This window comes from Medicago sativa, chromosome 2 (genome assembly GCF_051527215.1).
Source record: "Medicago sativa cultivar Bolivia chromosome 2, Bolivia_mono, whole genome shotgun sequence".
NCBI classification, from domain to species: Eukaryota; Viridiplantae; Streptophyta; class Magnoliopsida; order Fabales; family Fabaceae; genus Medicago; species Medicago sativa.
The window spans coordinates 56618783-56690848 of record NC_140750.1 but is presented as its reverse complement, the minus strand read 5'-3'; the positions used below and the strand labels follow the sequence as shown (position 1 = coordinate 56690848).

Sequence of the window (72066 nt, the reverse complement as noted above, 5' to 3'; positions counted from 1 at the left end):
CTCTCTTACTATGTATTTCAAAAATACTCCCTCAAAAAAAAATGTATTTCAAAAATACATCAAAAATCTAATAATAATCTTAGTATTATTTTGATGTTCAAAAATTGTTTCTCATATTTTACTACATATTTGTTTGTGGGATAAAATTAATTTTTTAATAGCAATTAAAAATTAAGAGAAAATTACATTCACCTCCTCCGATGTCTATATATGAATATAACACTAACACCCCCTTTAGTTTTGAAACTTACATTAACATCCCTTAAGTTTTCTTGAAATAGACAAACACCTCCCTTGCTATTAACACTGTTAATTTTTCCGTTAACTTTTTTTTAGTATATTCAGTTAACCGTTAATGGGGGCAAACCTCCGTTTTTGAACTTGAATTCATTCAAGAAACCAAATTCTAATTCAAATGAGTATCAGATCAAACATTCAATAAAGATATTCCAAACATTCAAGAAATCATAGGTTATGGCTTTTTAATTTCACACCGATTCTAGGCAACCCCATTTCATTCTCACTTTTGCTCTTATTCTTAATCTAATTATATGTGATTATATGATTCTGCTCTCTCCGATCTAATCATCAATTTAATTTCTCACTAATCCTTTATACCTTTAATTCGAGTTCTTTAATGCTTACTTTCTTAATTGAAATTATATAAGTCTCTGGACAAACATTCCAAGCCAACTTTGAATCCGAAAAATAGAAAAACATGAAAGAACATCCCAAGCAAGCAAAGATTCCTGCCAAAAGTTGAAATAGCGAGAGAGGGATCAAGCATTGGCGGGTTTGGGAATGGGAGGAATAGAAGCACCCTGGGTAACGGGTTGTTTGTGGGAGTTGTTAACTTACACCCACTTATTTTGTAGAATGAGTATTTTAGTAACATGTATGTGAAGATGTATTTATCCGCTTTTTAGCTATATCTTTTCTAAAATATATTTCTTCTAAAAAACAAATAGGTGTAAAAGCAAAGATGAATTAGATAGATTGTATCAATATTGTGATTCATCATTCATATACAAACTGTGAATCTGTACGGTACGTGAAAAACTAGACACCCAAAATTGAAAATTATAGTCACACTATGAACTATCCTATGTTGAATGTACCGGATCTGCAAATCCATTCAAAATTCAAAATGTAAACTAAACCATTGCTCAATTGCATTTACCTAACCTTACTATTATTAACGTAACAATAATGATTATTATTACTATTGTTTGAAAGTAAATCAAATCTAGCTCCTTTATTTCTCAATGCACATCCAAGCCTCTTCCACCACCCTTTCCTAATTTTCTTACTTGTTACAATCAAATCTGATTTTTTCCTCCTCAATAGTCCCTTTACCTCGGGTGGCTTATAGGTCCTAATCAAAGGCCACTTAATCCCATCAAAAAAGGGGTGTCGTTTCACGTCGGTCGCGCCTCTGACACACCCTAACCTCTTTTTAGGATCTTTCACTAACAACTTCTCTATTAAATCCCTCGCTTCTACCATCCCTACCTCTTCATTCTCCGCTACGTGGAACTTCACATCATTGTTAGATGCTATATTGCGTAAAGTGCCCTCTTTACTGCACCCTTTAAAGGGTGTCATTCCGTATAATAATTCGTAAATAAACACCCCAAATGCCCACCAATCGACACCATTACCGTGACCATTACCCGAAACAAGCTCCGGCGCCAAATACTCATGTGTCCCAACACATGATCTTGAAAATGCCGTAGTTGGCTCAGCAACAAACTCAGCAACGACTTTCTTTCGAGAATCGCGAGATCTTGATTCGTTACAACCGAAACAACCGTAAGTGGGACCCACATAGTGTTTGTTAACTTTGCAACAATCGAAAGTAGGTGTCACGTCAGCTTTAAAGCAAAGGTCAAAATCTGAAAGCATGACATGTCCATCTTCACGTAGAAGCACATTCTCAGGTTTCAAGTCACGGTACACAACACCAAGCGCGTGAAGATACTCAAGTGCAACAAGAATCTCGGCAGCGAAAAACCTCGCTGCCGAGAGTGTGAGTCGGTTCCCCGGCTGTTTACGTAGAAGAGCGTGGAGGTCACCGCCCGGACAATAGTCAATAAGGAGACACGTGTAGTGTGAAACATCGATCCGCGCATAGAGCGTCGGTAAAAAAGGATGATCCAGCGCGTGAAGAATCTCCGCCTCCGTTTCCGCGTGAGAGAATTTCTTAGGAGTAAGAAGGTCTTTATCAACAACCTTAAGTGCAAAATTTGCACCGTCATAGTCACGGAGGCGACATAGAAACACACGGCCGAGGTCACCGGAGCCAAGGTGGCGGATAAGCTTTAAATGACGGAGATGAAGTCTTCCATCGGAGGAGAGATTGGTGGCTGCTTTTATTGCTGTCCAGTTGGGGTCTGAGCTCCGGTGAGGACGGCGTATGACGGCAGAGGAGACGGTGTCTCCGGCAACGGATGCAGTGGAGAGACGGTCGTTGAAGCTGAGTGCAAGGCTGCTTGTTCGGGCTAAGCTGGTGCGTGCTGAGGAGGAGGTGAAGGTGCGGTCAGTGGTGGTGCTGGTGAAGCTGAGGTCGAGATCAGAATCAGGGGGTGGGAATAGAAATGTTGGTTCTTCCATGAAGATTTGTGTTATTATTATGAGAATGATGATGTTGTTTATGAGATGAGATATTAGTTACTACTACTACGTTGGTGTTTGGTTTTGGTTTTTAGTATATAAAGGGATAGGAAGAGAGTGAAGGTGGGTCAGAAGGTTCAATAAGTTGACTCAGCTGGATTATTGATGGAGACAGTAGATAGATAGATGCAGAGGTTAGTTAGGTTGACCAATATTATATTATACTCCCTCCGTTTCAAAATACATGTCCAAGTCAACTACTTCACATATGCCAATGCACAATTTTGACTGTTAATATCTTTAATTATCTAAAGTAAAAAATTATAAAAATTTAATATTTTGAAAATATTTGTCGAGACAAATCAAACAACATCTTACATGCTAATATTTGTATTTATACATTAGTTAAAAAATATGGTAAAAGTAAGTCAAATGAATAGTGCACATTGCAAAAATTGGACATGTATTTTGAAACGGAGGGAGTAATTACAAGTTTGAGTTATTAAATTATTATTACTAATATTATTATAATCTTTTCATTATGTCGTTACCTTACCTTTATTTAATTGAAAGTATGAATGAATGAAAATTATGGAACATAGATGATTATCATATAAAAATGTATTTAGTGGCAATTAATAGATTGATTATATTTAGTGGGGGAAATGGTGGATGCTAATGAAATCCTATTTGAATCAGGTAGTACTTGGGTGACATAGAATTGGTGACATTGGTCAATCATAATGTCACAATTCTTATGAGTGAGAAAGAAAATAAGAAAAAAAAAAACTACTTCTGACATTGTGATTGATCAATGTCACCAATTTTCTGTCACATAAATGCTACCCATTTGAATCTCGTGTGTTGTCAAGAATACAATGTGATGATTGAGCAATGTGTAATATATGTGTTTGGATACTTTTTTTTGAGTGATTAATCTTTTTTTAAGACGCTAAATGTTAGTATGTTAATCATTGTGTTTTGACATATTAATCTTATGAGTTGGTTTTTCGAATATGATTGGAATTCATTTCCCTACATTAGTTTGATGAATGGAGAGTTCACAAATACGAGCAACTCTTACATAGACACAAATACAAATAAAAAATTATTGGGCACGCAAACATAAAGAGAGAAAAATAATTGAAAAAAAATTTAATCACATCATTCAATTATTTTCTCTTTTAATTTTTTCAATTTATATGTGTGTGTCTAATCACTTTTTATTTGTGTTTGTGACCAAGTAAGTATTTATCCACAAATACTACTATTGCATGCATAATGTGATTACTTTTTTGGTCAAACTAGTTATGTGATTTTGATAACTTATTGTTACTATAGCTAGCTACCTAGTTGAAGGCCATGGAAAATAAGAGATGCTGAATTATTTCCATAGGTTCTACTAAATTATACAGCACTAGGGGGAGATTATTAATAGCGGGTGGTAGATAAGATTTAGTTTATGGTTAAATTAGTCGTTAATTGTCTTGTAAACACGGCTATAGTTGCAAAGATAATGATATGCAGCGATCAGGTTCAAACGTTGGACTCTCCATTTTTCTAAACGTTAGTGTTATAATTTTAATATGGGGCGATTATGAATAAATTATGTTAATCACCTACTTTCACCTTAAGATTCTTATTGATGACTTGAGCCATGTACTTGGTTAACCTCCATTATATCTAATCAAACTCAATTAACTCATCCTAATTAACCATTTGAGAACTGTCCTTCAATTGTAGAACTGTTTATTAACAATCAAACTCAATTAACTTCTCCATTATTTAGTATTATTTTGTACAATAACGTAGAAAATGAACGAGAAAAATGGGTGGTGATGATGGTCCCATGTGATATATAAGGTGGGGGCAATATACAAGAGTTTAAGGTCTTAATTAAGGGTTGGGACCTACGTGGGAGGAAAGGGATTAGTGATGCTGTCTGCCACGTGGTCAACATTGGTCCTACATTGTCGCATATGCACAATTCATATTCCAATTTTTTTCTTCATTTCCTAATATAGTATTACTTTAGAGTGGGCTATTATACATAGTTCATTAATAAATAATGGACCTCACCTTCCTTAGGCAGCAATAGTATTAAAATGCTGCAAATAATAATGGAGGCTATACAAAAAATTATGAACCTCCATCTTTTGCGATAAGAAAGAACTGCTTTTCTTTAATGAGGGTGGTGTTAAATTTAAGAAATGTTAATATTTAATTGCAAACAAAATTGAATTGAAGGGGATGGGTGATGCTCTCTTGCCTGACTTGCTCATTACAGTCAACTCCAATTTATTTAGGGAATCTCATACCCTCTAAAACTGTCGAAAAAACAAATTAAATATTTATACAATTTATGTTTTTACAAAAAATCTTATGAATTTAATGAGGAAAATATATGCTGAACATACATGCAAAAAAAAAAAAATTATAGATATCAGATTCAGCAATTACATTGAAGTATATATATTCCAATATTTTAGAAATCACGGGAAATTTCCATTTTGATTTTTATGGGAGTATTTGTTGGTGGAATGTTTTACAGGCAGATATTCAAGCTCTCTTAATTGGCATCAAGTTGGGTTGACAAACGGGTTTTAGAAAAGTTATTTGTTACTCCTTCCGTCCCTTAATACTTAACACAATTGACCTTATTACGCATGTCAATGCATAATTTTGAGTTTAAATATCTTGAATAATATATTAGAAAAAATTATGAAAATTTGATATTTTGAAAATACTCATCGAAACAAATCTAACGACATCTTATATGATATTATTTATCCTTGTATATTAGTAGAAAAATATGGTCAAAGTATGTTAGGTCAAAATCACACATTTTCAAATGGGTCATTTATTACGGGACAGATGGAGTATTTTGATTCCATTCATGTGGTCAAGTTGGTGACTATGGGAAGACATCGATATCACCAATATGTTAATGTGGAGGAGATTATCAAGGATTATACGAAGAAGGATTGGAATCTTGTTTTGAAACATATTATTCATGAAAGGAATACTTGTGTAGATATCCTTGCAAATATGGGAGTTAACACTTAGATCATGATTAATGAATCTTATCCTAGTCTATCTCGACACTTCTAGCAAAGGTCCAATGAATGTCATTTATTAGGACTTAGTTTTTGTTCTTTTTTCTCTCATGTAACACAACAACAACAACAACAACAAAAAAATCAATACTTTTGTCAAAACAATAATGCATGTAACTAATGAAGTTAATGTTTAAAGAAATTAAAAGAACGTATCAACTTGGTTCATAAGTTGATAAAAAATATATTTAATCTTGGTTCATAAGCTTCTAAGACTAAAAAACGTATATAGTTTCTTGTTCTTATAAATAAATACCTATATTTACATATTTACTTCACATTTTCAAACTACTATGGTTTTATTTGATAATTAAAGTGGTGGATAATTGATAAATTAATAACATAATCAGATAGCGAATAAGTCAGTCGATAAACTTGTACTGTATATATAAGTTAGTATCAGGGACGGATCCCTTCAAGGCTGGGTGCGCTATTGCCACACCAGCTCAACTCAATTTTTTTTTTTTAATATTCAATCTCAAATTTTATATCATATATTTTTAATTTGGAAATATAAATATATAATTATCTGGGTGTGGCTATTGCCACACCAGCTCAACTCAATTTTTTTTTTTAATATTCAATCTCAAATTTTATATCATATATTTTTAATTTGGAAATATAAATATATAATTATATATGATGTATTTGTCTAGTGTTCAAGTGCATGTTTTTCTAACTCATAATCTTGGGTTCAAGTTTAGACTATTGTTTTTGTCATGTTTTTAAAGAATTAATTAATATAATATAAATGTAAAAAAGAACATGACAGAATCGACACGGCATAGTGTTTGATTTGTTTTATTAGTTGCAACATCGTCATATATTAAAAGTTTGTAACTTACTCGTACGTAATCAATAAATATATATATAACAAGATACATTTTTTGGGTGAGATTCTTTACTTCGAATTGACCATTTATTTAAGTTACAATTAAAAAAGGTTAAATTTCTTTAAAATATGAACAAATTTTTTTTATTTTTAGCAAAAATTAACTTCGCTAAAATAATTAGCCACATCAATAATATCATCCCAGATCCGCTCCTGGTTAGTATACAAAGATAGTCGATAATAATAAACTTTAATTCTCCTTAAATAAAATAATGAACTTTAACTAAATTAATGTTTATATGAAGATGACATCGGATTCTTCTTATGCATAAAAAGTCTTCCGATATATGGATAATAATATATCTGGTTCTGAATTACAGTATGTTCAATATTTAGAACATTGCATATGCAACTTAATTATGGATACGCTTAATCACGTGGATTGGCACGACTAATAGTAATATGAAATAGTAGTAACATGAAATTAAAAGCATATTAATGGCTCAACAACTTGCACAAGTGGTATCCAAAGCCATCTAAATCAAACACCAATGTGCATATATAACAAAAATATTCCTATTTCTGATGACAATCCTAAAACTTCATTTGACTTCATCCTAGATGACTCGTTTTTTCTTGTTTTGTCAAAGGGTATATTCCAAGATTAAAGAAGGGAAATTGCCAAATCAGGAGGCTTCTATACTACACCAAAACAAACTCAATATTGACCAAACTAATAGCACACAGTATAATGCAACCATTTCTTCAGCATCACATAATGTATGTTTATTTTGGGATGGCCCATAGACATGTGGTTTGATCGATCATATTAACCCAAATCTCAAGTCAAAGTTGCTCTAATATTATTATTAGAGTTTTTAATTATATATTATTAAAGACATGCTAACATATGTCCTTATGATACATGTTAAAGATTCAAAAAATAGCAAATATTTATTAGAAAACATCAATTTTTTTAACAATAAATAGACACAATTTTTAATACATAGTTACTATTTTTAGGATATTAATGTGTCTTTTTAGGGCGCACGCTAGCATTTTTCATATTAATATGTATCTTTTTAGGATACATAATTTCTATTTTTGTTTGGAGGTTGCTGAATAAAACACTCTCAACTACAGATAATTTAGCTCGGCGGTGTGTTTTTTATCAAGGGTCGTTGTCTTGCTCAGGTGGTTGCGGTCAACAGGAATCGACAAATCACACGTTCTTGAAGTGTGGCTTCTTTCAAGAGGTTTGGATCTCTCTTCAACAGTGGCTAAGGATCTCTAGTGTTCTTCCCCTTGACATTGGTATGCACGCTTTTCAATTTTGTGGTGCTCATAATTTTAGGAAAGATATTTGTTTGTGCTTTCATATCATTTGGTTGGTTTGTATTTGAATTATTTAGAAGGAACGTAATCTTCAAATTTTCCAAAACAAAAATACCTCTCTTACTCGGATGGTTGACATGGTGAGTCTCAATTGTTGGTGGTGGTTTAAGGTGTTTAGATACGATGACCTTTTTGATTTCTATGCATGGAGGACTAACCCTTCTGTTTATTTAGGTTATTCCATGTATTGACGGGGGATGGCTCTGAATTTTTTATTCCTATTTACTTTTTTGATTGTTGTACTCTGAATTTTGTTGAATACACAGACACATCTTATGTTTTAGCAGCACTCCTCATTTTAATTCATATATATATATATATATATATATATATATATATATATATATATATATATATATATATATATATATATATATTCTTTTGGCTTCTTAAAAATAATTATTAGATGTCACTAATTCATTAGGAGTCAACCTTCTGTCCCAAATTAATCCAACGATTCTCGATATGGTTTACGGTCCGGGCAGGACCGGCCTAAGGGTCAAACCAGGGTTTTAGGCATCAAAATTTTGGGTTAAAAAAGGCCTCAAAATAAGTCAATTTAGCTATAAATATGTAATATGACATACTAAGAATTAATATTTACCTAGCTTGGTTGGTCAATTTTAAGGCGTCGTATCATTTTGGTTCTAAGTTAATTTTGGATTCAACAAAATTTGATTATTGATGCACTCATCTTTATGATTTGTCTTAAGAGCATCCACAACAGAACACCCCACATTGGGTGCTTAAGTGGGTCCCCTATGTCCACATCATCAATTTTACGTAGTACTTAATAAGCATTAATTTTCTCCAACCTAGCACCTCAAAAAAAAAAATTAAATAGGCCCCACAAATTACTCTATATCATTACATTTCTAACAAATTTAATTCATTTTACTAAGATTTATTAAATAAGACCCATGAAAAATGAAGAGAGGGAGAGAGAGAGAGGGTGCTTCCATAACCACCCTCCTCCATAGGCACCCATATATTACACTCTACAATGGAGGTGTCTAATTAATGTGGCGCTAAATAGGTGAAGCACCCACCATTGTAGATGGTCTAACCAAAGACCATTGAAGAAAACGGTTGATGAATTGAGAAACTCATGGAGAAAAATCTTGAAAGAATAAAGAGGATGAATTATTATTTTTGTTACACAAAAAAAATATATGAATGGAGGGGGTTTAATAGTGTCGTGTGGTTATGATTTTATGCATTCTAATTTCATTTTATTTTTTATAATCATTTAATTATTTGTAATTTTTTAATTGGTTGCTTTTAAAGGCGACGTGTTATGTTCGACTTCGTCTAAGAATTTCTCGTGTATATATAGGGCATATCGTTTGTATTTCAAACATTTTAACTATTTATAGGTGATGTAAGACTTAATCAGTCACACGTTTTTTTTTAAAGAACTTAATCACTAATACTTGAAATCCAACAATCTCACATTCAAATATGAGTTCGCACCTCCTATAACAAGATCAACACAGGATTCAACTTCCGCTCTCCCACCAAGTCGGATCATGGCTTTGATACCACTTGTTAGAGAGTAGAGTCGCTGAAGCATATCTTTTGTTGTGGTTTACTTCAGATCCAATTTTAAATACTTAAGAAAGCAATTTATTTATTCTAATTTATTATATGAAAATTAAATTCGAATAAATGTGCATGGGGAATTACGTATTTAATTATGATCAATGATCATATATATTAGTAAAAAAATTAGTTAGAATATTATATTGTTACAAATTTGAACTTAATTTTGTAACCAAAAAAAAAATTAACTTAATTTTATATGATTATGGGGTACTTAACTAGTTATAATATCTTTGTTAAATTCTGACGGTCGGGAAAAAGTAAAAAGACACATGGATTCCATAGAAAGACACACAAACACATGAAAAAGAAGAAAAATAAAAATCCAAGAAAAAGAAACAAACAATTAAGTAAAGTTTTTTTTGAAAGAAAACAATTAAGTAAAGTTGTGAAGTATAATTATCGAAAATTTACATTAGGTGTATTTGGCCAATGAGAAGTTCAACCTAAGACAGACATGCTGGCCATTCAAGCATTATAAGGATTTTTATTTTATTTATCACAAATAGCTTTATAAAGGGTGATGCATTGTATTTGGCTATATTCTCATTCATAATTCCAATTATAATTATTGTTAGTTCATGATTTTAAACATAACGATAACACCTGACCTTTCTCCTATTTTTTTAATGCTTCCAATTTCCTCTTCTCTCCACACAATCACATGCATCATCTTCCTTTGTCTACATATCATGCAATTTTAATATTAGCTTTCAATCATTAACTTAGATCCCTTTGTATAATTTAATATCATAATTTAAATAATAATGAGAGAGTGGTTCAATCATGACTCTCAACTAATTAGGGATGCCCCATATGAAGTTCATAATAATTAAAAAATGAGAAGTAGTGAAATGACAAAAAATAAATTGTGTTACAGTTGGCTAAAGGCTTCTCTTATTTGGTGAACCCATTTGGTGCTATCATAGTGAGGAAAAAAGAAATTATATACATTGTGCAAAAAGAATATGCTCAAAGTTGTCAAAGTTAAAATAAGTGCAATGATTCCATTGATTCTTAACCTACAAGTTGTTTGTAGTAGCTAGTTATTTCAGTTAGAAACTACCAATTTTGGACAAAGACATGTATATAATAAAGTAATATTAAAAAAACGATAAACTAAAAAAAAAAAAAAAAAGGGTTAGGGCATCACCACTTTATTCAGGTAAGTGAATTTTGTCTATTTATGTGAAAGACAAGTTATGATAAGGGATGCGTCAAAAAAAATATTTATGATAAGGGAAGTTGCTTATAAATATATTGTAACTTGGGGATACATACATATATACAAATTCCTTATTATCTTTTTTATGATTCCCATTATAAATAATCTTGTATATAATATTATCTGATAATTAGGTCACCAATCCATAATTTAGAAATAAAAAAAGAATTAGGTCATCAATCCTAACAAGCCGCAAATTTTATGAAAATTGTAATTTTCACAAAGTGGTGTATATGACTCATACAAATGTCATAAATTACCTATTTGTCAAAAAAAATTCCATAAATTATCTTGTATTATTTTTTTGGTTAAATATATTTTTGATCCCTGTAAAACTAGGACCTTTTAAGTTTGTCCTTACTTTTTTTTAATAGTTCTTTTAGTCCTTAAAAAAAAATTCTGCACTCAGTATTAGTCATTCCTCAATTCAAATTTGTTTAATTTATGCTTAAACTTTTGAACAATTTTTCGCAGACTTGTTAAGAACATTACTAAAAGTTCCTCTGCAAAAATTGTCGAAAAATTTGATTTCTACGTCCAGATTTTGTTAATTATATCTTTAACTTTTTCCGTTTTAAAAAAATCATATTTAATTTGTTTCATGTTAAAAAATTCTAAATTTTAGTTAATGAACCTTTCATAGTATTCTAAACTTGACTCAAAAAAATCGTTCAAAAATTTAAGAGTTTAAGGATAATTAAACAAATTTTGTTGTAACAGACCAGAGACTAAAATTAGAAGTAATTTTTTTTTTGTATGACTAAAAAACCTATTAAATTTAAGCAATGATTAAACTTAGAAGTTCCCAGTTTTATAAGGACCAAAAACATATTTAACCATTAAATTTTTAAGGTCATATTAACAAGTGTTCGTATTTGTTATATTTTTCTTGGCAATTGCTTATTGATAGACTCCCAGCTGGGATTGGTGGGGCTCCTCAAATTGATAGTGTTGATCATTTTCTGCAACATCGTTTAGGTGGCTCAAGAAAGCACATGAAAATTGTTAGACACTTAATTTGGCTGGTGTGATTTGGTGTGTAATTGATTATTGAGAAATAAAATATTGTTTAACAATGGGGTAACTAATTGTGTATGATTTTTGTTCATATACAAATTGTAATGTGTGGGTAGTTTATAAGTTGGGAGGTTAGCAAGTCTCATTTACTTTATTCAAAATAGTACACAAAGTTTCTAGTGTGCCTAAAATCAGACTAACTGTGACTGTTTTCATTGCGTTCCCTCTGTATCTTGAGTTAGAGTATCTATTGTATTTCCTTTAATTCAATTATAATTATAAAAAAAATTGTTCACATGCTTGAAATTTTATCTTGAATGTTGCAACACTCGTTGTGAAGCAGCTAAGATGCATGGATATATTTCTTGTTCTAGGGGAGTAAAGCATGGAGATCCTCTTTCTCCTCTTCTTTTCTGTCTGGCAGAAGAAGTTATAAGTAGAGCCTTAACTAAACTTGTTGTTCAAGGCAAGCTTAAGTTAATCCAGGGCACCAGAGACATAGCAATACCTTCTCACATCTTATATGCTGATGACATGATGATATTTTGTAAAGGCACAGCCTCCCATCTCAATTGTCTGAACAATATCTTCTGTAAATATGCTGAAGCTTCTGGTCAATGTGTAAACCCTCAGAAGTCCTCTATATATGCTGGTTCCATCACTAATCATAGGCTTTCCCAAATAGCAACTATGATTGGGTTTAAAATTGGTTCCCTCCCTTTCACATACTTAGGGGTACCAATTTTTAAAGGCAAACCAAAAAAATTTCATTTTCAACCAATTGCGGACAAAGTTAAAATTAAGCTTGCGGATTGGAAAGCTTCACTTCTCACCATGGCAGGTAGAGTGCAACTTATTAAGAGTGTGGTGCAAAGCATGCTCCTTCATTGTTTATCAATCTATTCCTGACCAGTCTCTCTGATCAAAGATATGGAAAGATGGATGAGAAACTTTTTGTGGAGTGGGGATATTTATCAAAAGCAATTGGTAACTATAGCTTGGAACAATGTTTGTAAACCTATCAAGGAGGGTGGGCTTGGTATTAGAAACTTGGTTGGAATTAATGAAGCAGGAAACCTTAAACTTTGTTGGGACATATCGCATTCAGATTTGCAATGGGCAACTTTTCTACGAAGCAGGGTTATGAGAAATAATCAACCTATATCCTATCATATCTCCTCTTCCATATGGTGCAGTGCTAAACATAAATAACCCAGCATTTTGAACAATTCAGCGTGGCAACTTGGCAATGGGGAAACGATCAATTTTTGGTGCGATTCATGGTGTGGTGAAGCTTTTGTCTCAGCCTTCAACATACCTACACACACTCACAGTTATCTTCAATCTTCCGTGTCCCATTATATTCTAAACAACAAATGGAATGTTCCACCTCCAATCACAAATGTTTATCCAACTCTTCAACAAAAACTAAGGTTGATTACGATTCCTATTATTCCTAGGGAAGATAAAAGAATTTGGAAACATTCTCATGATGGAGTATTGTCCTTCAAAGATGCGTATTTGTTTCATAACACTTATACTCCTCAAGATTATTTGGAATAAAGCGATCCCTCCTTCTAAATCTCAACTTATGTGGAGAATTCTTCATGAAAAGATGCCCACGGATGAGCAACTTATCAAGAAAGTATGCCAGATTTCCTCAATCTGCAATCTTTGTTTTAGGTCCACCGAATCCTCATTCCATCTCTTTCTTGAATGTAAATTTGCTACATAGATTTGGAATTGGCTTAGCTCTCTATTCAACTTCAACATTAATGATTCTTCTCCAAGGGAAACGCTGAATGTAATTGATAAGGTTGATTCCCCTCAATGCAAAATTGTCATGCTTGCTGCCATTATCAACTCTTTCCACACAATTTGGTTTTGTAGAAACCAAATGAGAGTCAACGATAAAGTCATCAACATTAGATCTTCTCTCAACCTAATCATTGTTGGTACTTCTAGGTCAAGAAATTTAGCTTCTCTCACGGCTTCCTCCTCTATGTCTGACTTCTCTATTTTAAAGCACTTTGATGTTACTATTAAGCCTCCTAAGCCTCAAATCATCAAAGAAGTTGTTTGGAATCCTCCTATTTTCAACTGGACAAAGTGCAATACTGACGGAGCCTCACTTGGTAACGCTGGACAGGCTGCTTGCGGTGGTCTCTTTAGAAACTCCAGCTCAGATTTTATTGGTGGGTTTGCTGTTAATCTTGATGTGTCTTCTGCTCTTTGCTCTGAGCTTGTTGGTGCAATGTTAGCAATTGAAATTGCTCATCAAAAAGGTTGGTTTTCCCTTTGGTTGGAAACAGATTCAATGTTGGTATCCCAAGCATTCAAATCTCATAAGATTGTCCCATGGCACCTTCAAAACAGATGGAACAATTGTCTCCACCTCATTTCATCAATGAACTTTCACGTGTCTCATATATATAAGGAGGGAAACAAATGTGCAGACACTATGGAAAACTTAGGGTTAGCTTTGATTTCTCACTGTTGGTTTACTCATGCTCCTCCTTCTATTAGGGCAGACTTAGTAACTAATAGGCTAGGTTTACCTAATTTCAGGGTTTCTTAATCTCTTGAGGGTTTTGGTTCATGTCCCCCCTCTCTTTTGTTTTGTATTTTATTCTCTTGGTTATATATATCATATGGAGTTGTAGTTCTCTGCTACAACTTCCTTTGCCTTTTAAAAAAAAAACTTTGTTGTAACATAGTTTTTTTAAGAAGTTAAACTAGGCACTAGTCGCCCACTTGAATTGACGCAAAAAAGAATCAAATCTGAGACCTTGAGGAAGAGCATACTCCGACATCATTTCTCGTGAATGTGTCACGAACTCCTCTTTGAATTGCATGTATTCACTGTTTCTAGGAAGTGAAGTGCAGTGGTAGCCATACAAGGTAGGAGTGGGTTGAAAAGTCAAGAAATAAAATTACAACACTTATCATGATTTTTTTAATGGAACACTTGTCATGGTTACTGCATGCATATCACCCCATCGTGTGCAAAGCTCAAATAAATTAGTGGCAAATAACATGGTTTCACCTCATTAGTTATCCATTGCATGTTAAATTTTAATTTAGGGTAAACAGTGCTTTTAGCCCCTGTAATATAGGACACTTTTGGGTTTAGTCCCTGTAAAAAAAAAATTTAGATTCCACCCTCATCAATTTTTTTTGTTTTGGTTATGGCCCTTGACCCCTGTGACTCAGCAGAATCTATGAGGTGGCACTGACGTGGCATTTTTTTTATTTTTCAATTTTTTTTGAATGCCACGTGTGTAAATGAATATCCACGTGGCATTTCTGATTTTTTTTAATAAAAAAATATTTGTTAATTAAATTTTTTTTTTAAAAAACTAAAAAAACAAAAAAAATTCTTAAAAAATAAAAAAAATGAAAAAAATTCTGAAATCTGAAATTTTTTTAAAAAATTGGAAAAACTAATAAAAATGAAAACAAAAATCTGGAAAATTTTAAAAATAATAAATAAAATATGGTAAAATTAAAAAAATGAAAAAATTAATAAATTTCGAAAATTCAACCTAAGCTCTTGTCATTCAACCGTATAACGGAAAAAAATTCATATTTTTTTTTTCGAAAAGTACTTGTCATTCAACCTAAGCTCGGAATACACAAAAATTACCGGAAAAAATACTAATGAAAATTTATAAAAATTTCGAAAAATACACAAAAAACCTAAGCTCGGTTTATAAATACACATATTTTTTCCCTTATTCTCGGTTTATAAATACACAAAAATTCCCAAAAAAATTTTTGGAAATAAATACACTGAAAAAACCTAAGCTCGACATATATAGTAATGAAAATTTTGAAATTTCAAGAAATACTAATGAAGATTTCAAAAATTTCATTTTTTTTAAAAATGATTAATCTTCAAGAAAATTTTGAATTTTTTTTAAATATTTTCCATAATTTTTTCACAATTTTTATTTTTCATTAAAATTTTAATTAGAATTTTTCCAGAATTTTAATTAAAATTTCGAAAATTTTAATTAAGATTTTTCATTAAAATTTCGAAAATTTCATTTTTCCAGAATTTTAATTTTTTTCAGAAAATTTCGAAATTTTATTTTTTCATTATTTTTCATTTTATTAGATTATTTTATTTTTTAATCATTTTTTATTTTTATTAATTTTTCCAGAATTTTTAAACTTTTTTCCGTATTTTTAAAATTTTTATTAATTTTTCAATTTTCCAGAAATTTTTTTATATTTTTTTCATTTTTCCAGAATTTTTTTATTAATTTTCAGATTTTTTTTCAATTTTTAAATTATTTTTAATTTTTCCAGAATTTTTTAATTTTTTTTTAAAATAAAGAATGCCACGTGTACCCCAAAAAAAATATAAAATAAAATTAATTATACAGTCAGCGTGACACGTCATCAAAAAAGGTGACGCAGCATGCCACGTCAGCGCCACGTCAAAGATTCTGCTGACTCAAGTGGGTCAGGGGCCAAAACCAAAACAAAAAAATTTTGAGGGTGGAATCTAAAAAAAAAAAATACAGGGGCTAAACCTAAAAGTGGCCTATATTACAGGGGCTAAAAACATTGTTTACCATTTAATTTAAGGGCAAAAAAATTAAAGTCCAAGATCAAAGCAAAAAATCACCATCTGATGGTGAGAGAATAGCAAGAATAGATGGTAGTGGACAAGGATCGAGTGACACCTCATTCGGAATCTCTCGGGATAAAATATCTCGCGTTATCAAGCATTTCCCATGCAATAATACAATACATTCATAGTGTTGTTAAGTAAAGCATTCGCTGCATTGTCATCTCAAAGCATAAATAAATAGTTGTTATGTAAAGCACGCATTGCATTGTCATCTCAAAGCAGAGATAAATAGTTATATAAAACACTCACTGCACTGTCATCTCAAATCAGAAATAAATAGTGTTCTTATGTAAAGCACTCGCCATTTTGAACATAGAACAAATTTTTGTAGGTATAACAAGTGGCGAGGTCTATATATGCAGTGGAATGGCATACTGTGATTCATTAAACCCGCTTTTCAACATAAACATACAGTTATGGCACCACCCCAAAATGTATTTTTCATTGTCTACTGCAATGGACAAGTTTTAAGAAATGAGTTTGGTGTTTATTTTGAGAGTAACGAAAAATTTGGCTTCAACATCAGTGTGAAAAGTACCTTTGCACACTTGAAAAAAAGAATAGAAGAAAAGCTAAAATTAGGAGATAACAAAGTGGTATCTCGAATTTTCTATTGAAACCCGGCGTTTTTTGGAGGGGGTTGAGTTCATTTCAAAGACACAAGTATTAGAGATAACGACGATGTTGCGAACATGTTTGAAGTTCATAGAAATTTTCAGGAAGCAAAGTCTATTGAGATAAACGTCACTGTTGAGGATGGTAGTCAACACCAAAACAATTCAACACCAATTCAAAATCCTTACACACAAGAGTATCCAACCCAACAAATCAACACCAATTCAAAATCCTTACACACAAGAATATCCAACCCAACCATCAATACCAATTCAAAATCCTTACACACATCAAACCTGTCACATACCACAACCATCCGATGAATATGTGGTGTGGATAGTATTTTTTTTTTAGAGGGGGGGGGGGGGGGGGGGGGGGGTGTAGTTCAAAGTTTAGTACTATAATAATTCATTAATGATTTTTTGGCTGAATTGCAATACCAAAGAGAAATGATATTTGAACAACCATTTTTTGACAACTTTTGTGACAACTTTCTCTCTCATACTCACATTGTCCTTCTACTTTCTCTTTCTATTGCTTTGATTTTTGTGCCACTACCTAAACTTCTATGTATAATTTAGTTGTCCAACAAGTTGTCACAAGAAAGGGTTGTTCAAATAACGTTGCTCATACCAAACAAAGCCAATGCTAACCTGTTTGACCTTTCCCATGGTGGGAAAGGATTGCATCTTCCCATGATAATTGTCACCTATTATCATGTCATAAATAGTACCTAAAAGATACATATAGGGTAGTAGTAGTAGGACCATCTTTTTCCGGTAAAAAAGCCATTTTTTCTTCCATTCTTTTTCAACTTTTAAATCATAGTATTATTAACTGGCATAACAGATTAAAAAACACACTTACATGTAAAGTTGTTAGCTTTGTATCATGGCTTGAAAGCAGCTTGGGAAAGAGGATATAGGGATGTGATTTGCTACTCTGACTCAACTTTGGTTGTTCAGTTAGTTTCAACCATGATGAATCATTGGCATCATTATGCGGCAATAATCAGTAATGTGCAGGATTTATTACAAAGGAGCTGGCGCGTCCAGTTAAAGCTTTCTGTGAGGGAGGCGAATTCGTCTGCTGATTTCATGGCTAAACTAGGAGCTACAAGTACTGAGATTTGGCGTGAGTTTCTGGAGCCACCAGAGGGCTTGCTTCCTCAACTACAGGCTGATGCCCGTCGAAAGATGTATCACAGAGATTAGTTTTTAGCTATTTTTTTTCCTTCTTTTCTTTTCTTTTTGTTAGCCTCCTTTCCCAAAAAAAAAGATTAAAAAACACACTACTTAGTTTCTGCCTAAATATTAGTACTTTCTCATATGATATGATACACATTAAAGTTGACATTATTATAACTATATTATAAGGCAAGAAGAATCATCAAATATTTATAAACTATAAGGTAAGAAAGAGATAGGAGAGTGTAAAGTTAAATAGAAATGATATTGTAATAGTCATGTCAGAAAACAAGGTTCTCTTCCCTCCCTCCTCTCATTGATTTTCCTTCTCTTCTGCCTTTTTTTTTTTCACAAAGCCAAATTAGTTGAAACGAAATCATCCTCATGGTTTCCAAACTAATCTACAACTACGATTTGAACTGCGACATCAAAGTTTTTTATGCCTCTAACGTTTCTATCACGACTACTTGACCGCAATTGAGGCCAATTAAACCCTATTACGTGCGTGATTGTAAGCATTATTGATAATCGCGACGCAACCACAGTTTAAAACCCTGCATATCATTTTCATCTCCAAGTTATTTATAGTTCTTGTGAGAATTTTTAACTGCAAAATGAATGTATCAAACATTATTTCTTGTTTCAGTATGAATGCAGTGAGTGTGTCACATTCCTCATCATGTTCTAGCTATTCAAACAAATATTGTATATCTCAAAATCTCACACCTTCAACACAAAATTCAGTTACATCAATCTTCAAAACAATCCTCTCCAACAAAAAACATATTTTGATCACAGTTACTTGATGTAAAAGCTACTCAAATCAAGGACTCACAATAATCTTCAAAGATGGAAGATCTACTAGCTGAAAGAACTTTCAGACTCAACACAAATTCTAGACTTTTCAGAAAGAAAAAGGAAGCAAATTGGTGGAAGTTGAGCATTTTCATAATTCAAAAGTTGAAGTCTTTTGGGTCCTGAACCTGTTGATGGATTTTATGTTACAATTTTAGTTGATTCAGAAATTGGTCTTATGTTAGGTGACATAAATGAAGAAAATTTACCAAAGAAGCTGAAAAAAAAAAGTACCCTTATGGCTAAAGTTTCACTTTTTTCAAGAAGTGAATATTTTTCAGGTAACACACTTTATTACCCAACTAAGGCCAAGTTTTGTGAGAGTGGAATTATGCATGATATTTTGATTAAATGCAGTGGTGAAAATGAAGGGTTTAAATCACCTGTTCTGAATGTTTGTATTGATAAGAAGATTGTAATTTCTGTGAAAAGGTTGAAGTGGAATTTTATGGGTAATCAAACAATTTTTATTGATGGGTTGTTGGTGGATTTGCTTTGGGATGTTCATAGTTGGTTTTTTAAACCTGTTTCTGGGTTTGCAATGTTTATGTTTAGTACTAGGAGTGGTTTGGATCGTAGATTGTGGTTAGAGGAGAATTTAGTAGTGAAAGATAAAGATAGGGTTGAATTTTCTTTGTTGATCTATGCTTGTAAAACCACGTAAGGAACTTCATTGTTTATCTTGGTTTTGTTTTTTTACCCTTTTTTGTGTCTTCATTATTGTTTTGAGCCTTTGAATCTCTTATTTTTTACCTTTCTCCTTGCAATGATATTATTACTTACTAACCCTTTTCTTTGTTAAGCAATCGTAATTAGAATATTTGACTTCGATTAAACGCATTGAAACATCTCCCAACTTAGGTTACTTGTCTGTACTACGAGGTTAGTCGTTGAGTTGACAATAAAACATGTTGTGTTTTTGCATGGAGTTATGATGTCTTTTAAATAGACGACTTCGAAATTAAACTCGTGTTTTATCAACTCTTCCAATATCATCTTTGTCGTACTTCGAATACATGGTGATTTTGTTAACTTACTACCAAACTTAATATGCACTAAAATTCCTATTCAATCATTGAAAACAAAAAGTAAATTATTAGGGTGGTAGATTATTCAATAAATTCATTTTCATCTTCTCTTTTTCTTTTTTAGCTTCTAAAATCGGCTCTCATTCTTGTTAATGTATTTAATTACTATTTGTATGGAAAAGAGAGTCTAATTGGAAACTTCTTTATAGGCAAATGTTACTCCTTGTGTCTCAGTTCACAATAATTGATAACACATATTAAAAAAACAAATATAAATCCTTCAACATCATAACTCATGATATAAATCCTTTAACAATTTAACACATATTAGGACAGAGATTTATCTTTAGAAGGGTTCCAAGAAGAACCTTTCACTAAAGAGTAATTTTGTGAAGGCACACTTTTTCGACCAAATAAAAAAAAAAGGCACACTTTCATAAAACTGAACTGATCCAGTGAATTATAATTTCATATTTGTTGTTTTTGGATTTCCAAACTGTTAAATTTGGATTTCCAAATTCTGTTATCTACCGAAGTTGTTACTAGGTTGAGTCACGACCAGGTCGTTCTCTTTAAGACGTTTCGTGGCACTACCCAAAGTTGTGCAAGGTAGACTATCAACCACGCCGCCTCCAGGATAAAACAAGCCCAGCTACAACTGTTCGATTAACTACTGCACTGTAGAAAATCGTTCGAGAATTACACCCTCAAATATGGTACTAAGACCACTCTTTAATATTGAAACCATTCAAATTAATATGGTATTATTACCATTCTATTATGGTGCTGAGACCACTCGAATATGGTGTTACCACCATTCTAACTTCTCCAAAACATCAATATGGCACTACGACCATTCAAATATGGTGATACCACCATTTCTCCTTAAATAGAAAATTATTAAAATAATTTATATACTGTTAAGATCATTCTTTAATTCCGACGGGACATTAGTATTACGAAAAGGGACTATGATCTTAATAGTACTCTATATTCCGAAGAATCATATATTATCGAAGAGACTATGAACTTAAGACCAAGGGACTATGGTCTTAAGAACATTCTTAAAATATGGTTCAATCGATTGATCGAAGCCACTCGATACGGTACGTAACCGCTCTATTTGAAACCGAAAGGGACAGAAAGGAGTAGAAGCAGAAGAAACTTGTTAACACAAGTCGGAGGGAGAAGAGAAGAAAAGAATTCCCGACAACTCAATGAAATTCTTTTCGGTGTAAAGAATGAGTGGGGGGAACTTCTCCTTTTATAGGGAGAGTTTGTAACAAAAAACGAGTGACTTGGGGATTAAGTCTGCTTAATCCTTAAGCAAACGCGTTTTGTTTCTTAATTGGATATATCCGGAAGTTTCTGGATCGCGTTTTGGATTGGGTCGGATCGTAACAAATTTATTTGTTACGCGTAGCGCTTACGGATAATGATTAAATTAATTAATTAATTAATTTAACATTTTCAAGTGACAAAAAATATATATATCATTTTTTATGACCCACGACCCATGACCCAAGCCCGGCTCGACCCGGCCGGTCGGCGTCGCGTAAGCGTTCACCCGTTCACAAAATTGGGTACCCCAAGGGCACACCCTTGGAGGTCACTTTTCCCATATATAAACACTTACTAGTTGGGGTGACCCTCCAATGTGGGACATTTTTAAGTCACACCCACACACTAGTTCTTTCATAGTGTTTTTCTTTCCAATTTTCTTCACTAGAATTAACTAGTGTTCCAACAATATTGATCTATTATTTATTAAGTAAACTTAAATTAACCACCACAGAGTTTAGGGTCCTTAATTGAGAGATGCTGCGCGAGTGAGATAGGTGGACCCAGGTGGAGCTACGGGGGAAGCACATCCCCGGTTTGGACAGATGCAGAAGATTGAGATACAAATCTTATACTTTTGTTGTGGCGGGTGAAATTGGATGGTTGTTGAATCAGGTCTGGTGGGAGGAGATTCGGGATCATCGGAAAAGGTTGTGAGAGGCGGTGTAGTGGGTGAAGTACGACGACACCACCGCCGAATGATGGTTGATTTGGGATCATCGGAAAAGGTCTGATGAGGTGGTGTGGTGGGGGGAGGAGGATGAGGACAACACCAAGGGTGATCATCGCACCTAGAAAAGGTATTGGGGCAGAGGGGCGGATCTGTGTGAGGCTGAGTGTGGCTATTGCCACACCAGCCCAGCCCATTCTTTTTTTTTATTTTTTATATACTGAGCATAATTTTTTTTTGAAATATACAGCGCATAATTATATAATATATATGTTCTATTTCAAAACATAATTTGACATTATTCTTTGGTCTAGTGGCGCGACATTTGTGTTTTTGTTTGTGTTTGGTTGTTGTCGGTTCAACTTTTAACTTTTGCGTTTTTTTGACAATTTTTTCATGATAATATAAACAACATAAAAAAAAATTACTTGTAAAAATAAACTTAGTGAGAGTCGAACTTGTGAACTCCAAATAAATTGACTTGATTATCTTCCAATAAGCTATAATGCTTGCAATGTTTTTTTTTTTGCAACTTTGATATATATATATATATATATATATATATATATATATATATATATATATATATATATATATATATATATATATATATATATATATATATATATATATATAGATATATATGTATGTATGTATGTATGTATGTATGTATGTATGTGTGTGTGTGGTGTGCGCGTGCGTGTGGGTGAATGTGTGTGCGCGTGCGCGAGTTCTAAGATAAAATTTTGTAACTTACGTTGTGCATTATCTATTAATATTTATTTCTCCAAAAAATTTAGTCTTACTTCCCTCAAAAAAAAATTTAGCCTCACTAATAATTCAATCTCAGATCCGCCCCTGTATTGGGGGAATATTCAGGATCATTGGAAAGGGTGTGGTAGGGGAAGGACCACGACAACAGAACTCAGGAATGCACCACTTCTCTTGTGGCGGTGCCGGTGCCGGTGCCGGTGAAATTGGCCTTGGAAACACTGTTTGTGGCAATAATGCCAGGAGGAGAACGCAGAGGACAATGAGGGATTTCATAGTTTTATGTTTTTTTTTAAGAAGCTAAATTAACCCACCTAAATTAGCATCGGAGAGAATCGAACCTGAGACCTCAAGGAGGAGCACAATCCAAAATCCCAAGCTAATACTACTAGGCCAACCCAAATGGGTTTCATAGTTTTATGTTTTATTACGCGTATTGTGGTATGATGGAGGACTGATGAACGTGGCTTATTTATACAGAGTTGTGTTAGCTGATTGAAAACTGTGTCCATTCAATAAGATAATCCTAGTCCATGATAATAACTGCCCATTTAAAACCCACTCTGACTTGCAGTTAAGGCGCTGGCCCGTAATCTTTTGTCCTTAATAAAAATAACTTAATAAAAATAATGACTTTGTCCTTTTTCCTTTTAATCCATTAACTTAATAAAAAATAACTTACTCACTCTTTTCTTTTTCCCAGAAAACTTATTTACTTTTTAAAAATTCTGGAAATTTTTCGAAGTAAAAACTTATTTTATTTTCCATAACTTTTCTCTTTTTAGAAAAATAAAAACTTATCTTATTTTTCAGAATTTTAGTTTTGTAGAAAAAAATAAAAACCAAAATAAAAACTTTTGTTTTCTAATTTTCGAAATATATTTTCTAATTTTGTTGTTTTTAATATTGAAAATTAAATTCAAGAATTTTTTACTTTTTTTGAAATAAAATCTAAATTTGTTTTCTAATTTTTTTAATTTTCAAACTTTTAAATTGTTTTTTACTATTTATTTTTTATTAAATATGATGTGTGAATAAATGACACATGTGGCAAATAAAAAAAATGAAAAATGATTTTTTTTTCAAGAATGGAATCCAAACTAAATTTTTTATAGAGGGTAAAATATTATTAACCCTAAAAACAAATTCAAATTAAACAAATAAAAATAAGATATAAATGATAGTGTTCTTTTTTTTTTTACACATAGATTTTTTTTAATGCAAAGGATAGCTCTATTATGCAAGTGGTGGACATGGTTAAGTTGTTGACTTTCAAGTGGTTGAAGGTGAAGTATGTAACTCTTCCCTTTAACTATCATGGTTGGTGGCTTAGTCCATTTACTTTACTAGGCATAGGCTAATTGTTGTTCTGTTTCCGGGTTGTTTTGAGGTGCAGACTTTTGTCTTGTTTGGAATTGTTTGTATTCGACTTTGAGGTTTTTATTCCTTGGCACACCTTGTGCTAGGAAGGCCTTTGTTCTGTTAATATAATTCATTTTAGCTTCTTCAAAAAAAAAAAAAGTGTCGTGACAAATAGATATATTTCAATCCTTGTGTTACCAAAAACGACATAGTTATAAAGAAAATTCTAATTTAAGTATAAAATAATTAAGAACAATTGTTTCTATATTTATAGGGATGAAAAACTTATTTAACCCATAATATTAAAGTTAGCTTAGTAAAAGTTTCATGTATTTTGAAAACTTATTTATAGTTTGTAATTTGTGTATAGCAATCATAAACTATACTCATTTTAAAATGAATGGAGAACTCGTAAATAGTAACCTTACACGAACACTTACTTTTTGTGCACCTATGTATGATCTGTTTAATCACATTAAAAATATAATCACATTCATGACTCAAATTTGGCTAATTCAACCACATGAATTAACCATAATTTTCAATATAAATTGAATTAACGATATACTAAACCAAATTCATTATATTTTTGCATAGGAGTAATCGGATATGTATGAAACAAGGTCCAAACAAAATACAAGAAGACACCATTCACTCAATCACACTTATCAATTTCAAAACCAACTTTTCTATCATTTCATTTTTCCCTTTGTTAGTTTCTATCATGCCTCTCAACATGATACCAAGTCACAACATTCCCCTTAAAAAGACATTAATCCTAATTTCCTTTTTCTTTTCCTTCTTTCTTTTTCTTTCTCCTGAAAATTTCAATGAGTAGCTAGAAAACTTTTTTCACCTCGCACACTAGTGATGGAGTATTATGGTTGTTGCTATAGTTGGAGTTCTTCATATTAGTGTTCAAATGGTTTTAATTGTTCTCCTAAAATTTTGTAGTAGTGGTGTTACGAGGCAACCTTGCAGTCAACCAAATGGACCACAATGTCTACCTAGTGGTCTAAGAGGCTCTTAATGTGTTTGACTATAATGTGGGTTATGCCAACTAGCTTATTCTTTAGTTCTCAATTCCATGAATGATGCAATAGGTTGAGGTCTTATAGGGGCTAAATATTCAAACTGACCAAGTGTGCAAGAGATAATAGGGAATCAACCATTGAACACGTTGTAAGATACTCATGATAGGTAGCGTAAAAATACGCAACGTAGATATTAACACGAGTACATGTAATTATCCGCAAAAATGAGCAAGTATAGGTAACTTAGATGCCACCATGTCCCATGTGTGTGTGTGTGGGAGCAAGGGGATCTTGGTTCCAAAGATGTCAAATTTAACACAATTACACTTCTAATAACTTTGTGTAAAGTACAAATTTCGCAAATACAACCAATAAATCATGTTTTATAATCTTGAAGTTTTTTATTTTATTCACGTATGGTGCCGTCTAGGGTGCATAATTTATTTGAAAAAATATTCACTGTAAATTTGTCTCTATTTATCAGTCACAATATTCATTGTTTGCTTATAAAAAAAAATTACAATATTTTTTCGGACAAAAGTTAGGAGAATTTTTAATTATTGTTGGTTTGTGATCTTATTCTTAAAAACCGACCATAATTCAGTACTGATTATTGGAATGTACAAACCAGCATAATATACATATATAATAAATAGTAATTGACAGTTTAGATTTTGCGTCTTGCAATTAAGACGCTGGCCCCGTAATCTTTTGTCCTTTTCCTTTTAAATCGATTAAGTAAAAATATCAATGACTTTGACTTAAAATAAGATTAGATTATTAAATAGAAACTTAATAAAAATAACTTAATAAAAATAATGACTTTGGCTCTGTTTGGTAAAATTAGCTGATAGCTGATAATCTAGCTGATAGCTTTTAGCTGATAAGCTAGTTGAAGTGTTTGGTAAAATTAGCTGATAGCTTTTGCTTTGAATAATAAGGGTAAATATGGAAGAAAAAATGAGAAGCTAAAAGCTATAAGCTCAAAAGCTACTTGAAGTAGCTCCTGAAAAATAGCTTATAAGCTCCTGAAATAAGCTATAAGCTCGTTGTACCAAACAGAGCTTTTGTGTTACCAAACAGAGCTTTTTTTGTCAAATGAGCTTATAAGCTAAAAGCTCTTTTTTTGGGTTTACCAAACAGAGCCTTTGTCCTTTTTCCATTTAATCCATTAACTTAATAAAAATAATGACTTTGTCCTTTTTCCTTTTAATCCATTAACTTGATAAAAATTATTTTCCTTAAAAAAAAAGGTAAAAAATTATTAACACATGAGAAATTTAGATGAAATGAACTTAAATGATATGAAATATCATACATTTTGTTTAGTCGATAAAAGACCGTACTTTACTCGTTCATATGATAATTATACATGAGATGATTCATTTCTCCATCTGAGCGGTAAATACATACAAGGGACGCGAATAAGGAAGGTTTTTTTCTTTTTACAAATATTTAAACAACTAGACCTTGCACCCGTGCTGCCGCACGGGTCATATTGACGGCAAATACATCATTCAAATAAATAAATAAAAAAGGTGATTTAGTACCAATACAATGTGACTAATAAAATACAATTAAAATTGAGTTCATGTTGGTACATTGCCGAAAATTTCTTTATAAACAACATTTGAAGTGTAGTGCAGCCACAAATACCACATTTTAGACAAAAACAATCAACATACATTTATATAATAATAAATTAGTAAGAATCGACAAAATGCTTCCAACAATACCCGAAACTGATTCGCAAACATAAGGTTCCTTCATTTCATCGTTGCACATACGTCTATACGGATTCTCGTTAGCATATGGGGTTGCATACTCGTCCAATGTAGGATGGCCTATACGACTTGTTATAACAAATTTCCTAGGAGCAACCGGGGAAATCCTAGTTAGATGAGATTTTGGAGCAACGTTCTTGCGATGAATTGAGTTATCAACTGCATATTCATGCACATACTTTAAGTTACAAACAACCTAAAAACTACAATGGTTTTAATTTCACCGCTTTTTAAGATAATAGCTGCACTTTATGCATAGCTAACCTGGTTTCACAAATGTTTTTTTATACAATGACAAGAATTATAAGGTAGACGAAAATGAAAATCCAGTGCTTTCTGAATTTATCTTGCACAGAAAAACTGCATTAGTTGTTAAGTCGCCGCTATTTAGGATATTAGCTGCACTTTACGCATAGCTACCATGATATCAGTCATGACTTTATATGCAATGACATGATAACATTCTTGAGATAATGGATGCATTGGAAATTACCATAATCAATGTTTGTACGTAAAACGCATATTTCACAGAGTTTTTCTATGGTTTAGTCATATGACTCATATAATGTAAAATGCTTGTTTCACAAAGTTTAGGTATATTATTTGAACTATACGATAACACAGTTAAAATATGTTCCTAAATAACGGTGATTTTACATTGAAGAATAACAAAGTAAAAATCTTATCCTAAACAGCGGTGATTTTACATTTAAGAGTAACACATATAACACAGTTAAAATATGTTCCTAAATAGTAGTGATTTTATTATATTGAATAAGGACACAATAAAAATCTTATCCTAAACAGCAATGATTTTACATTGAAGACAGTAAAAATCTTAGCCTAAATAGCGGTGATTTTACATCGAAGAATAACAGTTAAAATATGTTCCTGAACAGCGGTGATTTTACACTGAAGAATAACACAGTAAAATTCTCGCCCTAAAGAGCGGTGATTTTACATTGAAGAATAACACAATAAAAATTTGTTCCTAAATAGCGGTGATCACCACTCTTTAGGTTATGAAGATTATATGGTTATATGATAAATACGGTGTGAAAGAGACGTTCTGTCAAGCAGCTTGCTCTTAGGTCCAAAAGCACGCACTCAAAATCTTCCAATGTAATGTCAAGCAGCTTGCTCTTAGGTCCATTGATTTCTTTGTCTTTTATTTCATCCATTTCCACAACGTGTCCAATAGCATCTGAAAAGTATATTTGACAGTCACTAACTTTTCTATAAAATATGCAACAGTTAAAAAAAAAACAAAAATACTCAACCAATCTGCCTTACCTAAGTACTTATCCTCTCTGTCCGAGTCCAAGACATCCTTGAAAGACACAAAATCAAAATGGTTAGAAGGTATCAGACTTTCTTAAACTTTGGTCCAAATGGTTCGATCAATCAAAGTCAGTTTAAATCTATGGCCAGTAAGTGTGTATTTTCAACAACATAATTGGAACCTTCTTGAACTAATAACAACTTAATCTTTGGCACCAGATGCTTTTTCAGTCACTTGTATCTTCCATTGCTGTAATAATAATATGAAAATATAAGACATCCGTAACAACCTTTTACCCAACAAAGTAGGATTTTGAACAATACTATAAAGTTACCTTCTCATCAAGTAGCAACGTATGAATGAAGCTCTCTTCTTTGGGTTTGTTGTAGTCAGGGACAAACCAAAGATGGTGAGGATTCTAATGGTGATGACACACAGCTTAGTGATCGTAATCAATCATATATGACAGTAATTTATCATAAATATCAAATATCGTAATCAATCATAGAGGAAGATTTTCTTGGTTGACCATTCCGCAAATGATAGAAAGCTAAGCAGAATATAAGAGCAAGATTATTATATTTGAGATTCTTTAGAGAACAGAGAAGTGTGCTACTGCTATATATGCTACTATCTTAATCATAGGATAAGATAACATTTTAATCCATCAATCATTACATTGGCGTTAAAAAAAATCATAGGACTATGGTATATATGCTACTGAAGATCGGTAAAAAAAAATATGCTACTGAAGAAGACTCATGATAAAAACACATATCCTACATCATTAAGGCTCCACTCAATTATTGACAGTATCATATATTTCAGAGTGCAGAATACAATTTGTAGCAATCCACAGTAACTTAAAAAGACAATGCTAAAACATAGACAATGCAATTTTTTATAAATACATGATCTTTGAAATCATTACAACAAATGGACTATGCAGGGTTAAATACGAATATAACTCTATAAGCCATTCTACTTTAAAGCATGTAGAATTGAACAACATAGGTCATGTATGATATAAAGCATGTAGAATTTTTTAAAGAAAGCAAAATATCAAGAGACTACATTCTCACCATATGCTTAAGCAACTCCCAACATTGAGCATGAAAGTGCATCAATTTAAAATATGTATGTGGATGCTGGCAATTTACAGAGGGTCGAAAGGGCGGGGAATGGCCACTTATGACAGAACTGGCACTGCTGAATTTTCTTCTTGTAAGCTGGAGCATATATTGAGGTGCAAGATGTTGCCTCCAAAATGCTGTGAATCTTAACCTGCAGCCACTGTGGTTAAATGTTTGTCATGTTAGGAGACATCTTAATGTTGCAGCTCAAAACCAAGTAACCAATGTCATTTAAAAAACACACTTCAGAGGATAATTATAATTTGATTGACAACATGCTTGATTAAAAATGTCATTTTTTTAGTCTATATATTTTTTTAACTGAAAATATAACTCAGTTACATAACCCAACACTTTAAAACGAAATTTGCCAAGGCTGAAACAAATATCAAACAGTTGCTGGGCAAAAGTAAGAACAAAAAATAATTCGCAGACGGTGGAGGGAGAGAGCAAGATTGTAGCTTCCAGTTAAGATTGCACAATATATCTAACATGTTAATAAGGAAATCAAAACCCCACTTAGTTATTCAGCTAATTTTAACCGATCTAGCAAATGGGTTGGTTCAATATGTCACAAATGAATAGAAAAACCAACAATTTTGATTTGAAAAGTTCATTCTTTTCCTCTAAAATTAACATATTTCTTGCAAATTTTTAGGTTAAAAAGAACACAACTGAATTAAAAAACTCCACTACCTGGAAACCCCAATTGCTCTATTATGGTCTTTGTCAAATAGCTCCATTTCTTCCCAAAGAAAACTCTGGTTTTAAATTCAATTTGATAGAACCACTTTGTATGAAATTTAATTACATAACAGAAGAGGAGTTTAAGATGAAACCGAGAGAAACATATTGCAGATTTTTTTTTTAAAGGCAAAGTTGTGATAGAGATTTGTAAACCATTTGAGAGAGACCACCTAAAACTGATGCGACGTTCATCTTCAAGTGAAAAAATTCATCTAGTTGTTCAAACTTAGAGCAAAATGAAAGAAGAGAGAAGAGTAGTGAAAGTTGTTGGGGGATCGATAAGTGCAATGTCAATCTTGGAATTGTAGGAAAATTAATTTTTCATAAGCCAATAAAAAAAATGTCATGGGAAAATGCTAAAAGTATGGGGGTGCCGTTTTTTTCATTGGAACAGTGCACTTGAAAGAAGTAGTACATAATTAGAGGGAATAGTTAAACACTCCTAGCTTATAAATCAATGGTTGAGATGCATTTGGTGCCTAAATCAATGGCCATTATGCATTGGCGCCAAAATAAGTAGGATTAGGGTTGGCACAATTTGTTAGCAATGTTATTCATATTAGAAATAAGTATGATATGATAAAGTGAAGATTTTTAATTTTTGGAATCCAGCGTAGTTAAGACATTCAACATGCATCCACCATAGTAGCCTTTGGCATCTTAATTAGTTGGGACTTCAGTGTAAAAGTTAAGACATTCAACGTGATTTCTTTTCTTATACTAATTTATATGAGATGTTTTATGAACTTTTTCTCTTAAATAATAAAAAAGAAAGAATGTTAAGAACATTTTTCATTGTCCATACAGTTCAAATAATAGGAAAAAAAATATCTTTTATACATAATTTTCTCTTACTCGACTTTTTTTCATTCATTTTTTAGTCTACTTTATTTTTTCCCGTATATATAGGCTGAAGGTAGTAGTTTCCACTAGGGAGGGGTCCTAGGCATTCTTTAGATGTTACAAGGAATAACTTTCTTCTTAAAGAACACTACTCTATCTTTTTGGTGGAGGGAGGTTGCGAGGATTAGGGACGGTGTTGGCGCGGCTGGTGAGGGTTGGTTTGCAGAGAGGGTGACTCAGAAAGTGGGGAATGGGGCTGACACTTTGTTCTGGTATGATCGGTGGTTAGGAGGAATCCCTCTTTGTGAGCGTTTTAGTAGGTTGTTTGATCTAGGGGAGGACAAGGCGATTACGGTTGCGATTTTGTTCTCCCTAGGGTGGGAGGTGAGGCATGGCAGTGGAGAAGGAGACTGTGGACGTGGGTGGAGGAGTTGTTAGTGGAGTGTAGGAACCTATTATCTAATGTTACTTTGCAGGCTAATGTTTCAGATAGTTGGCAGTGGCTTCCTGACGTTGCGGGAGGTTACACAGTGCGTACAGGATATCAGATGCTCACTACGCAGGTTACTCCTACCTTGGACGACTCAGAAGACTTGATTTGGAATCTTCATGTGCCATTGAAGGTCTCCATTTTTGCTTGGCGACTGCTTCGTGACAGGTTACCGACAAGAACTAATTTACATAATCATGGCATCATTACGGTAGCAGATACAGATTGTTTGGCTGACTGCGGACATACAGAAAGTGCACATCTGTTTTTACAGTGCGCCACTTTTGCTAATATTTGGCAGCAGGTTCGATCTTGGATTGGTGTTTCAGGTGTCGATCATTATAATCTTCGTAATCATTTTGTTCAGTTCACTAATTGTTTGGGAGTCTCACGGTCGCGAAGATCTTTTCTTCAGTTGCTTTGGTTACTCTCTGTTTGGCTTGTATGGAATGAGCGCAATTCTAGGCTTTTTGATAGTTCTCATACTCCCAATGTGGAGCTTATTGAAAAGGTCAAATTTCATTCATATTGGTGGTTAAAGGCCAATAATGCCTCTTTTGTTTTTGGTTGTCAGCAGTGGTGGTCGAACCCGTTAGTTTGTTTGGGTATTGGCTGACCAACTGGCTTTGTTTTGGTTTTGTCTGGACTGTTGTTTTTGTGACCGTCCTCTTTGGTACGTCTTGTGCTAGAGAGGAGTCTTTCTTAGTGTGAATATATATATACCATTTTTGATTCTTCAAAAAAAAAAATATGAGTGAGACTTTAGCAAATAAAATTTATCTTTTTTTTGCACAAATCAAAAAATAAAATTTATCTTTAAATAAATGTCATTCTTATTTTTCAATGTAAAATCCATTATTATTATGTTTTTCCAATATGCCATCTAATTATTATTATAGTACACTACTTCTGTACTTTAATTTACATTTGTGATGATGGAAAATACATTAATAATATTAGTGTTAAATAAATTTTTGTCCCTATAAATATATCAAAATTTGATTGTAGTCCCTAAAAAATAAAATGAGATGTTCTCATCCTCACAAAAATTTTTGTTTTATTTTTGGTCCCTAATGGAGATAATTTTGACATTTTTTGAACATAATATGAATATATAAAGATTGAACATTTTTTTTTTTTTTTAAGCAAAGGAAACTTGCCAGAAAAGCAAGCCCCTATGAAATATATAGAAAAACAAAAGAGATATACAAAAAGAGGGGGGACAAACAACCAAAACCCTCAGAGACTAGCAAAACCTAAAATAAGGCAACCCTAACCTATTTCTAGTGAAATCAACTCCAATTTGAGAAGGAAGATGATTCCACCAGAAATAGGTATTCAAACTAAGACCAATAGATGCCAATTGATCAGCACAATGATTCCCCTCCCTATAAATATGAGTTACAAAAAAATTCATTGAGCTTAGAAGCTGCAAGCAATTTTCCCATCTGTTTCTTAGATGCCAAGGAACAATTTTCTTTGATTTGAAAGCTAATTAAAGTCACTAACATAGAATCGGTTTCCAGCCATATATGATCCCAACCTTTCGTGTGTGCTAGTTCTATTGCATACATTGCACCACTCAATTCTGCCACTAGAGAGTTGTTGATTCCCAAGTTATAGGCAAAGGCTCCCAGGAATTCAGAATTTCTGTCTCTAAAGATTCCTCCACAAGAGGATGGACCTGGGTTACCGAGAGAGGCCCCGTCTATATTACATTTTATCCAGTCAAACACAGGGGGCTGCCAAATAATTTCTTTGATTCTAGGAGCATTTCCATAGTTGATTTTAACAGAGAAAGCTTTCAAAAGCACAAAGTCAGCCATAGAAGAGTTAGCTGCACATTTTGCATTGTTTCCAGTCATAGAAGTGCCTGAAATGATAAGGTTTATTGCTGATCTATAATGTATCTTTTTATCAGCAAAAATCAGTTGGTTCCTACAGAACCAAATAGTGTTTAGGCAGTTTATAATAGCTGAAAGAACTACCACCTTGCAAAGAGGAGACCATCTTCTCTGAGAAACATTGATGGCTTCCTGAATTGAGCTAAAATTGCATGATACTTTTAAAATAGAAGCTAACCATTGCCATATTGATTTTGCAAAATCACACTGCAGCAACAAGTGAACCGTTGTTTCTTGCTCCTTCTTGCATAGACTGCATCTTGATGGGAACTGACAACCTCTAGACAATAAATTGTCATCTGTTGGGAGTTTGTTGTGCAAGCTTCTCCAAACCATAAGAGATTTTGAAGGTGGTATTGAAGGATTCCAGATACTTTTTGCCCAAGAAATATTTTGACTAGTAAGGCAGTGATAATGATAAGCTTCTTTGAATGATAGGCTACCATCATGAGAATGTTTCCATAGGAGCTGGTCCTCTTTTTCCACAACAGGAAGACAAACCTTAGCAGTGATTGCTTGTAAGTTTGGAAAGAGTTGAATGAGGCTTACTGGGAGATTCCAGGAGAATTCATTGATGAAGTTGCTGACAGTTGATTTCAAAAAAGGCTGAATACCAGGAGAAATATTGAGGGATGTGACAAGTGGTTCACCACTCCAATTATCTGTCCAAAAATTGATGTCAGTGCCATTTCCTACCAACCAAGCAGAATTAAGGATAACTTCAGAGTATTTGTGTTTGATTCCAGTCCAAATAGATGAGGAGATATGATATTTTACTGGTTGGTGATTCTTCATTACTCTATTCTTCAAGAAATTGGCCCAGGGGAGGTTAGTATGAATCATTTCCCAACACAATTTTAGATTAGCACCTTCATTAATCTTTGACAATGATCTAATACCCAATCCACCCTCATTGACAGGAACACATACTTTGTGCCATGCCATAGTTACAAGCTTTCTCTTGTTCACATCACCACTCCATATAAAATTCCTCATCCATTTCTCTATGTCTTTGATCAAATTTACTGGCCAAGAGTATATTGTAATACAGTGAAGAAGCATACTATGAATTACACTTTTCACTAACTGAACTCTACCTGCTATAGAGAGGAGGGATGCTTTCCAGGCTGAGAGCTTGAGTTTTATTTTGTCAGCAATTGGTTGAAAATAAGCAGTTTTAGCTTTGCCTTTAAAAATTGGAACACCTAAATATGTAAATGGTAAAGTGCCAATAGTAAAACCTGTCAAATTGGAGATTTGAGTGATTCTTTGTTGAGACATGGAACCAGTATAGAAAGAAGATTTCTGAGGATTTACATGCTGGCCTGAAACCAAAGAATAATCATTGAAAAGTTCTTTTAAGGTAATGATGTTTGCTGAAGTACCTTTACAGAAAATCATAATGTCATCTGCATAGAGGATGTGTGAAGGTGCTTGATTACTTCTTGAGCCATGAATCAACTTTAAGCTTCCATCTCTAACCAGCTTAGTGAGACTTCTACTCAAAACTTCCTCAGCAAGACAAAAAAGAAGAGGGGACAAAGGATCCCCTTGTCTGACTCCCCTTGAACAAGAGAAGAAACCATGTAGCTTGCCATTGATTGAAATAGACATCTTTGCAGATTCTAAAATTGTTTTGATCCAATTGCAGAAAAGATCACTGAAACCAAATGTCTTCAAAACTTTGAGCAAGAATTTCCAATTCAAAGTATCAAAAGCCTTTGCCATATCAACTTTGATAGCAACATTTCCTCCAAAAGTCTTCTTGTGCAAAACATTAACAACTTCTGATGTTAAACAGATGCAATCTTTGATGCTTCTACCCTTTATGAATCCTCTTTGTTGAATTGAAATTATTGCAGGCATGATTGATGATAGCCTATCTGCCAGAATCTTGGATATTAGCTTAAACTTGAAATTTGCAATGGCAATTGGCCTATACTGCTCCACTGAATCTGCATGGTTAGTTTTTGGAATAAGAGCAATAATATTGGAGTTAAAATTGGGAAGTAACCAACCAGATGTGAAAAATTGCAAAACAGCTTTACAAACATCATGTTTGATTATTTCCCAGTAGTTTTGAAAAAAAACTGCACCAAAGCCATCAGGCCCTGGGGCACTGTCTTTGTTTAAAGAAAAAACTGCATTTGAAATTTCCTCATCAGAAGGTAACATGGTGAGCATGTTATTTATTCTCTCTGTAATGAGGTTAGGAATAACCTCTTCAATCATACCATTTTGTGTAACATTTGAAATGTTGGTAAAGATATTTGTAAAGTGATTCACAACATGTTCTGAGATCAAATTAGGGTCAGTTAGTGTGTTGTTCCCATTCTTCATAGTTGAGATAAGGCTGGAGGTTTTTTTGATTTTTGCCATTCTATGGAAAAAAGCTGTATTTCTGTCTCCTTCACAATGCCACTTGACTTTTGATTTTTCCTGCCAAAAGATTTCTTCTATATTCAAAGCATTTTCCAAGTTCACCTGAGCAATCTTTTCTTGGTCCATAAGAACATCAGAGCAACCAAGGTTATCAATTTTAGCTTGGATTTCATCCAGTTCCTTGTAAGCTGTGTTAACTTGAATATGTACATTTCCAAAAGTATTTTTATTCCACACTTTTAAAACCTCTTTCAAATTCTTCAGCTTTTGATTCAACACAAACATAGGACACCCTGTAACTTGAGTGGCCCAGCAATGTTTGATTAAATTAGCACAATCAGGATGAGCACTCCACATTTTCATGAATTTAAAAGAAGAGGAAAATTGAATGTTTTGAGTTTGAAGATCAAACAAGATAGGGAAATGATCAGATCTAAGCTTGGTGAGAGTGCAAACATTAAGAGATTCACAATTATCAATAAACAGTTGGTTGACAATGACTCTATCTAACCTCTTTCTAGTGTTGTTTCTACCTCTTCTGCCATTAGACCAGGTGAAAGCTGAACCTTTGGTTGGAAGATGAATGAAATTGTTAGCATCAGACCAGTTTTGGAAGTCTAGCATAGGGGTTCTATGAGGGGGGTGGGGTATAAAGATTGAACATAATAAACTAACATAATATGAATACAATTTGAACATAAAAGTGTTATAATCTTGGCATTCACATAAAGTGGTCATTAAGGACCAAAAACAAATTAAAAAAATTTGTGAGAATGAAAACATTCAATTTAATTTTTTAGGGACAAAAATCAAAATTCGCTATATTTATAGGGATGAAAAACTTATTTAACCCATAATATTAAAGTTAGCTTAGTAAAAGATTCAATGAGGTTAACCCATAAACTTATTTATCAAAAGAAATTAATAAATATTATTACAAAATTTTGAATCATATAAGATTCAATGAGGTTATTTATTTTTGCCGTAAGACTCTCCATTTTAGTTGAGGTAATTGCTTGATTGCTCTCGATTGTCGTTCTTGACAAAGGAAATCTATCCTTCAACTTTGGGATACTTAACTACTCCAAAAGGTGTTAAATATTATATTTTGGGGGGCTTTTGAGCGCTACTAAACTAAAAAATGCATGAAGTAAATATAAAAGCAGAAATATAAAGAAATAAAAATGCGTAGTTTGATTGATTGTGTGTTAAATAAAATGTACAAGATGTGTCTTTTTAGAGAAATACTAGTCCAATATTAGCCAAAACGACATGGTAGACAACGATTAGCCTCACTCTTTTATTCTTCTCTATTTTCCTTTAAGATTGTTTACTTTTACGAGATTCATCATGGTGCATCTTTCAACCTCAAGTCCCAATACTAGGAGTCGAAAAACTTTGACAACTCAAAAAGGTATTTACGATATTTCATTTCGTTGGCCGATTCTTTTCCTAATGCTTTTATTTATCAAGGAAGAAGCCGAATAATTCATAAAATGTAAGCGGAAAAAAAGGTGCAAAACAAACCTTGGCTCATAAGGAAAATTGAAGCTCAACGCTGTTTAAATTGGGGAAACCTCTGATTGTAACCCATCTTGGGGTTCTTCTATGAAAGCAACTCATTTTCTAACTGATTTCTAGAACTAGGACTCCTTTTACTCGATTAACAACTTGTTACCCCTATATTCTAGCTTAGAGAATGTTCCTTTGCTTGCTCTTTAGAGGAGGTCATTAATCAAACACTAAGACAGTTTACTTCATATTAAAATATAGTCCTAACTCTTTGGTACGTAGTTCTATAGTAGTAATGGAATGGTCACTAGTGTTTTCACCTCATTTCCCAGCATTAACAAGAACCATATTCAAATCACAAAAAATTAGCTAGTCATCATTTTTATTGACATCAGCAAGATCATAAATAAGGTGACATGTTCTATATTTTTAATTATGACTGGAAATTTAGAATAGCCATAGACCCCAATAGCTTCATTTTTTATAATAATATTATATACTACCTAACCCACAATAGTTCCATGAAATTAGCCTCATTGCCCTTGACCAGCCTTGTCAGCAAGGTTTGCCAATTCAAGTGAATGGGTATTTAGAAGTTCTGCCCCATATTGCTTATCTCAACTACACTATTTTCAACTTTTTTGGATCTGAGTTGCTAGTTATTTCAGTTAGAAACTACCAATTTCGGACAAAGACATGTATTTAATAAATTAATTTAAAAAAAAAAAAAAGATAAATTGATGGTAGGCATCATCACTTTATTCAGGTAAGTGAATTTTGTCTATTTATGTGAAAGACAAATGATAAGGGATGCGTTAAAAAAAAATTATGATAAGGGAGGTTGCTTATAAATATATTGTAACTTGGGGATACATACTGTACTTGCGAAAGTACGGTAAGGATTCTAGGGCTAAGAATCGTATACTAGGGTTTTAGACTGATGATTAGATGCCTTGAGAATGCTCTCAAGAGTGATATTTATAGCCTGCTATGGGCTTGGGCTTTGGTTGCTTGGTTCCCAAGCAACAGGGGTATTTGCGTAACTTGGGGTTTTTGGGCGGTTTCTAGAGGCTTCTAGAAGCCTAATGAGGCGGCGCCCTTCAGGGGGCGCGCCAGGGCTCAGGAATCCTTCTGGAGGGCGCCCAGGCCCTTCCAGAGGGCGCCCAGGCCTTTCTGGAGGGCTTCGAGCCTTCTTTGGAGGGCTCCCATGCCCTTAGGAATGTGATGACGGTCCACATACATATATACAAATTCCTTATTATCTTTTTTTATGATTCACATTATAAATAATCTTGTATATAATATTAGCTGATAATTAGGTCACCAATCCATAATTCAAAATGAAAAAAAAATGAATTAGGTCACAATCTTAACAAGCCGCAAATTTGATGAAAATTGTAATTTTCACAAGGTGACTCATACAAATGTCATGTTAACAAATGTCATAAACTACCTAATTGTCAAAAAAAAAATGTCATAAATTATCTGGCATTATTTTGTTAGGGTCATGTTAACAAGTGTTCTTACTCGTACTTATTATATTTTTCTTGGCGATTGCTTATTGATAGACTCTCAGCTGGGGATGTTTTGCTCCATCAAGGTGTATTAGAGATATATAGTTTAGTTACCACTAGTATTAGTCTCATTAGTATATATAGTTGTAACCTCCCCATAAGTGGGATAACTTTCTCATTTTGTAATATCCAATTTCCATCAATACAAAGAGCTTTTCTATATTTCTCTCTTTCCTTCCATGGATGCCATGTTTCCTAACATGGTATCAGAGCAAACTTGGTATCCACCTTGAAGGATTTTTCCGTTGCATTTTCGGGAGAAAATTTAATTTTCTCTTCCTTTGTTTTTTTTCTTTTTCTTTCTCATTCCATTTTTTTTTCTCTTTCACTTTTCTCGAGAAAATCTATTTTCTCACATCTTTTCGTTTTTTTTCTCTTGTTTCCTTTCTCGTGTTCCTTTTCTTTCTAAGTCAATTTCTTGATTTCAAGTTTTTGATTCGATTTCACTTTCTCGTTCCTTTTCTGATCAATTCGGTTTCTTCTCATGTCAATTTTTCGTTTACTTTCACTGAATTCCATTTTCGTTTTTCTTCTAATCGATTCTCTTCAATTTGTTCGATCGATTTCGTGTTCGATCCTTATCTCCATTTCATCTGATTCCTTTGAATCATTTTCCCTGTTCTATCATTTTTTGTCCAGATTGCGATTTCGTTTGTGTTTTTTTCCCAATTCTTAGGGTTTGTGATTCGGTTTTGATCACATCATTCGCTGTTCTGTTCCAAATTCCTCTTTGGTTTCATAATTGACGGTTTCATGTAGTTTCTCCGATCTCTGTTTTGGCTTGGATTTATCGTTTTGAATAGCTGTTTCATGATCACAATACTAGTGTTTGTTGCCATATATGACTATTGCTTCCAAGGTGTTTGTTGAAAGTCCTCAATGGAAAACAGATTGACATTGTGTTCAGATGGATGTGCTTTGTGTATGCAAGTGTTTGGAGTTGTAATCTTGGTTGCAAAGTGCAATTTCTTGCACCATATTTGGCAGATTTATTCTTAAACATAAATCCTTGTTGCTTTGGTTCTACCATCAAAGAAGAATTGTTATGTGATAATCCATTGTGGAGTAGCCTTCGTCAATTGATATATGCAGGGAGCTTCTTTCATTTGTTATTGTATGTTGTTGAAGAATATTGTTACAACTGGTGGTTATTCATTGCTTTCTTCAAAAGACATTGTTGAGGTTGTTTGTGTTATTGTTTCTGTTGAGATTTGATGCATCCAACTCTCTTGGAGTCTTAATTCTGCTCTTCAAGATCTTTTGTGTTACCCTTGGTGCTCACTTCCTTCTTTTGGATCATGCCACCTTTTATGCAACAATGACCGAGTGTTAGCATGAAGACTTTTAATTGGAGTTTAATTGTTGGCTTTGTTGCTGTTCTTGGTTTTGAGATATAGGTTGCAGACAAAGTTGCACTCTGTTTTGATTGATTGTCGTATGTTTTAATTCCTGGATCGTGTATGAAGTATTTTGGCAAGGAACCATATATTGTTGGATAGTGTTGGTGCCCCTTGAGCCTAGCTGCTATCTTGTTACCTTCTGCTTTTGGTTCACTTATGTTGGAATGGTTATTTGGGCATCTATGTCTATCTCTATTCTTTGGTTATTGAAGAATGTGTGCTTCTGAATTGGATGCTCACAAGTTGTTTGAAGTTGAAAGTGCAAGACCTTTAGAGCATCTTCTTGGCTTAGTTTTGATGTCTCTGGGATGCATGTTTGGATTTCTTTGGTGCACCATTACTGCTGGATTTTGTTTGATTTCTGGTTTTGGCTATGTTGGTTTGTATATCATTTTGAAGATTACAAACAGTTTGTTGTGGATATGTTTGAGCTTCATTGTTGGAAGCATTGGTTTTAGCCTCTATTTGAGTGCATCAACATGGATTTGTTTTCTATGGTTTGAAGACACATCACATGGCTATGCATCTCTATTGGCTTGCATATTGTTTTTTTCTTGTCTCGGCTCGGCATAGGAGGGCATTACTTTTATCTTTGGAACCTTGGTCTTGTTGCTTCATGGTACCTTTGATGTGAAGTTTATTCAACATATGACCTCCTTCCATTGTAGACTATGGCCCTTCCTTGCATTTGGTTTTTCTTGTCTCGGCTCGGCATTGGAGGGCATCACTTTTTATCTTTGGAACCTTGGTCTTGTATATGACCTCCTTCCATTGTAGACTATGGCCCTTCCTTGCACTTCTTTCTTGTCTTGTGCTTCTATCTTGAGTGATTGAACACTCTTGATGGTTAAACGTTGTGCTTTAATTGGCTTTGTTGATATTGGCTTCTACCGGATGGTGGTTAAGCGTTGCTTTGATGCTTCTTCCTTCAATTGGTTCAACCTTGAGTTGTGGTTGCTTCTTGTTGGATAAGCACTTGTTTGATGACTTTGGTTTTTAGCCGATGTGTTTCCGGCATCTTTCCTTGTATTTTCATTTGCTTGATGTATTTCCTTGTATTTTCTCATTTCAAGTTGGAAGTGTTTTGAACACCTTCCAACTTGAGGGGGACTATTAGAGATATATAGTTTAGTTACCACTAGTATTAGTCTCATTAGTATATATAGTTGTAACCTCCCCATAAGTGGGATAACTTTCTCATTTTGTAATATCCAATTTCCATCAATACAAAGAGCTTTTCTATATTTCTCTCTTTCCTTCCATGGATGCCATGTTTCCTAACAAGGTGTGTTGTCAATGCCTTACGACTTAGGTCATTTGTTTTTCACTAAGCTTTTATCTTGTGTTGTTTAGTGTAAAATATATGGTTGGTCAGCCATTGGTGGGGCTCCTCATGTTGACATCGTTTAGGTGGATCAAGAAAAGCACATGAAAATTGTTAGACATTTAATTTGGCTGGAGTGATTTGGTGTCTTTGACTATTGAGAAATAAAATATTGTTTAACAATGGGGTAATTAGTTGTGTATGTTTTTTGCTCATATAGAAATTGTAATGTGTGGGTGGTTTATAAGTTGGGAGGTTAGAAGTCTCATTTACTTTATTCAAACTAGTAGTACACACAAAGCTTCTAGTGTGCCTAAAAGTAGACTAATTGGGATTGTTTTCATTGTTTTCCCTCTTTATCTTGGGTTAGAGTATCTATTGTATTTCCTTTAATTCAATTATAATTATAAAAAAAAAGTTGTTCACATGCTTGAAATTTTATCTTTAATGTGCAACAATTTGTTGTGAAGTGGCTACACCACTTTGTTGTAACATTAGTTTTTGTTTTTAAGCTAAACTAGTCACCCGCTTGAATCAGCATTAAAAAGAATTGAATCTAAGACCTTGATGAGGAGTATATCCTAAGATCTCAAGTCAACACCAACTTATCAACATAAGTGGGTTAACATCAGCGGCAAAGCTAGCACAATTTTTACGAGGGGGCCAAATATAAAGAAGAAATAAATTTTTTTAAATTTAATATATTAAACTTAATTAATAAGTAAAATAAATTTACAATAATTTTTACTTATATTAAATGAAACGACAACGAAGAAAATAAAATCTAACACTAATTATTTATAAAAGTTGTACTCTATGAAGTTTTAACAAGTCAAATTTATTCTCTCAAAAAAAAAAGTCAAATTTATATTTAATTGACACTAAACTAAATAGATTAAAAGTATTTTTTAAAAATCATCTCCCATTAAACCAACAAAATTGTTTGAGTGGCCAAGTAATATATTAATGGGGTAGCTACATACAAAACTATACTAATTATGCAAGGTTTATTTTTCTTTCGGGGTAGCCAATGCTACCCCATTCATATGAAGGGATTCGCCCCTGGTTAACATTAGTTAAAAGTCATTCAAACCCATTTTCATCCACGGTAGACATTACTAAGATGAGTCGCAGACTAAATCCCTCTCTTTAAGAAGTTTTGTGGTACTGTCTAAAATTATGCAAGCAGACTAATAATCAGGACGTTCCCAGGATAAAATAACCTAACTACAATTGTATCGAAATCCTACTACATTTTAGGATACGTTCCAGAAATACACTCCAAAGATGTGGCACTAGGACCACTCAAATATGATACTTAAACCACTCTAAATTATGACGGATAAACTTATCGACGTGACAATATTTTGAAGGGACTGTTTTTGAAGGGACAGAAAGAAAGATGGAGAAGTGGCTCGGAAGTACGTCGAACAAAAAATGGAGAAGAGATAAAACTCACAACTGGCTGAGTTTTAGTGTGCTTAGAAAGTGAGGTTGAGCATTCTTTATATAGACGAGAATCTAAGATTGGTTAAAAAATGGATGGATCAAATCGCGTGAAAATGTTAGGAAACGGATGGTTCGATCACGCCTCACTAAAACAGGCGCAAAGTGAGTTTATGCTCCAAATTTTAATCATAGATGTGAGAGTGTGTGTTGAGAGTCTCATATTAAATGCAATATTATCTAATAACATTTTTTATAAATGAAAGACATCTCGCACCTCATAAATTGAATTTATGAATAAAATTAGACTTAACTTAAATTCTAAAATCAACATTGAGAGATATCCGTGACTTTGAATTTGAAGCCCATGAAGAAATGAGTTGACACTTGACTAATTTTGCCTTCTCTAGTTTTTATCTATTTAATCTATTTAATTTAATGTCTATATTGTGCTAATGCTTTGATATCTACAATACATAAAGGATAGCTCAAGTGGTTAATATCTAAAGGAATCTGTCCTTCAAAAAAAAAACTAAAGGAATCTGGAGAAGTTTAAAGTTTAAACTTTGACCTACTTACATAATAATATACTAACAATTAACACTTACCTGAACAAAACAAACATCTTGCTCGATTACTTAGTTTTGAGTTGATTAGTCTTGCTTTAAAATTTAAATAATATTCAATTTTTCCCTAAAATAATATTCATTTTGAATATTCAAAAACTTTAATTTTTAAATATTCAAAATAGATAAAAAGAACTTTGATTTGAACATTTAAATATTCAAAATAGATATAAAAAAAAATAACGGTTTAGATTGAAACCCAAAAACAGTTTTCCTATAATTAGCAAAAATTAAAGTGAATTGGATCAGGAGTAACAACAAAAAGATATGAGACAAAGAGTAACATAGGGACCATAACTCAGCAGATAATAAATAAAACTTTAAATTAAGAAAGAATAAAAATTAAGGAAATGTTAACAAATATGAATACAAACATTTGAAATAAAAATAAAAGTAACTCGTTTGGCTAATATAGATTTATTTCCAAATTTTCCATTCTCCTTGATGGAACATTTTTGTATCATCCTCTATTCCTCTTCCCTTTTTCACAGTATATTGCCTGTTTTTCTGAAACAAAATTTCAGTCTATATTTTGATTTCAGTTAAAAAAAAAAAAAAAATCCAGAATCAAGATTTGAGTTGAATTTGAATTCAAATGAAAAGAATACTCTAACAGTCATCTTCAGTCAAAAAAAAAAAAAAGTCAACTCTAGAGATGTGGTATCACTCTTTAAAGTTAAAGAAAATTTACACACCCCACATGCAGAATTTACAAATGACTTGCTCCATGCATTCTCCCATTTCACATGAAAAATGAGATGCATTTTTCAAACCTTAAAAAAACACACAAGAAATCAATTTTAACTATCCACACATTGCAGAAAAAATGAAAGAGTCTAAATCAACTCATCTTTTATATCCATCCCCTTTCCTTGTCCTTGTGACTATTTTTGTGTTGAATCTCTTTAGCTGCACCACCTCTTCTACTACTATTTCCAACTTGCACCCCCCTTTGTGCCAATTTCCCTCTACTTCCAATGGAGACTCTCACTTTCTCCATCCCTACATTTACACCACCAACTTTTCTCATGTGGTGTTGTAGTGGAGACCTCACTTGACCTTTCTTATGTATGCTTCTTCTTAGTATGCTACCTATCTTCTTAACACCACTTTTAACTTCTTTTGGACTCTCACTATGACCTTGTAATGGTTGTGAACAGTTGGTGGTTTCTGATTCCTCATTGACTGGTAACTTGGGAATGAATGGTGTTTGAAACTGTGTTAAGCTTGGGAGTGGAATTAGAGAGTTTCTCCTTGAAGTAGCTGCCGAAGGAATGCGCGGTGTCATCATTGTACACATAGAAGCTCTTGACGCCTTTTTTGGAAGTAGCGATTTATTATCAGCCAAGTCGGGATTGTTTTCTTTCTCATTGTGATCAATGCACTTGATGGAGCTTTCTATTGTAGAAAAGGGTATACTGTAAGGTTTTAAGATGTTCTCCATTAAGGGTTTTGCTGCATCATTAAAATTCTTGAGAGTTGCTAATGGTCGATTCGTAAGTGATGTTGATCTCAAAATTGAATTGTTTTGCTCTTCTTGATGTTTCATTTGATGCTGCTCAGCTATCTTTGAGTCTACATGTTGACGTGCTAGCTTTCTCTCAATCATAAGTTGTGATTCCAGCTCCTTCACCTGCAAATTTTTAGAAATTTGTAAGGAAAATAAAAAGTGTAACATGTATAAGATAAACACCCTCATTCGTAAGTTGTAATAATTTACAAGGATAAACAAAAAGAATATTGTGCTTTATTTGGATTGATTTATTTGAGCTTATCTACAGGCATAAACACTTGTGGGGCTATTTGGAAGAACTTATGAAAATCGCCTATGACATGTCCATATGCTGCTTTAAGCTTATTTCTATAAGCTATCTAGGATAGCTTATTATGAGAACAGCTTATAGCTTATATGAACAGTTTGACTTTATTTTATCTTATATTATAGAAATAGCTTATACATAAGCCCTTATATGATAATAGAAATAGCTTATCCACAAGCCCTTATATGATAAGCGCTTATGCTATAAGTGCCTGATAAAATTGTTTATCCAAATAGGGACTTATTATGATACCTTATCTTGAAGAGTTTTGTTTTTATGATCCTTTTCCTTCATTTTGGACTCGAATCCATGGATTGTTTCCTCCATCTTCTTGATTTGAAAGTCCTTCAGTTTTAGCTCTTGTTTATTTTTCTCAGCCTAAACAACAAGAGAGAACATCAATTTAAAACGATCGACAATGAAACAAACTATATATATTTGTTATCTTAACCTACTTTAACTACTCTTGTTAGCCATTATTCTATCCTAACAATATCACAGTTAAGAAGCAAAATGATGATAATACAGAATATTACAACAATCATACCATCTGTTTGTGTTTCAGAAGTTCAACTGTGTCCCACTGCTTTTTTGGAGGGCCCAGTTCTATTCCCCTTACTCTACTAGCAAAATTCAAAGAGCAAATCGTCTCGCCCAAATCGTTTTCATTAGGACTGATCTGTACAAACATGAGTGTCTTTGAATCTCCTCCTAGAAAAAAAGATTGTTCATCAAATTCTATAATCACATTTGCATACTTGCAGAGAGATAGAGAGAACTCAGCACACAAATGTTCATTGATTAAGCAAATGGAGAATTAAGTACCTAACGAGTCTTGCAGCAAGTGTGTAAGCTTGGAGTTCCTGCATAATGAACAATATAATCTTCAATGTTGACAATAGACTAAAGCATGTTTGAATAAACAACTTAATTAAGCATTTATAGCACAAGTTTTTATCATATAAGAGCTTATGTATAAACTATTTTTAATGACAAAAGATAAAATAAAGTCAAACTGTTTTCACATAAGCTATAGGCTCTTGTCATAAGCTATCCTAAATAAGTTATGAAAATATGCTGAAAACAGCTAATGAATATGTCATAAGTTGTTTCTATAAGCTCTCCCAAACAATCTCACAGGTGCTTATCATAAGTTTGTTATGTTAATACAGTATTTCAACTTTCAAAATTTATGATTGAAAAATAGAAAGGATAATAACCTGAAAGGGATGTGTGAACTTTTAGTTGCAAGAGCTGAAATGACATCACCAAGTGCAGAAAGAGACCTATTAATATTTTGTGTCTCCTTCAATCTATCACCTTGCACTTCTGTCTTTGCAACTCTTTCACTGCCTGCTAAGTCCACAAGCCATAACTTGCTTCTAGTGTGTTCTCCATTCAACAAATTTTCTCCCTTAACCATGACACAGTGAATGCAGTGCGATCGGCTACTGTGTTCGTTCGCATTAGTTGAGCTTACAGCCCTTGCATTGCTGCCAGTTTGTAGGACTTCCCACACTTCAGTCATATTGTTCACATGTGCCTCAACCAACCCTGGAATATGCATTCCTTCACCAGCTTGCCTTATCTCCAATCTACAATTAACCCTTTTTAGTTACTATTATGAAAAATGCAAGAATAAACCAAGCTAAAGTATAGTTTTTCCATTGAAAATTGGACTTAATTGATATGCACTGAAAGTGGAAAGATGTTTTCTGCTGTCAATCAATCATAACCGTTAGGAATACTAAACATATTTTGACTTTGATCATAGTTACCTTAAAAGTCATCCAAATTAATCTCTTAAAAATTTCCTTGAAAATAACTAAATGGTTTTGTTAGTAGTCTACCTTCTTGCAGACATTCCTGGATGATTCCCTGAAACCAGCAAATCTCTTATTTGCTCATTGTACACTTCTAAGACACTTACGGAGATATCATAGCGATAGACCTTCTGTCTTTCCTTGATTATATCAAACATTTTCTCAAGAGTCCTGAAATTAACTCCTCGAGACTCTTCTGTGCCCTCCATTGTGAAGGTTTTTCCGGTACCAGTTTGTCCATATGCAAAAATGCATACATTGTATCCATCTAAAACTGAGGTTGCAAATGGTACAGTGTCCTCGAAGATATCAGCTATAAAGAAATAACAATAAAAATTTGTCAAAATGAGCATTTATCTTCAATTCAGAACCAAAGTTAAAAGGACCTTTATGGCATTAATGCTTAATTACCTTGTTCAACTTGAGGGCCAAAGACAGCATCAAATTTAAAAGTCCTTTTTGGAGATCCATTTGACAGTACAGTAAGCTCACCATCTTTAGCAGAATCAAAATCTAAGGCCATTGTGGCTCCTCCTTTCATCTCTTCGGCATTGAGAGGCCTACACCGGCAAAAGACCCTTATGTTTCCTCTCAACTCCAATACCTTATTATAAAGCTCTTTTTGAACCTTAGCACCTTTAATATATTTGGACTTAAGATCTTCGTGCAACTCTATTTGTTCATTCACTACAAAAAATGGAATAAAATAAAGTTTTAAGTACACATGCAAAAGGGAAAACTAGTAACACACAAGCTAGAGATTCTAATGCAACACTGTCTACTTTACTTTTAGATTTGATGATGAGTCCCATTTCACTTATATCTGCTTCATATTTCTTGTATGCTTCTGCTTCCTCTAATAGCTTCATGTGTTCCATTTTCATAATCTGTCCAATGAAATTAACAAACACATTATAAATACTTTAAAAAAATTCATGACATTCACTCAAGTTTGTTAGGATATCAGTACCTTCAATCTCCTCATCAAGTCTCTCAGTGATGTAAACCACTTGCTTTTCTCTTTCACTTGCCCCTCAATAGCAAATGCTGCAAAAAAATATCAGTGGATATTAAATAAACATAACCTTTTGTATATGGATTTTTTACACTATAAGTGTACAGATTTTTTACACTGTCAGATCATTAAGAACGTTTCCCTTTAATTGTAATTACTTTTAAAGTCACACATTTGGTTGGTTGTGATTTATTGATAGAGTAAAATGCTTACCTAAAGATCCTACATGCATCGACTTGCGCATTAGCTCGTTCTGAAGCTCGTTTAAGGAGTTCAAAGCTTCTTGACATTCACTGCTTTTTTTATGATTCTCCCTCTTGAGCTCCCCTAACTCCCTCCTTGTTACTGCCAGCTCTTTTCTCTGACACTCAAAATCTCTTTTCAGCTTCTGAAACTTCTCTTCTACCCCAACATCCTCTTCATCCTACAACAATATCATTGAGAATTTAAGATCATACACATTTTCCTTATCGAAGTAAGAAAATTACCAAAGTTCATTACAGAAACATACTTCTGAGCACTCCAACTCTGTCTCCTGAGACACTCTACCATCTTCTAACATTTCATCGTCGTCTGAATTTAAAACAAAATTTTGTTTGTAAGTAGCAATTTGGACTATCACCTTATGTAAAGCTAATATTCACAATTAGAGATACAAAGAATTGAACTCACTTCGAGAGTAGTCTCGGGGCGACTCGTCGTCTTTAGTTACCGGCGGTGGATGAAGCTCAAAGGAAGCTTCAGGTGAGACTAACTCTTCCTCTGGTTCAATAGTCTGACACACATTCGAGAATTTAACAGTTGGAGTCTTATGGACATTGTAAACTTCAACTTCAGGTCCATTGATTCCATTCTCGAGAGAAAGCTCCATAGATGAATCCAAATTGTAGCAATTTTTGTTCTTCTTAAACAATTCAGGAGAATCACAATAACTGATTCCAGCATTATCTGGTGAGGCAGAACAGATCACCAAATCTGGTGAGGTCATCGAAAACCCTAATATCGACCGTCCTGAAACAAAATCAGATCTTTAGAAACACACAAATGCACAATCAAATAGTTCTTGAAATGTACACTAAACCAGAACAAAATTAAAAATTTACCATCATCAACCAAATTTTTCACAACTGGGTCATCAAATTGCAAGCTGTTCCTTTCCAAGCTTCCATTTTTCATACACAATTCTACACCGAAACACAAAAATCATAACAACCCATCAAAATTAAGAAAATGGGGTTCATCAAAAACAATAAAAGATTCAATTTTTATAAAAAAAAAAAAAAAAAAAAAATCATCCTAACCATAACTAGGGTTTCCACCACATGATTGAGGATCTGCTGCCTCCATAGCTGAATTCAGAGAGCTAAGTGATGATTTTGAAACTCCTAGATGAAATTAAACCAAAAGGGTCAACGAATTTGATCATAAATATCATAACTTTGAAGTAAAAATTCAATTTTTACTAAAACCAAAAAAAAAAATATTCAATTTTGATTAAACCCTAAAAGGGGGTTAAAGGATCTTACTAGTAGAAGTGGTTTCTTGTTGTTGTTGAAAAGAAGCATCAGTTAGAAGAAGAGGGTCATGATCATAGTGATTAAATTCATTATCTTCCATTGATAAAATAATAGTCACAACCCGTTTGAACTTTGAAAACTGAAAATATATAATAAAAATAATAACAGTGATGATTAATCAATAAAGGGTTTGTGTATGCTTTTTGAGAAGGTTATGATTATGAAGAAAAAAAAGGAGAAAGTTTTGCTATGAAATGGAATTTGATTTTGGAAAATTGCCTTGTGAAAATTTGACCGTTGGAGGGTTTTGAAATTTGAAAGGTGATAAGCGGGTGAAGAATTTGCATGCTTTGTGCATTGGATTCTGACTTTGGATAAAACCAAGTTAATGGAGTACAAAATAAATATACACGTGACGTTACACTCCTTTTATTTGAGTAGTTTAGATTTGGTTTGAGACTATGATTTTGTTTGACTCACTAAGGAGAGAAAGTGTCGCTTGTCCTTTGGTGGAAAATATATGAGTGAATTTAAAAAAATTATTAATGGAAAAAAGTTTAAAGGATTAGATGGTATTTACAACATGTTATTTGGACGAGTTTTGATTTATCTGTAAAAAAAAGCTTGGGATTCCAAGTTTGTAATTTGAAAATTGGTTTTGAACCTTCATGATATCAAATTTCAAAATTTAAGGTATATTAACATTGTCAGATCATCTATTTTATCTATTTTGTACGATCAATTCAAAAGTGACGAAGGTCCAAAACCAAAAAAAAAAAAAAAAAACCTTCAAATTAGAAAGTTGGAATCCAAAAAATAACTTATAAATAAATGATCTAATACTGAGGCCTTTGTGCGATCAAATTGAATTCACAACATATTTATACATCAAAACTTTTGTAATGAAGAAAATGGAGAGACTTATAAATAGAGAGGATCTTGACTCCAACCTTAAATAGGGTGAATAAACTCTTTAGCAAATAAACCAACATTCGTTGTCCACCATCAAATTCAATTTTTTTCTAAGAAATGAATAAATTCAATTAACATGTTGCATGAAGCCTAGAAAAATCAAAATAAATCAAAATTTGACCCGTGAATTTGCTTACTCATAATAAAATTAAAATTTTATAAATCAAAATAAATTGAGACGTAATCGAAATTCTATGAAACTTGGTATATCATCTCTATATATTTTTATAGAGATGTCCACACAAAAAACTCAAAATTTAATTTTTAGGTTGAGATTTCCTTTGTATTTTTTATTTGTTAGCGTTTTAAAATTCATAATTAATTTGTCCTTTGTCGTGAATTCTAATTTTATTTGAAAAGTCATATTTTAACGTCTGTAAAAATCATGAAAAAAATTGACATTTGTTTTTGAAAGCATGAAAAAATTTGACATGTATATCACTTTTGTGAAATCTATGTTTACGGGAAAAATAAAAGGTCAAAAATAAGTAGAATTTTAAACTAAGGGTGTAGGATCTATGTTTTTTTTTACATGTCTGTCATAAAAGTGTAGAACCAGTGTTTTTTTACATATCATTTTCAAAATTTTGCGTATATTATAGTCAATTTGAATAACACTAAATTTTGTGCTATCAATACTAATCTCTACCATATAAGATACTCCCTCCGTCACAAATTGTATGACGTTTTGGACATTTCACACGTATTAAGAAATGTAATTAATATTGTGTGAGAAAGAGAAATTATGAGTTGTTTTACAAAATTGTCCTTAACAAATGATATGGGAAAAATAAATGAAAGAATTGAAAGAAGAGATAGTAATAAATAGTTAAGGATATAATAGGAAAAGTAACAATAATGTTTCATTGGTATTGTAAAGCGACATATAATTTGGGACAAAAAAAATTTCAAAACGACATACGATTTGGGACGGAGGGAGTAGTACAATCATTTTTCGATACCAACATCTGTTACAAATATATCCAAACATACCCTAATTTTTTTTAGTATCGAAACTATAAACAATGACAAAAAAACAAATTAGTCTGGTCAAACTATTGGCAAACAAAAGAAAAAACAAGGTCCAAGATCGCAAGCTATACTACTATGTATAATATCATAGTGTAGATGCCTAAAACATTGATCCAAAAAGTAAGGTCTTTCTCTAGGATGAGCTGAAAGTTTATCATGCATAAGGTATTTCGACAATTTTATTGTAATCCTTTAAAGACTGTAGACGTTTTGTAGAGTAGATGAAACGTTGATGAAATGCACAATATTATTCTTCCAAACCATAAAATAATGTAATGTCATCCAAAATTTACGAATTTTTTTATTATCAAGAGTGCTTAATGCTCAACTTGACATAATTATTGGTTGAGAAGTCTATCGTGTATTCAAGATTTCTTTAGACATAATATGAACAATGGTAAAGCCAAGATGGACGACCGTCTAAGACCTCATACAATTAATGGGCACAAAAAAATTTAGTAGGTAATATGTATGGTATGTATAAATATAAATATTTGGAGGGGTTTCAAATTTTATAATAGTACATGTAAATAGATATAGATGTCCCATTCTTTTTTCTTTTTTTTTAGTTTTGGCAAAGTACGTGAGTTTGCACAAATATCTTTTATTTTTCCGCGTGTGTGCAAAATGATAAAGAAAGGAATAGAGGAAAACTAAGAATAGAGGAAAAGGAATAAGAAATCAAAGAAATAATCTATGTTTATTTTTATAGTAGAAACTATAAGAATTATAATTTCTCTACAAAAAATGGACGTTACAAAACCGTATGAAATTATTTATATAAAAATAAGTTATTCGATATGTAATAGATACATAATACATGAAGTTGATAATTTACAACAATTTCATTTTTTTTGATAAGCAAGGAGAAAGGACAGGCATCAAGAGGTCTCATCGACAACCCAACTAGGTTGGCACCCCGAGAGACTTCCATCCTATGCCGTCAAACTCGAATTTTTATTAAAAAAAGGGGAAAAATCCTTTATTATAAAAGCTAGAGTTGTTTGGCTACAATGTTTGCCCTAATTCACCATATTTTGCCCTAATGCCTAACATTTTTCCCTCCTAAACAAGTATTAATTGCTACTCTAATCTCACCCGTTCAAACTCTATTTTCACATTTGATCACACCCGTTGATTCAAACTCTAAAAATGTTTCCTCATATAACTTCGTTAATGCAATTAAAGACGTATTAAATGCTAATCAATTCATTCAACAATCCCCTACACTAATTGCTAATCAAAAAAAATCATAAACATCCATTAAAACGAACTTATATCAATTGGTCACGAAAAATAAAAGCTAGACTTGCTTGGCTACCATGTTTGCCCTAATTCACCCTATCCTTTATTATAAAAGCTAGAGTTGCCAAGCTATCATGTTTGCCCTAATCACCCCCTCTTTTTCCCTCCTAAGCAATTATATGATCTTAGCTGTTGATGTGAATTCCTTGCTAATCTAATCTCAGCCGTTGATTCAAATGATATGTTTCAAACTACCCATTTCCTATCTCATACAGATGCGTCATAATGTCGATTAAAATCGTAGTTAATGCCAATCAAATCACCCTAACTCCCAACGATTAGTAAACTTTTATATTTAGGGAATCATATCGTATGTATTCATTTAGCGAATAAAATCGTAACTACTCATTTACTATCTCATACAAATGTGTCATAATGTCCATTAAAATCGTAGTTAATGCCAATCAAATCACCATAACTCCCAACGATTAGTAAACTTTTCTATTTAGGGAATCATATCGTATGTATTCATTTAGCAAATAAAATCGTAGTTAATGCCAATTAGTGCCCTAATCACCCCCTTTTTTTCCCTCCTAATCAATTATATGATCGCTGCCATTGATGTATTCATTAATCAATGCAAATAATGCAAATAAAATCGTAACTACTAATTTCCTATCTCATAGAGATGCGTCATAATGTCCATTAAAATCGTAGTTAATTCCAATCAAATCACCATAACTCTCAACGATTAGTAAACTTTTCTATTTAGGGAATCAAATCGTATGTATTCATTTAGCGAATAAAATCGTAGTTAATGCCAATTAGTGCCCTAATCACCCCCCTTTTTTCCCTCCTAATCAATTATATGATCGCTGCCTTTGATGTATTCATTGTTGGTTACCGTGGTTGATGGAAAACTATCTTACAAAAGATGCAAGGAATGCAAAAGCGTTGTTCCGAGGTAAATATGCCGTTTTTTATATGAAACATATCAATGAAAATAATTAAATTGGATTATAACTGATATCATTAATCAATCCATTGTATGTTCAAGCTGCATGTCATTGTCATGGATGATTCTGGCTCGACAACATTTGTTCTCTTTGATCGTATTGTCACCTAGTTCATAGGAAGGAATGTCCAAGACTTGATTACAGAAATTAACAAGGTTGCTTTCTTATTCTTAGTTTTATATTTTATATGCAGATTCAAGTCAACACTAATCACTACAAACTCCCATTTGCTTGGTGCAGCCTGAGAACAAGTCAATTCGTTATCCTATTGATTTCAACTTTTTTGTGGACAAAAAAATGCTCTTTAAGGTGGAGGTTAGTGATGGTAATATCAATAGGAAGTGGAGGAAATATGGTGTCAAAAGGGCTACTGATGATGTTGAAGTCATCAATGAATTCATCAAGAAATACAATCTCAAGGTTTTTTTTTTGTTTATATTTTTTTTTGTACTATCATATCGGTATGGATTCTTGCGCATGTCGTTATATATTAGAATTTTGACACGGAAGAAACTATCTTTTTAACAGGATTCAACTGATGATGATGGTGTTGATAAGGAATTAGAGTTGACTGCGCTGGGTAGTGATGCCAATAATTTGGTGATAAATTTATAAGCAGACTAATTGATCTTATGCTTTTTTAGCATTCTGATGGCCGAATTATATCATCCTGATATGCCTTTATTCTCCTTTTAGGATTTGGCTGAGTTAGATGATTCTTGCAGCAACTCCAACAAACTGGGAACTCCGTCAACCACATCTGAAAGAAAGAGATCTTCTGATGGTAATACTTCAGCTGGAGGTGGTGTCATAGAAATTGGGGAGGAATCTATAACCAAACCAACTAAAATGGTTCGTGTGAAAGTTGAGCCAAAAGAAAAATAATGAGTTTCTCTTCAGCGGTCTTTTCTGCGTTTCTCTGCGAAATAATGAGTTGAACCTTCAGACAAATATTGAGTTTCTATGAAAGTTGAACAATTTTAATCTGCTTTCTTTTCTGTGTTTTTCTACTTAGATTGAGTATTTATCTTTTTCGTTTATGGTTTTGTAATCCAAACAGCATCTATGGAGTATATTTACAATTCGGCATTTCTAGCAACCAAATTTATCTAGCAACAATTCTGTTTCAAGTTATATTTACCGAATTTATCAAGTAATATATATGATCTGTTAATAGGTCAAAAATGGCATGGATCCAATTTGAAATTTATAGTTAGGCTATAACTATGAAAATATATATTTTTCAAAGCATATTTCGACTCGACGACTAAGGATTTGTAGATGCTCACTTTTTAGTAGTAGTTTCTGAAGTCTAATATTTTTGAAATACATACAATGTCGTATTATTAGCATGTCAAAACTTTTACAGATCCCTGAAACAATCACATCTATATGAAAATCAATCGTTTTTTCATAAAGTAAACTTTTAAACATTTCAGTCATTTTTGCGCAATCACAACTATGTGAAAATTAATCGTTTTGCATATATCCTCTCTCAGGTGGGGTGTAGCATTACTACAGATACCTTTGTCAACATGCTGCAGGTTTCGAAGATGATTTCTGTAGTATTTCCTTCCCACGAACATATAATTGTCTACTACGTTTTAAATGTATATTTTTTTTCATATAATGTCACAAGAAATTTATAGAATCCTCCTAACCGTTTTCTTATGACTTTACAAAGCAATACGCGGTTAAAACTTTTAATTAATAGGAATTACTACCAATTGATTTACAGTGATCATTTACATTAAAAACTTTCTATAAAGCCATACGCGGTACAAGTGAGAATTTCCATGAATTATTTCTTATGACTTTACAAAGCAATACGCGGTTAATTCTTTTAATTGCTGCAATTAATAGGAATTACTACCGTTTGATTTACAAGGGCCATTTACATTAAAAACTTTCTATAAATCAATGCGCGGTGCAAGCGAGAATGTCCATGAATTAATGTTGTGAGTATTTACAAAGCAATACGCGGTTAAGGCTATTAATTGCTGCAATTAATAGGAATTAATACCAATTGATTTACAATTGTCATTTACATTAAAAACTTTCTATAAAGAGTTGTCTTCTCCCTATAACTTTGTGCAGATTTTCGATTCAAATGGTGCGATATTCGGAGATGTACTCATAAGTGAGTTTCTATTTATATATTGAGGTCATATTTATACATCTAGCCATTATAAACTAACCTATTGACGCTATATAATATATATTTTAATTTTTTTGTTGTTTTGCTTTTTTTCAATTCCAGTGATTTATACGATTGAGTTTCAAACCTTTTTGTTATCTACGCTACCATTTCATTTTGTTATGTATGATATAAAACTTCTATCGTCAATGTATGGTTACATTATTTTTATTGTTCCGATCAACTTTTACGTGGTTGGACCCGTGCGGTAGCACGGGTCATTGGTCTAGTATTTACAAAAGGAGGGGGGATTAGACCAAAACCCTATTACATATTTTTAACTATGGATAGGATCAAATGATACCATGGTGTCAAACTAAATTTAACACCAAATCTTAACCATCTATTTTAATTAAATCTAAGGCTAGAAATTACTTGGTGTATATGCTCTCTATTTCCTTTTTTGGAGAAGCAAAAACAAATCTTTTTCATTCATTACGAGATCATTTATTTCTTTCTTCTTTCTTTGAATATATTGCTTTCTATTGTTTACGATGATGAAAAATAATCAATTTTTAACCACTTAGAATCAACTTAAGAAAATGGGATTTCCATCCTCTCAATTCATTTAGAAAATGGTTCGATTAAAAAACTCAGGAATTTTGTGGGTCAAGTAAATCACATTTAATTTGAAATTCCAATGTTAGCAATTTAATTTTATTTTGGTCTTGTTTCAACTTCTTAAAGTGATTTTTTTTAGGGAACTCCAAAGTGATTACAATTCATAAGACTTTGTGTTCCAGGGATACGTTTTAGACATTTAGCAACCATCCAAATACCTAGTTGTTGTTCTTCATCATCATTGAGACATTGATGCAAGGCAAGTTGAGAGAAAGAGATAGTAATGTAAATGTGTGATCTGGTAATAAATAAAAAAGATTTGTTTTGCTTCTCCAAAAAAGGAAATAGAGAGCATATACACTAAGTAATTTCTAGCCTTAGATTTAATTAGGCTTAATTGCATGTTTGGTCCCTTATGTTTATTTTAGTTTTCAAGTTGGTCCCTTATGTTTTGAAAGTTTCAAGTTGGTCCCATACGTTTATTTTAGTTTTCAAGTTGGTCCCTTACGTTTTGAAAGTTTCAAGTTAGTCCCTTATGTTTATTTTAGTTTTCAAGTTGGTCCCTTATGTTTATTTTAGTTTTCAAGTTGGTCCCTTATGTTTATTTTAGTTTTCAAGTTGGTCCCTTATGTTTTGGACCGACTTGAAAACTAAAATAAACATAAGAGACCAACTTGAAAACTAAAATAAACATAAGGGACCAACTAGAAAGTAAGGGACCAACTTGAAAACTTTTAAAACGTAAGGGACCAACTTGAAACATTCAAAACGTAAGGGACCAACTTGAAAACTAAAATAAACATAAGGGACCAAACATGCAATTAAGCCATTTAATTAAAATAGATGGTTAAGATTTGGTGTTAAATTTAGTTTGACATCATGGTGTCATTTGATCCTATCCCTTTTAGGAACTATATATAATATTCATTATCGTATGATTCATATTTAATTATAAAAATAAGGTATTTGATATGTAATAGATACATAATACATGAAGTTGATAATTTACAATAATTTCATATTTCTAACTATATATAATATTCTTTTAACTATATATCTTTATATAATACAAAAGGATACTTCTATGAGCATAAGTACACGTGGCGCCTCATTTTGCTTCTAGCATTTAATGCTCCTCAAACAAATTTTTTGCAATGCATTAGACCTTTGATCAAGAAAGTTGACTTAATTGTGTATGTATTATGTATTATGTATCCATTGCATTTAATATTTTTATCAACCAATTAGAATGGATCATGACTCGTAATTTTTTTTCTTAACCAATCAAAATAGATCATGACTCATTTATTTTTTATGAGCCAATCAAAATTGATCTTGACATGATTTTTTTCCTATATATAGACAATTTGTTTTTCATTATCTTCATCTACCATCTTCCTCTCATAAAATAAAAGACATTTTGTGTCCATAATTTAGGTTTCGAGTATACTTTTTATGATTGTTTTTCATTGTGGTTGTATTTATGTGCTTTTTGTTATAGCATGTAGGTGTGAAAATTCTGTATTTAGTTTTCCTTCATTTTTTTTATCCAATTCCTTTTTTTTTCTTCTTCTAATTAACTATTTGCATTTTCAGGGTAACAAAATTCATGCTATTGTATGAAGAAATATGATCTATAAATTTGAGAAGGATTTGAAGGAAGGAAAGGTCTACTTTGGTGTTGCGCTACAAATCTTGGATCTTATCAAACAACGAAACATGACTACAAACAAAATTTTTAGTTTAACACAAAAATGAAATTATGCGGAGTGAATAGTGTACCTTCAGATTATTGATTTGGTGTTTCTTATTATGTCATTTATATGTATAATACTTTTATTTTATTCGGATTAGTTTTTTCATCACAACATTATTTTCGATCTTAAAGAGGTAGTACAATCTATTTGGAGGCTTTGATAAACTTTTTTTTTTTAAAGAATGGGGCTTTGATAAACTTGATCATTTGTTATCTTTATATAATACAAAAGGATACTTCTATGAGCATAAGTACACGTGGCGCCTCATTTTGCTTCTAGCATTTAATGCTCCTCAAACAAATTTTTTGCAATGCATTAGACCTTTGATCAAGAAAGTTGACTTAATTGTGTATGTATTATGTATTATGTATCCATTGCATTTAATATTTTTATCAACCAATTAGAATGGATCATGACTCATAATTTTTTTTCTTAACCAATCAAAATAGATCATGACTCATTTATTTTTTATGAGCCAATCAAAATTGATCTTGACATGATTTTTTTCCTATATATAGACAATTTGTTTTTCATTATCTTCATCTACCATCTTCCTCTCATAAAATAAAAGACATTTTGTGTCCATAATTTAGGTTTCGAGTATACTTTTTATGATTGTTTTTCATTGTGGTTGTATTTATGTGCTTTTTGTTATAGCATGTAGGTGTGAAAATTCTGTATTTAGTTTTCCTTCATTTTTTTTTATCCAATTCCTTTTTTTTTCTTCTTCTAATTAACTATTTGCATTTTCAGGGTAACAAAATTCATGCTATTGTATGAAGAAATATGATCTATAAATTTGAGAAGGATTTGAAGGAAGGAAAGGTCTACTTTGGTGTTGCGCTACAAATCTTGGATCTTATCAAACAACGAAACATGACTACAAACAAAATTTTTAGTTTAACACAAAAATGAAATTATGCGGAGTGAATAGTGTACCTTCAGATTATTGATTTGGTGTTTCTTATTATGTCATTTATATGTATAATACTTTTATTTTATTCGGATTAGTTTTTTCATCACAACATTATTTTCGATCTTAAAGAGGTAGTACAATCTATTTGGAGGCTTTGATAAACTTTTTTTTTTTTAAAGAATGGGGCTTTGATAAACTTGATCATTTGTTATCTTTATATAATACAAAAGGATACTTCTATGAGCATAAGTACACGTGGCGCCTCATTTTGCTTCTAGCATTTAATGCTCCTCAAACAAATTTTTTGCAATGCATTAGACCTTTGATCAAGAAAGTTGACTTAATTGTGTATGTATTATGTATTATGTATCCATTGCATTTAATATTTTTATCAACCAATTAGAATGGATCATGACTCATAATTTTTTTTCTTAACCAATCAAAATAGATCATGACTCATTTATTTTTTATGAGCCAATCAAAATTGATCTTGACATGATTTTTTTCCTATATATAGACAATTTGTTTTTCATTATCTTCATCTACCATCTTCCTCTCATAAAATAAAAGACATTTTGTGTCCATAATTTAGGTTTCGAGTATACTTTTTATGATTGTTTTTCATTGTGGTTGTATTTATGTGCTTTTTGTTATAGCATGTAGGTGTGAAAATTCTGTATTTAGTTTTCCTTCATTTTTTTTTATCCAATTCCTTTTTTTTTCTTCTTCTAATTAACTATTTGCATTTTCAGGGTAACAAAATTCATGCTATTGTATGAAGAAATATGATCTATAAATTTGAGAAGGATTTGAAGGAAGGAAAGGTCTACTTTGGTGTTGCGCTACAAATCTTGGATCTTATCAAACAACGAAACATGACTACAAACAAATTTTTTAGTTTAACACAAAAATGAAATTATGCGGAGTGAATAGTGTACCTTCAGATTATTGATTTGGTGTTTCTTATTATGTCATTTATATGTATAATACTTTTATTTTATTCGGATTAGTTTTTTCATCACAACATTATTTTCGATCTTAAAGAGGTAGTACAATCTATTTGGAGGCTTTGATAAACTTTTTTTTTTTTAAAGAATGGGGCTTTGATAAACTTGATCATTTGTTATTTACACAAGTACAAAAAAGCAACCATTTTTAGAAAACTCCAATATTGTTTTAAACAATTGTAAATTTGAAACAATTAATTGGACTCAAAGTGGTTAATGAGTTCTACTAAAAGATTAATTATTTAAGAAAAATAATTTTTGTTAAGACTTTAATTTCCTCTTTGCTCGAATTACCCGGGTCCTTTTCCTCTGGGACCGGAGGGTTAACCCCAACAACAAAAAAACATATTAGATTTTTTCCACTATATTTTTAAACAAGTCTATGAATAACAAGATAAATGATACACATAAATGTATCAATCATGCAAGATAAATGTCTTTTGTTACTAAATGATTAATGATACACATAAATGCATCAATCATGCAAGATAAATATGGAAGCTATTTGTTTGACCAAATAAATGAAGGATATTATTATGAATGTGTTATGAATAATTGAAAAAGACATTTGTTATATGTGTCATCACTTATATTATAAGTCATTCAAATGTTAACATATGTCAATGATAATTTCCAAGCCAAACATATTCAAACACTTTAAAAAGGAACAAGATGTAAAAAAAAATTAGCATTTATCTACAATATTCTTTTCTTTTTTTTTCCGAATATTACAAGTTTTTTTTATGGTATATCAATGTATGCAACAAAATAATAGTAAATGCAAAAAAAAAAATTATATATATAATCAAAACCGTGTATATTAATGTATATGCTCTTTGCTAAAACCATTTATTATTATTGAATGAATATGCATGTTTTTTTTTGCTAACAAAATTTTTATTTTGTTTTTTGTTACTGCTAACGAATGAATATGCATGTTTGAACCCAAAAAAGTAGTATAGAATATGAAAGGCCTAGACATTTAAGAAAAAAATCGTATACTATCTATAAAAATGAATGAAATGAGCTTTCAAAACCTCTATAAAGGTAGTATTATAAAAAGAGAAATGATAGCAACACACACTTTTCAACATATTTTTTTTATTGGTTGCAATTCGCACGGGTTCCACCAAATCATGTGAGACCCTTATAAATTTGGTGGAACTCAAGTGAGTTTTAACCAAATAAAAAAGTGTGTTAAAAAATGCTTATTAAAATGTGTGTTACTAGCATTCCTCATTATGCAAAAGAAATGATATTATTTTCCATGAAAACCGATAAAGTTTATTGTCCCCTTTTTCTTATTTGATTTCTTCAATTTAATTGCAATCAACATTTGGTCTTCATAGTTTTTTTGCCAATCATAGACATTGATAAAATCAAGTGTACGCATTTTTCAAATGGAAAGGAATTATTTAGGAAAAACCTTGCATTGAATTATATCATCAGAATAAAAGTTGGAAATTAGTATATTTTAATGTTTTTATAACAATAAAAAATAGCACAAGAAAAAAGCACACCATACAAGTATGTTCCTTTTTTTACTCATATAAACATAATATCTTTTCCCCTAAAAAAAACATATTCGTTTTTTTTAATAATTTTATTTAGGTGAGATTTTTTTTTGGTCAATATCTCTCTTTATTTAGGTGAGTTGAGTCCAAAGAGAAAACCTCAAGAATCAAAAAGAGATTACAATGTATTATCCATCGAGGATGTCCTAACGCTGGTATTGAGAATTGTACTCACACTTTAATGGGGGTTGGAGTCAACTTATTATCAACTAAATCAACATATATCGACAATATAAGCACATTCTCAATCACACTACAGATCTTTATATTTTTATCTTTATCTTTATAATAAACATTTGTCTTACATTACATATAAAGTACACATGACGGTCTCTCATTTTCTACCTCATTTCATGCTATGATATTTCATTTTTTTAAAACAAAATATTCAAATAAATATTTAAAATTGTCCATGATGATTATGTTACCATTCTAAATTAAATGTTTTTATATCAGCATTTACACAAAAAATCAATTATGTCTATATTTGTTTTTTTTGGGTCAAGTTATGCAGATATATGTTAATTGTGCGTGATTACTAATTTGTTAAATAAATGTCTTTCAAGTGGTACTAACATATTTTCCTAATTCAACTTTCAATTTATAGATTTCTCCCATTTAGTATCAAAAACATATATTCTTGCTCAATGAAGATTTGGTTCAATTGTCGTGAGTTTAGCTTTTACTGCTAACGTGAAAACTTCTTGATGGGTGGTACGTAAGTATCTCGATTAGAGCTCAATAAATCTCAAAATCTATCCTAATTCAGATGAGCCCTTGAAGTCTGACTCACTAAACTTTCACTTATAAAAAATAAATAAATTAAAAATAACAAGTTTTCTTTGTGAGAAAAACATCCGCAATGCAAAATATATTCTTTTATTTTTTTTCAAATGTATTTGGTAGTTTTGAATATGTCCACCAACAAGCATATTTTTCTTTTGGTGAATTTTAATGGAATGCTTACTAACAAGTATATATACATCATCGTTCATAAAAAAAAATACACATCATCGTAAATATAGATATTTTCTTCAGTTTGATGTAAATATGATTTATTTTCAATTTAAATGACTGAATAAGTATACCACTTCTTTTTACGATCACACCCTTTAATTAAGGGAATGTTTGATATGACGTTTCTTTTTCCCATTTCATTTTTACTTTATTAAAAAATATCACATCATTTAAAATGTTAAATAAATATGTAATTTATCAGCTCAAGTAACACATCAATATTTTTCCATGGTTACTTTCTAGCAAATACCAAAAGTCTTCTCATGGATAATCTCATTAGGCTAAGAGTAACCACAAAGATGAAATTGACACCACATCTCCGTCCTAATCTTGAACGCACTAGGTATATAAGTCATCTCATTTATATGTTTCTCACCACATACTCTTGCATCCAATATGAAGTTTTAACTCATATATGACATATTAACATATCTCCTTTATGTGTGAGACTTTGTACATTTGTAATCTGGTAACATAACCAAATAAGATCAGAGAAAACATAATATGCTATAAAAGTGGGTTGGTGGTGATTTAATGGATGAATGTTTTTATTGTTTTCATTCATGAGAAGAGAGAAAGTAAATTAGAAAAAGATAGAAGACAAAAAAGCAAGTCAAACACGAGAGAGATGATAAGGAAAAAAAAAAAGAAATGTTTGTGCATTGTCTATGAGAGTATATACAATAGAGTGAATTCCTGGTGATTTACGAGTTTGTTGAAGGAGTTTGAAATTTTTTAGTATATATTTTACCAAAAAATTAAACTAAATAAAAAAATGTCACATTGTTTTAATAATAAATACAACAACCCTTTATTTTGTCAAATTAGCAAAACACATGCAATTTTTCATTGTCAAATCCAACCAAAGATCAAAAGTGAAAGAATTTGAAATAATAGAGGTTAAATAAAAGATATAGCATGAAAGTGAATAACAACCAATAACTAAAATTTAAGATAAAAAATTAACAAATGTCATCCAATACCTAACAAAGTAGTTTATCATAATTTTGGGATAATGTTCAGACTTTCAGATGAGCCTACATTGAGTTAGATCACCATATTAGGTCAAAAGCAACCATATAAGTGAGATTGCCACACCACATCTTCACAAAAAATCTTAAGTCATTAAGATATGTGTCATCTCACTTATATGTTGTTCAAAATCTACTATTTTATACAATGTAGAACGTCAACTCACACTTGATACATTAACATATGTTAATCAAGTGTGTGACTATCCACATCTGTAAATATGTGACATAGTCAAATAAAATCAATCGTAGGCACATCATGTTCAAAAAGGTAGTTTGATAGTGATTTCATGGAGGCAAATTTATGTTTATTTATTTCATGATAATAGAGAAAGGAAATTAAAAAGAAAAAATAGAATACGAAAAAAGAATTTGAACATGATAAAAATGATTAGGGAAAAAAATATATGTAGCATGCTTTATCCGAAAAATTATTGGGAATAAACTGAGTTGCCGGTAATTATATGGGTTTGTTGAAGGGGTTGAAGATTTTTGGGTAATTATTTTACCAAAAAATTAGACTTAATTAACAAAGCGTCACGTCATTTTCAAATGTCTAATAAGCATGTGCTTTGTCAACTAACATAAAACATCTGCATTTTTTCATTGTAACATCCCACTAAAGACCAAATGTAAAGTAATTTTAAATGATAAAGGTTGAATAAAAAATGGCATGAGAGCGAATGACATCCAAAAACTATATTTAAGTTAAAAAATAAATAAACAAATGACATCTAAACACCAGCAAAATAGTTCATCTTAATGTTGGGACGACACAGAGAGCCTATATTGTGTTTGATCCTCATATTATGCAAAGAACAATCACACAATGGAGATTGACACCACATATCGACTTAAAATATCTAATGAGCTTATGAGCATGTATTTTTTTCAACTCAGCATAACACTTCTACATTTTTCAATTCTTAGATCCCACCAAAGACTAAAAGTAAAATGGTTTGAAATAATAGATATTGAATAAAAAAAACAGCATCAAAGCAAATGACATCCCTAAACTATAAATTTTAAGATGAAAAAATTTAATAAATGATATCCAAAACTAACTAAATAGTTCATCATAATATTGTGTCTTCTGAGGGAGCCTATTTTTTTTTTATATAATCAGTTTAGGCTAAGATCAACCACAAAAGTATGATTCACACCACATCTTCATCTAAAATCTTAAGACATTATGTACATATGTTATCTCACTTATATTTTCCTCACCATCTACCACTGAATTCAATGTGATACTTTAACTCACATATGACACATTAACATCTCTCTTAAATGTGAGACTTTTTGCATGTGTAATATGGTGACATATCCAAATTATAAAGACAAACTGAGACCTAACATGGAAAAGGAATTTTTTTACATGAGATAGATGGTAAGGAAAACAAGTAAGGGGTGTGTGCTTTAACCTTTAAAGTATAGCAAATGGATTGAGTTGCTTGCAATTTTGTAGGTATGTTGAAGGATTAGGAGATTTTGGGGTAATTACTTTACGAAAAAAATAGACTCAATTAAAAAACGTCACATCATTTTAAAATTTCTAATAGGTATATATTTTTGTAAACTCAAAATAATACATTTATCTTTTTTCATTATCAGAATTCACAAAAGACCAAAGTCAAAGAATTTGAAATAAGGAATGCTGAATAAAAAAACAATGAACGTGAATGAAATTCAATAACTAAAATTTAAGATAAAAAAGTTAAACAAATGACATATAAAAACTAACAAAACAGTTCATCATGATTTTGGGACTTCTAGGGGATTATGCATAGAGTTTGATCACCATCTTAGATTAAGAGAATCTTCACAAGTGAGATTGATATCACATCTTCGTCCAAAACCTTTAGGCATCAGGAGTCATCTCACTTATATGATGTTCAAAATCTATTATTCCATCCAATACAGAACTTTAATACACACTTGATAAATTATCATTCAACTATCCACCTCCGTAATTACATGACGTATTTAAATATGGTCAATTGAAATCACAAAATGTTCAAAAATTTTGGTTGGCGGTGGTTTCATGGAGAGGGGTTTATGTTTCTTTCTTCCATGAGAAGAAATAAAGAAAATTAAAAGCAAAAAAAAAAAATCAAAAAAGGAATTAAAACACAAGGGAAGATAGGCGAAAGAAAATAAGTATTGTGCATTTTTTTTTTGTGAGAGTATAGAGAATAGTGTGAGTTGCTGGTTATTTTATGGTTTGGTCGAAGGAGTCCGAGATTTTTGGGTAATTATTTTACCAAAAAATTAGATTCAATTAAACAAACGTCACATGATTTTTTTTAAGGAAAACGTTACATGATTTTAAATTGTCTAATAAATATATATTTTTGTCAACTCAACATAACACATCGCCAATTTACCATTTTCACCTGTCACAAAAGTCCAAAAGTGAATAAATTGAAATAATAGACGTTGAATGAAAAAAAAACATATGGAAGAGAATGTCATATAAAAACTAAACTTTAAGATAAAAATAAACAAATGACATCCAAAAACTAAGAAACCGGTTGATAACAATATTGTGATTTTCGTATAATCCTACATTGAGTTTGATCATCTCAACATACAAAGATAATCCACACACGTGAGTTTGACACCACATCTTAACCTAAACCTTAAGAAATTATGTATATGGATCATATCACTTATATGTTGCTCAACGTCTACTCTCACATCCAATGTGAAACTTTAGCTCACAGTCAACACATCAACATATCTCACTTAAGTATAAGACTCTCCGCAGCCGACATTTGTACTGGAATTCACCCATGCTTCATTCACAAAGTCAAACCGAGTTATAATATCATCATTGGACCTTATGGAAAGAGCCAGCACTGGTGTTAATCTACTCATTAGACATAGAGCAACCACATAAATGAGAATAATACATCTTCATCCAATGTTTTAATTACGACGAAATTCTAGCCCGTGCTTGGCACGGGTGTCCATACTAGTAATATTCATTATCGTATGATTCACATTTAATACATGAAGAATTAGGAAGAATGGATTCAAAATTCATGCATGCAGTTAGTTGTTGGTGCTTGATATTCATGAAATTGGTCGGTGATGTTTTTGGTGATTGATTTTCATGACTCCAAGAGCTATATTTAATACATGAAAATAGAGGAGAGCCAATTGTGTATTATTGTGAAATGTTCAAAATTCAATGATATATTATTTGTGTTTTCTTCCCTTATTTAATTAAAATTTGTAACACTACTTAAATTTATAAATCATAAGTAAAATTCTAAATTTTAAATTAAGTTTGAAACAAAATTTTGATCAAGAGGATCAAAATTTGATCTCTAATTAGAACAATATTGATATATTTTACTTACTTTGTGACTAAATTTCATGTTGCCAAAACCTCTTTTCCTTTAAAATTTGAGGATTACAATCAAACCTAAAATTTCCATCTAACATTTAAAATACGCACAATAAAAAAAATTTAAAATAATTATAAATGTTATTTAGGAAAAAAAATATTAGCAAAAAATTAAAATTATTCAAATAAAATAAAATAAAAACTCAATATCGATTGTATGAAAGAATTGAAAGTAAAAGCATTTAAATGAAATTTTAATATTGTAATCTCTTGACCTCTTTAATCTCTCTGTTGGATGCGTCGGATCATCAATCCAAAAAAAAATCTCATTTTTCAAGTCTTTATCTCATTATCTTCCAATCAATTTCTTTCATTTATTATCTCATTATCTTCCTATTATAGTAATCTACATTTTTTTTAATAGATTTTAAGTTGAGTTTGTTAAGGAGTCCTGTAGAAAGGTTTAAAAAAAATTAAAAAAACATGTGTATTGATAAGAAATACTTAAAAAAATCTATACTATATATAAAAAATAATAATTTAGTTCCAAAAAAAATACAAAACAAATAACACATATAACAGATAGATAAGAGTAAATTTAAATATTAAAATAAAAGTGCAACAAACACGGTATGAGTATATATATGTCCAGTTTTGTTCTTTTATCCTTTAAAAAGTGTAACAAACTAGATGAATATATTTACACTTACTTTTTCATTATCTCGATTATACCATTAAACAACTTTTTCTATATAATAAAGATTGTTGTTAGTGTCATTAAAAAAATAAGAATTTAGATTATATTTTTTTTGTTATATTGTTGGTGTTATTGAAATAGATAATCATGGTTAGATGGTTTGTTATAATTTGAAAGCAACCAACATTTATATTTTTTAGTTTTAATCAAAATCAAAATTTCATAAAAAAACACTGTTCATAATTTTCAAACGTCGGTGCAATAAAAAGAGCAGAAAGACAGGCACGTAAGTGCCCGTCTTATCGCTATACAACATAATATGGATTTGTTAAAATTATTGTTATTGCTGAAAAAATTGCTAATAAAATATTTTCTTTATTCTTATTTTAAGTGTCGTTTTAAAATAGTAACGTCAAATTAAGAAGTGGGTTTTTGAGATTTTTTTCTACTATATTCTCATTTTAATCCAACAATAATTTCTTTTTTTTCATTCACTTTTTATTTCCAGTCAATTTAATGTTTTATTTTTTTAAAATAGTAACGTCAAAACATGTGTTGAAATTATAATCTTTAAAAAATAAAATCTAAAAATGCAATCCAAACCCATTTTTTCAAATTTGAAGGTATACCTACAGGCAAATTTATAGCATAGAGAACTCTAAATATGGTGGCCACTACCATGTGTTTCATGTGTCCAACATTTGTCTGGTTCTTTTGCCTAAATGACGAGTTATAAGTTTATGTGTAACATTGTTAGATTGTCAGCGAATAGTTTGTTGCAATATGCCCTTCTGTCACTGCTATTTGTAATAAGTCTCGTGCTAATCCAAAGTTGCATCTGTATAAATATTGAATAAATCAACTCTAAAATAGAATTTTTTAGGTTTCGATTACAATACAAACGATCAAAGAAATATCTCTATTTATGTATTGAGTTGACCCAGCCACGGTAATTAGGGAATTTCATTTAGAGCATATACATGCAACATCTCTTGATCACGCATATTTTTCAATGGTTTAAAAGTTGCAAGTAATAAAATGAAGAAGCATTTTGTTTTAATATTTGGTGTTGATGGATTTTTTTTTTGTTGATGGATGATTTTTTTTTTTTACAAACGTCGATGGAAGAATATTAAAATATTGATTGATGGTTAGAATGAAATGTTGATTGTCTTCCCTAAAATCGTGTTATATATGAGGTAAGTTGAAAAAAGTGGGGTTTGTTTTATTTAAGGCTAAACTGCACTTTTCGACCCCTAAGTTATAAAAAGTTGCGATTTTGGCCCCCTATTTAAAAAAATGACAATTTTGGCCCCTTTCGTCCCAAAATTGCTGAGAAGACGCCACGTGTCCCAAAAAAAGGGTCATAATCGCAACTTTTTGAGAAGATAAGGGGTCAAAAGATCATATTTCCCTTATTAGGGGGTCAAAAGAGCATATTTCCCTAAACATAGGGGGTCACTTTTGTCATTTTTTTCATAGGGGGCCAAAATCGCAACTTTTTAAAACTTAAGGGGTGAAAAGTGCACTTTAGCCTTTATTTAAAGAGTTGTGGTTGAAAAATTGGGGTATGTCTTTTTTCTAAGTTACTTGTGCCATATTAAAATTGTTAATCATCCATTGCAACCCATGACAAACAAAGTCACTTATCATTTCAATTTCTTCAATAATTAATTATTAAGCATTGCAACCTTCCAAACAGTTTAGTAGAGTATTTTTGCTTGTTAAAAAAAAACAGTTTAGTAGAGTCGGGGAGTAAATTGACAGTCAAAAAATCGAAGGGACACGCTACACCTGATACGTCATAACCGGTCTTCTTTATTAACCCTCAGTTGACCTAAACTTTGTTTAGAAAAATAATAATAAACTTGAGGTTTTCCAAATAGATATAATTAATTACTTTTATTAAAAAAAATTAAGTAAGAGTAATTGAGAAATGATATAATTAACAAGTTGTAACTTGAACTATCAAAACGACGGTTAAATAAGAACTTTAAATCTGTAGTCAAATGACACTTAAAAAAAAAAAAAAAAAGAGGGAGTAAAGATTTAATGTATGATTTGGTCATAACTATCTAATAATAGAAAAATTATTATGATAAAAATTCATATGAATTCAAACAAGTCTCAAATTGCTCACTTAATTAAATTATCTAGATCAAACAAGCAGTCTCTAAAACGACCACCACAATAGCCTCTACCACGATTTTTTTTTGAACAATGCCTCTACCACGAAATTAATCATCTCTACCTCCAAATAAAAGGTTAGGAAACTGATTGGTTCCATTCGCATTTGGATTGACATTAGGGTTCAACTCAAAACAGTTAGGAAACTGCAAATTTAAAGGTTTAACTTGAGTAACATAATTAGAATTCTGAGCTAGGTTATCAGAGACTAGATATAACGAAGCTTTCTTGAACTTCTCATTGCGAGCTTCTTGAGTTAGCAATTGAGACTCAAGTTCATCGAGGGAAACAATTTCAGATTTGCCAATAACACTAGCAACAATTGGATTGAATTATTCAGAAAGTGCTTCGATAACTACATCTACGAGATCACAATGTGACATTGGATCTCCAATAGACATGAGCACATCAGAGGTCGCACAAATTTGTGCAGTAAACTTTGCAATAGTGCAAAATCCTTTGGAAATTGACGAAGTTCATATCTAAGTTGTCGCGAACGGGTTTTCATTTATGTAAAGCAATAGATATGAACTTTATCCCATACCCGCCATGAATTTTGTTGAGATACTGTATGATTGTGTGTTGATTTATGTTTCCTTTCTTAGATATTTCCTTCCTTAATCAATGGAAGTGATTGAGAGGCTCATGCCTATATATGATTGCCTATTCACCTCACATTCTATACAGAGAATATGTTTTCAGTCTAAGTAAGTTGGTATCAAAGTTAGGTTAAAAACCCTAGTTTTATTTTTTCTCTGGCCGTAACACCACTGTGCTTCTGTTTATGATGGTGGATTGCTTCTATCCGATCGTGCAGGTTCAACTGTTGTGGATCTAAGTACACCATACAAATACAAGATACTTAGACATGGAAGCGCGAAGGAAGAGACAGTTGCCATCTTGGAGAAGCATGCTTTTGTTGAGGAAGTGACTACTTAAATTAGTTGTGATTCTTGTGATCCATTTGCAGTGCCGCGTTCTAGGCGTACATTTTTTGCTTGCAAAAATCAATTCTTTCGCTTGGACATGAGAGGAAATATCTCCAAGCAAATTTATTTTCATGATATGTGTATAAGTTATGCCACAGGATCTTTGGGAGTGCATGAACCCACATTTGACAATGTTCGAAACAGACACATGTGGTCTGAGCTGAGTTGCACTAAGCTTTAGAATCTAATCATAAGTCTTTGTATGGTTTGAAACAATCACCTCGGGCATGGTTTGGAAGATTTAGCAAAGTACTGCAGCAATTTGGGATGATCCGTTGTGAGGCAGATCACTCTGTTTTTACTAAATGCTCCTCATCAAATAAATATATCTATCTTGTGGTTTATGTTGACGACATTATGATTACAAGTGATGACAATGAGGGTATCAAATCGTTAAAACAACACTTATTTCAAAACTTCCAGACTAAGGACTTAGGTCCTCTTCGTTACTTTCTTGGCATCGAAGTAGCCCAGTCAAAGTCAGGTATTGCTATCTCTCAAAGGAAGTATGCTCTTGATATCCTGGAGGAGACATGTCTTACAGATTGCAAACCAGTTGATACTTCTATGGCCCCTAATGTAAAGC

At 32.0% G+C, this 72066-nt stretch overlaps 5 protein-coding genes, 1 long non-coding RNA gene and 1 pseudogene across 6 annotated transcripts; 4 read left to right on the top strand and 3 right to left on the bottom strand.

Moving 5' to 3' along the window:
• Window positions 1–971: 971 nt before the first annotated feature.
• On the bottom strand, window positions 972–2706 carry LOC146949178 (serine/threonine-protein kinase WAG1-like). Its single transcript, XM_085745244.1, has one exon. It carries the CDS (start codon window positions 2611–2613, stop codon window positions 1177–1179), a length of 1437 nt encoding a protein of 478 aa, XP_085601370.1. The 5' UTR covers window positions 2614–2706; the 3' UTR covers window positions 972–1176.
• Window positions 2707–12148: 9442 nt separating this feature from the next.
• Window positions 12149–18271, top strand: LOC146949177 (uncharacterized). Its single transcript, XM_085748493.1, has 4 exons — window positions 12149–12641; window positions 13261–13445; window positions 13536–14085; window positions 17964–18271. Exons 1-4 carry the CDS (start codon window positions 12149–12151, stop codon window positions 18269–18271), a joined length of 1536 nt encoding a protein of 511 aa, XP_085604619.1.
• A 147-nt stretch (window positions 18272–18418) lies between these two features.
• On the top strand, window positions 18419–19798 carry LOC146949176 (uncharacterized; annotated as a pseudogene).
• An 8032-nt stretch (window positions 19799–27830) lies between these two features.
• On the bottom strand, window positions 27831–30555 carry LOC146949175 (uncharacterized). Its single transcript, XM_085745243.1, has 5 exons — window positions 30201–30555; window positions 29454–29664; window positions 28706–28789; window positions 28383–28419; window positions 27831–28293 (listed from the first exon to the last, which is right to left on the bottom strand). Exons 1-5 carry the CDS (start codon window positions 30245–30247, stop codon window positions 28127–28129), a joined length of 546 nt encoding a protein of 181 aa, XP_085601369.1. The 5' UTR covers window positions 30248–30555; the 3' UTR covers window positions 27831–28126.
• Window positions 30556–44312: 13757 nt separating this feature from the next.
• LOC146949174 (Di-glucose binding protein with Kinesin motor domain-containing protein) lies at window positions 44313–50045 on the bottom strand. The gene is made up of 15 exons (XM_085745233.1): window positions 49937–50045; window positions 49712–49795; window positions 49514–49594; window positions 49083–49421; window positions 48922–48983; window positions 48624–48834; window positions 48366–48442; window positions 48183–48282; window positions 47807–48082; window positions 47423–47708; window positions 46793–47167; window positions 46398–46435; window positions 46120–46283; window positions 45825–45950; window positions 44313–45385 (listed from the first exon to the last, which is right to left on the bottom strand). Exons 1-15 carry the CDS (start codon window positions 50025–50027, stop codon window positions 44606–44608), a joined length of 3090 nt encoding a protein of 1029 aa, XP_085601359.1. The 5' UTR covers window positions 50028–50045; the 3' UTR covers window positions 44313–44605.
• Window positions 50046–54270: 4225 nt separating this feature from the next.
• On the top strand, window positions 54271–55184 carry LOC146949173 (uncharacterized). The gene is made up of 3 exons (XM_085745232.1): window positions 54271–54612; window positions 54721–54792; window positions 54889–55184. Exons 1-3 carry the CDS (start codon window positions 54490–54492, stop codon window positions 55075–55077), a joined length of 384 nt encoding a protein of 127 aa, XP_085601358.1. The 5' UTR covers window positions 54271–54489; the 3' UTR covers window positions 55078–55184.
• Window positions 55185–60171: 4987 nt separating this feature from the next.
• Window positions 60172–60700, top strand: LOC146949172 (uncharacterized). Its single transcript, XR_015025385.1, has 2 exons — window positions 60172–60282; window positions 60376–60700. It is a non-coding gene; the product is annotated as an uncharacterized LOC146949172 (long non-coding RNA).
• Window positions 60701–72066: the final 11366 nt, after the last annotated feature.

Bases quoted from the DNA above. Each gene is read 5' to 3' on its own strand.
- LOC146949177 (XM_085748493.1), top strand. From the start codon at position 12,149: ATGCATGGATATATTTCTTGTTCTAGGGGAGTAAAGCATGGAGATCCT. The intron at 13,446-13,535 runs GTATGCCAGATT...TTTGCTACATAG, and splicing joins ATGAGCAACTTATCAAGAAA to ATTTGGAATTGGCTTAGCTC. The intron at 14,086-17,963 runs GTTGGTTTTCCC...GCTTGAAAGCAG, and splicing joins TGAAATTGCTCATCAAAAAG to CTTGGGAAAGAGGATATAGG.
- LOC146949175 (XM_085745243.1), bottom strand. From the start codon at position 30,247: ATGGAGCTATTTGACAAAGACCATAATAGAGCAATTGGGGTTTCCAG. The intron at 28,790-29,453 runs GTGAGAATGTAG...CATCACCATTAG, and splicing joins GGGAGTTGCTTAAGCATATG to AATCCTCACCATCTTTGGTT. The intron at 28,294-28,382 runs GTAAGGCAGATT...TATACTTTTCAG, and splicing joins CAGAGAGGATAAGTACTTAG to ATGCTATTGGACACGTTGTG.
- LOC146949174 (XM_085745233.1), bottom strand. From the start codon at position 50,027: ATGGAAGATAATGAATTTAATCACTATGATCATGACCCTCTTCTTCTA. The intron at 47,709-47,806 runs GTAATTAAGCAT...ATTTCTTTATAG, and splicing joins TGGCCCTCAAGTTGAACAAG to CTGATATCTTCGAGGACACT. The intron at 45,951-46,119 runs GTATGATTGTTG...CTTGTTGTTTAG, and splicing joins TTCTGAAACACAAACAGATG to GCTGAGAAAAATAAACAAGA.
- LOC146949173 (XM_085745232.1), top strand. From the start codon at position 54,490: ATGCTCTTTAAGGTGGAGGTTAGTGATGGTAATATCAATAGGAAGTGG. The intron at 54,613-54,720 runs GTTTTTTTTTTG...TCTTTTTAACAG, and splicing joins TCAAGAAATACAATCTCAAG to GATTCAACTGATGATGATGG. The intron at 54,793-54,888 runs GTGATAAATTTA...TTCTCCTTTTAG, and splicing joins GTAGTGATGCCAATAATTTG to GATTTGGCTGAGTTAGATGA.
- LOC146949178 (XM_085745244.1), bottom strand. From the start codon at position 2,613: ATGGAAGAACCAACATTTCTATTCCCACCCCCTGATTCTGATCTCGAC.